General features: G+C 43.4%; 2 protein-coding genes across 4 annotated transcripts in view; both read left to right on the forward strand.

Annotated features, from left to right (window-relative positions):
* The first annotated feature begins 22,823 nt into the window (after positions 1-22,823).
* LOC113024789 (uncharacterized) lies at positions 22,824-57,087 on the forward strand. Its single transcript, XM_026172124.2, has 25 exons — positions 22,824-22,935; positions 31,722-33,411; positions 35,460-35,521; positions 36,476-36,505; positions 37,106-37,296; positions 39,692-39,799; positions 41,023-41,201; positions 46,048-46,263; positions 46,437-46,535; positions 46,789-46,823; positions 47,261-47,307; positions 48,334-48,371; positions 48,486-48,605; positions 49,338-49,469; positions 49,602-49,643; positions 50,427-50,561; positions 50,903-51,067; positions 51,241-51,633; positions 51,718-52,218; positions 52,307-52,447; positions 55,262-55,436; positions 55,517-55,747; positions 55,934-56,059; positions 56,221-56,342; positions 56,645-57,087. Exons 2-25 carry the CDS (start codon positions 32,080-32,082, stop codon positions 56,699-56,701), a joined length of 4,677 nt encoding a protein of 1,558 aa, XP_026027909.2. The 5' UTR covers positions 22,824-22,935; positions 31,722-32,079; the 3' UTR covers positions 56,702-57,087.
* A 3,723-nt stretch (positions 57,088-60,810) lies between these two features.
* The window catches only part of btr01 (bloodthirsty-related gene family, member 1), a 17,155-nt gene continuing 5,876 nt past the window's right edge, over positions 60,811-72,089 (forward strand). For all 3 annotated transcript variants that reach the window (XM_026172128.2, XM_026172129.2, XM_080303282.1), the window contains exons 1-3: positions 60,811-60,948; positions 63,797-64,313; positions 67,422-67,575. In XM_026172128.2, the coding sequence (XP_026027913.1) occupies positions 63,808-64,313; positions 67,422-67,575 (660 nt within the window). In that variant the 5' untranslated portion in view covers positions 60,811-60,948; positions 63,797-63,807. The remainder of the gene's footprint in view (positions 60,949-63,796; positions 64,314-67,421; positions 67,576-72,089) is intronic.

A 72,089-nucleotide genomic window follows, 5' to 3' on the forward strand; every position in this document is an offset into this window, starting at 1 on the left:
GGCCGGGCCGGGCGTAGGTGCAGCTGAGGCAGAGGCCGGGCCGGGCGTGGGTGCAGCTGAGGCCTCTGGCTGGAGACAGGCAGGGCCAGTAGGCGCGGACGCCTCTGGCTGAGGAGCGGCCAGGCCAGCAGGTGCGGAAACCCCTGGCTGAGGAGCAGGAGAGCTCACAGCTGGCTCTGGGTGCTGTGGCTGCAGGTCCGGGAACTGGACGGGATGGTGGACAGGCGACTGGGAAACAGGAGGCAACTGGACTACAGGGCACTGGGCGGCAGACTGGACTACAGAAGAGTGGAGGACAGGTGGAGACTGAGCTACAGGTGACTGGAGGACAGGTGGAGACTGAGCTACAGGTGACTGAACTGACTGGAGGGCAGCAGGAGACTGGACAGCAGGTGAGTGAACTGACTGGACTGGAAGCTGAACAGCAGGTGAGTGAACTGACTGGACTGGAAGCTGAACAGCAGGTGAGTGAACTGACTGGACTAAGGAGACTGATGGATAAACAGAGGCCGGTGAGGCTAATGGCTGAGCTAAAGAGTGAGCTAGTGAAGGGGACAACAGTGCAGCCTGGGCTAATAAAGCTGGGGCCTGAGCAGGGGACACCTCAGCTAGCCTAACCAGTGATAGTGCGAGGGCATGAAAAGCTGGATCAGGAGGTGGATGAAGAGGTGAAGTGGCAGGTGGACCGGTTAGCTCTTCCAAGCCTCCAGGGGGGTCAAGCTGGGTTCTGGTTGCCCTCAACCTGGGCGCTGGGACGGGCACGGAAGGTGGCTGGACACCAGTCACCCCCACCTGAGAAACAGAAGCAGGTGTGGAGGCAGACCGGGTCACAGCTGCCCTCCTCCTGGGGGCTGGCACTGGTGTGGGCGCAGGCTGGGCCCCCATGCTGGTGGGAAATGGCTGAATAATGGGTGTGGAAATAACGACTGGGTGAGTGATACTGACGGGTTTATTGGGGAGTGTTCTGGTCTTCCTGCCACCGCTATTTACAGTCTTTAACTGAGCTGTCTTTGGGGAAACAGAGCAGAAAAAGTCTACCCAGTCCACATTGTCGTCCAAGAGGGACGTTCCCCATGAATCGGAGAGGCGTCTATTATTTATCTTATGTGAAGAGTCAACTGAGGAAGGTGGCAAACAGTCACTGGGACTCACCGCCGGGAGTGGCTGGAAATAGTCCATGTTACGGTGGCGTGTGTGCCGCTTTCTCCGGGTAGAGGAAGCGGGCGGGGTAAACAGATGAGCCTCTGGCACGGGAGCCTCCATTGAGCCGAGGTGGTAGGCGGAGCCGCTGTGCCATGGCGAGGTTGAAGGTCCGGTGAGTAGAACGGCTGGCGGGCGAGCGAGGAGCGGAGCAGCGGGAGAGCGAGCGGCCGAAGCTTGGCCTGTGACGCCCACTCTCCGCGGCGAATGCTCCGCTGCAGGTGAGGCAGCAGGTGGAGGACCGCGGCGTCTCCGAGGCCCGCCCAGAGCCAGACGTGCTCCCTCTCTGAGAAGAGCCGCTGTTTCCACCTGAGCTTCTCCGCCCAAATGGAGAGCGCTGCGTCCTGCCGCTCGAAGAGGTCCGAGTCCGCTGGGTCCACATCGTGTCTTCGTGGCACGGGTCGTGTCATTCTGTCAGGATGAGGTCGTGGACGAAAGAAGGAGGACCCAAACGCTGGACTCACAGGTAGGTGAAGATTGGTGTTTTATTGTCAACGGAGTGAACAAACAGAACAGAAGTAGGAAACGGCTGGCCGGCTGGACGACTGACTGAATGGATGAATGAAAGACTGACTGACAACTGACCGGCTGACCTGACGGAACTGAACAGAGGACAACCTAACAGCGGCGAGAACAACATCACAATAACATCAATGACACGACATTGGACTGGTTGAACTGAGGGACATAAATACACAGGCTGAGTGATGAGAGATTAGAACCTAGTGAGTACACAGCTGAACATAATGACCTAATGATAAACGGGAAGAGGACGGAACATAATGCACATGGACCAAGGCTAACACAATAAAACAGGAGGTGAAGCAGACAGAATATAAACAGTGAACATGAACTAAGAATACTGGGTCAAAGACCCAGAAACCCTGACAGACAGTTCTATTAGAAAAAGACAGAACTAGTATGACTTGTTTGTCAGAAGAAAGCCTCTCCTCTTTAAAAGAGCATGGCAGCAGGTATTAGCTTTGCAAAGTTTCATCTTAACAAACCTCAAGATTTCTGGAACAGGAAAACATTTCTTGTTGATTAAGAACTTAATTTAAAATATTTAAATTAAAATCTGCTAATAATAGACAAGGTTTTACTAGCAGAAGGGTGTTTTCATAATGAGGCATTGCTTTTGATATAATAACACAATTGAATAACAATTAAACCACTGGTAATTGTCAGTTAATGGTAAATATTGATTTCTATAAGAATAACATTGATAAAACTTCCTCTAGTGGTTTGGTTTTCTACACACAAAGATATCTAAGATGAAACATCAGTGTGAGGAACAATCAAACCTCCTTACCAGAACTTTGACAAGCAGAGCTAAACTGTTTCCCATAACACCCATGGTCATCTCCAAGCCCAACACAGTCACCAGAACCCACTTTTCTGGATTTGACCATGGAGAGTCAATGAATGCAGTCCCATTAAGCAACCCAGTCACTGTCACACAAGAAATACACAATACAGCAGAGTTTGTTATAACATTCGTGCTTTTGCAGGAAAAAGTCAAGTTTACCTTTTGTTTTCTTTTGTTTTCTTTTGTGGTTGTTTTGTCTCAAGCAAGCAACTGGTTACCTTTATGGCAATAATGGACCAATTATTATAGTTATATATTGATAATTATAATAATTGAATTAATTATAATTGTTATAGTTACATTTACTATTATTACTTTGAAAAGGAAGGTTTAGATTTAACTTAGAAAGTAAATGTTTTGAAAGTATATTTTTCTAATATACAACGTTTATATTTAAGGGTTTATATCAAAATTCTTTCAAATTTTGACAGCAAATAGGCTGCACTTACTTGTATGATGAGTCCTGTGTCCACAGCCTTCAACACTGGTTACTGGGTAGTTTGTAATAAGTCAGCACTAGCGCTCAGATAAAAGTGTCATCAAAACCATTTTCAATTAAAATCCACATGCTTCATTAAGCTCATAGAGAATGGCTCTGATGCACTTTCTGTGTGTGCTTTAAATGATCTTCTACGAACACTAATATTACTACTAGTTAACACCATCATCACATAAGTGAAAACAACACAGTGGTAAAATGTTATGCCATAAAATAAATGTGGAATTTTTCCAAATGAACAGGGAATAAACATCACTGTAATAGCAAATGCAGACACTATATTCCCAAAAGTATTCACTCACCATCCAAATCATTTATTTCAGGTGTTCCAGTCACTTCCATGTTGTTTAAAATCAAGCATTAGACTGCTTCTGCACAAACATTGTGTAGAAGTGAATTCCAGCATGGCACTGTGATAGGAGGACACTTTTGAAACAAGTCCAGTCATAACATTTTCCCACTACTAAATATTCCACAGTCAAATGTTAGTGGTATTAAAACAACGTAGAAACAAATGGGAAGAGCAACTCAACGATGACGTTTTCAGCCATGTAAAATCAAAGAGTTCGGTCAGCAGGTGCTAAGGTGCATAGTGTGCAGAGGTCTTTCTTTCTGCAGAGTCAAACGGTACAGACCCCAAACTTCATGTGGCCTTCACATTAACTCAAGAATAGTGCGTAGAGACATTCATGGAATGAGTTTCTAAGGCCGAGCAGCTGCATCCAATTCTCACATCACCAAGCACAATGCAAAGCATTGCCAATGGATTTGATAACCGTGGAGACGTGCTCTCTGGAGTGCTGGCTCACATGTGTCTGTCTGGGTATGATGGTTGCCAAGAGAATGGCACTTATTGTGCCAAGTATAACGTCTGGTGAATTATGGTGTGAGGTTGTTTCAAGAGTTGGGCTCTGTCCCTTGGTTCCATGAAAAGAACATTTCATGATTTAACATGCAAAGACATGCTTCCGACTTTGTGGCAAGATTTTGGTCACCACCCTCACAGTGACATGTGACGACTCTGTGCCAGGGTCTTTGTGTAGCCCAATTATCTGCAGATGTTTCATCTGTGGTGAAATGGCTATAGCCAACTAAGCTTGTAGAAGATGAAGATGTTTGTGGGGATGGCCCCTAACTGTGCATATTCCTGATCCTAACCTGGTAGAACAGCTTTGGGATGAACTTCTGTGAGCAGACCTCATCCAATACCAGTATGTGATCTCACAAACGCTGATCTGGAAGAATGGTAAAAAAAAAAATCCCATAAACATACTCCTCAACTCAAACCTTCCCAAAAGAGTTGAAGCTGTTATAGGGAATGTCGACATCATATTAAACCCTATCAATTATTAATGGGATTGCACTAAAGTTCATGTGCTTGTGGAGGCAGATGAGAAAATACTTTATGGAATACGTAACAATGATCCTTGAAAATAAATCTTATATCACTGCAAAGCCTGTTTATTTTCCCTTAAATGGTGCAGCATTTGTAAACTTGGCCTTCAGTCTGGACATGGTAATGCACTATAGCTGGGTCCATGCTCACTGTGCTGCTAATCAGGCACCTGATGTGGGCTGGCATAAGCCTCCTTGGTGCGAGGAGAAAAATTGACTGACTGCCTGCAGTTAGCTGAGCTGAGCTCAGCAGTAACGCAAGGTCGTCGACTCTGTGGAGGAGGAAACGGCTTTCATGGGAGACTCCAGCAATTCAATCCACAGAAGATTTTACACTAGAACAACTTGTGACAACACTGATCAAAATCGTTGGTCACATGGATGCAGTGTTCACATTGCCATACTTTGTGATGATTAAGGGACAATTTGCAACGATTTTATGTGCACGGCGCTCGAAAATCTGTCAAATGTTTCAGTACGACTTTGCTGAGCTACGAAGCCGCACCGCTTGATGGATTGTCGGAGCGTTACGGCTATCGTAGGCGGAGCCTCGCGGAGTGATACGTACTGTGCTTCAACATAATGTTACCGTATTGTGTGTGTATAACCTCTTTTTAAGTTTTGTGGATATTACACATGGTTATGCTGAGGATGTGTCGGCCAGTTTCCACTGGAAATGCCTTTTGGTTAAACTGCCTGCGAGGAGTTTGCACTGTTACATTTTTATACAACTTTAATGCAGATAAACAACAGCTGCTTGTTTAAGTGAAAATACATTGATGGGTTTTTGCACTAACAGTTGTGGAGTTGTAAAGTATTTTGTCTCGTGTCAGTTATATCTTTATCGCAAATTTTCAAATGTACATCGTGATAAATATTTTTGGTCATATCGCCCTGCTCTAGAGACAACTGTTTATAAAATTTATAGTCATACTCAAAAGGTCTCATCAAGTCCATATTCGATGTATGCTGTTATCAGTGTTTGAATGATAGCATGGCTGTGGTGTCATATCAGTGTATGCTCTCGATGTTTGCTGATATCAAACGGTGGTATGAGGACCACTGTAGGTAATCTTTGTAGTGATACTCAGAAGGTTTATCTTATAAAGTCCTTCTTTTGTTTTATTTAGACCTGGTTTAATTCTGGTATAGAACCAGTTGAATATTTGTATATAATCCCTGCAGCTGACTCTATAACAGTCACCAGGCTTTTTAAAACTGAGAGCTAGATCTGTGAACAGTCTGGTTCATCTTTAGTTATATGATAATAACAATTCTATCTTGATATGCTGTCTTATCACAGGTTCATTTTCAAAACAGGCCTGGGTCGTGTAGCAGCCAACAACTCCACAGAGGCTGTCCTGGTGAGGGCGATGGCCCACTTCTCGGCGGAGGGAGCAGCGTCTTGGCAGCCAAAAGAGCAGCCCATTTGAAGTCCCAGCGACTTCCCCACAACGGCTCTGAGCCACCCACAAACCTCTGAAGAGCTTTCCTGCCTTTTTAAAAAAATTCTTAATAAATGGAGCTTGCCTCCAAAATAACCTAACCTCTCTTTATTCTCTTAAATAACTGGCCTTCACTGTGTTCCTAGTATATTTTTTCATTAGTATAATATGAAATCAATTCTACATGTCAAGTTGTGTGCCAGTATTTGCGGTGTAGTAGAACTGAGACATTAGTCATTACAAAAATGTATTTGAAATAATATTAAACTTCTCAAACATTAAACATAAATATATCAAATATAACTATTTACAGAGAGACAGGAATAAGAATGGGGGGAGAATGATTTTAAATTTAAACATTTTAAAGACAAAGCCCAGCTTTAAACCCAGCTGTATTCATTCAAGAAGTCAGATGACACAAACTAGTTAAAATAAATATATGTATTAAAGAGATGAAAAGTTGAATAATTTCCTGCTGCTCTCCTGTGGAACCAGCTGCTGGGGACTTGGACACCACTATTTTGACACTGGTGTTTAATTATGTAATTAATTATTAAATAATTAGACAAATAATAATTCATTAATCACTAATAAGTGTGTAATGATTAATCTTTGGCCCTCTCTATCAGAGTGTGTCCTGTCTCCCTCTGCTCTCTTTCCCCTCACCCCCACCCGGCCACAGCAGCTGGCTGCCCCTCCCTGAGCCTGGCTCTGCAGGAGGTTTCTTCCTGGGTCCATTTCCACCCTGGCAGTCAGCCGACTGACTATATTTATTTATTGCTAATGCTCATATTCTCAGGGTGTTCCCTCCTGCTCACTCCCAGTATACACACTACTTTTGCTTTCTTCTCACGTGTCGCTCTGTTTTCATCGTTCCAGGTCGTCTGTCTTCTCACCGTCCTCCTGCATTTTCCTCCTCTGAATCAGCGCTTCGGTGTAACTGGAGACTCAAGCTTTGACTTGTGACCCAGTACTTCCTGCCATCCTGCAAGAGAGGGATATCCCTGGAAGCTGCCACACTGACTGTCTACAAAGAAATTTTCCAGATAGTTAAATACCAGTTAAATTATGCAGACATGAAAACTGGGAATGCCAGATGTTTTATTTACCGTCATTGGAAAGCTGAGGCATATGTCTCAGTTTTATCCTGTTAGTTCTGTGTCATGATTTTTTTTTAACCCTTTTTACCTTAGTGGGAGAAACGAGGGAGGAATATATTTGGTCCTCTGGGTATGGATGTCTGAGTGAGGTAATAAAAGTTAATGTTGTGTGTGTGTGTGTGTGTGTGTGTGTGTGTGTGTGTGTGTGTGTGTGTGTGTGTGTGTGTGTGTGTGTGCGTGTGTGTGTGTGTGTGTGTGTGTGTGTGTGTGTGTGTGTGTGTAATGCTTAGGTGGGAGGGAGTGAAAAGGAGACAGAGCAGGGTCATAACACTTCAAACTGTGCTGCCTGCGAAGGGAAGAGTGTTCACTATTCACAGTTTAACTCCCTTGCTGTGAAATGTTTCAAGGTTAAATGTTTTGGACTTATTAGCTCTTCTACACTTTAGCTTTGGTCTGTCTTCCCTTACTTTAAACACCTCTAAGACTCTTTACCAGACTGTGACTCAGACAGAGTGCTCAGGAGATGCAGAAGACCGGCGGGAAGAAGCGAGTTCCAAGGACCAGCAGCAACCTCACAAAATCAGCTCCTCAGTGAGTAACAGACAAGAGTAGCATGGATACTCAGGGATATTCTTATTAGTAAAATAAACTTAAACTTAAGAGGGGAATCTGGTTTAACAGCGTTGGGTGATTTATTCTTTATTTACAAAATGTTTCCATCTGGTGAAATACCTAGCGTTGTGTAGACTGTGTAGAAGGTTATTTCCCTTTTTTACCCAATACTACACGCATGTAAGCATGTATGCCTATTATATTTATATTATTGTTATATTTTTGTAAGTGATAATGTGATAATAGGAAACTCATACCTTCCAAGATGGTAGTGTACTAGTGATTCTGCCTGATCATATACACACATATGTCTCATATGCATCTCAGTCGGGTTTAGTTCAGCATCAGAGCACTTCCTCCCTCTGCTTGTTGGTCAGTTTATAGGGCCTGTTCTGTCTTTTTGTCCTGCTATGTTCAAATCAAACAGGATGTTACGTCAGAGAACAATGTTGTGGTTAAAATGTGTCTTCTGAATGAATGCTTGTCTACATGTGTCATGGTGTGAACAAAAAACATTTTGGGGCCTTTTTTGGGGCTTAAAACAAAAAAATTACATTTGGCATCAGACCAAAGTCAGAGCTTCACTGTCCTAATGTCTGTTCCTCGTTTTTCTTACTTTCCATCAGTAGTTGTTTCAGACCTCATTTCAGATTGTGAGGCTCTGACATCATCCTGTGTACATGAGAAAGTGAGATTTCTCTTTATTTAGCTGGGGAGGTTTTGTCATATGGATTACTGCAGTAGTTGACTTACGCTACTTTGTTTTTGTTGTACAGCAATATTACCTTACCACAAGAAAACTGTTGATTTAAACATTAAGTAAGAGGCACTACTAACGCATTAGGATTTTTCTCTGTTTTGCTTTGACCATAGGAAGAACCACGCGTAATTATTGGATCATAAGCTGTTCTGTCCACTAACAACATCTTATAAAGAAAAGAAGACAAAGATGTTGGTATATAAAGACCGAAGTGTCAGAGCAGCGCCTTCATGAGTTTATTTTTGCTGTAAGAATTCACCCCTGTCTCTGGATGTGTTTTGATACCAGCATCAGTTAGACATATGCATCAGTTTTAACTTCATATAAAGATAAAGCTCATTGTTAGCTGGAGATAAATAAACTGGTACGCTCACGTTAAGGTGAGGAAGGAAGTTGACAGCACGCTCTCCTAGTGATGCTGTTTAAAATGTAAATGGATGAATAACATGAGCCAACAAGAAAAGATGTCGAAACTTTGAAATGTTGTTAGAAAACAGAGTCTCTGCTCTTTCTGCCATTGTTGGTGAGATTTCTTAAACTGTGATAAAAATGCTGTATTCAGACAAGACTGGCTCACTTTATGTTTGCTTCGATTAGTGGCCGAGATTTGAACAACATCTGCACATGAAATGGATGATAACTAAAGGAATATGTTTCAGGTGTGAGGGTGTAACTAACTGCTGGCGAACTTGTGGATATGTTGGGTTTGTATTTGGACTTGATCCTCTTGAAGGAACACCAGATTTCAGCACAAGACTTTGCTTCATGTCATGATGCATGTTCAGTCATCCGGGTAAGGAAATCCCAAAAGCTGATCCTGTTCATCTGGACGTTTTCAGTGGGAGAAATGTTTCATCACTCATCCAGGTGACTTCCTTAGTCTCAGCTGACTTCTAAACAGTACATCTGCACAATGACTGAAGCTATCGCAGTGATCGCAGCCACTCGTGGTCTTTTCAGTTCTCCCACTGAAAACGTCCAGATGAACAGAATCCATCTTTTGAATTTGCTTCACATTATTATGAAATATGGAGAAAGGTTTATTATACATACTTACTAATCTTATACTAGATTGTTTCGTGGTTCTGTAATCTTAAATAAGCTGCATTACTCCTGTTTCGTAAAGACATAGGCTTTGTGTTGGTGTCCACTTTTGAATAGCATGCCTAAAAAAACTACGACTGATCGGTATGTATATTTCACAACTACTAAAGCACGATAATCCAAGAGATAAAAGGTACACGTCTCTAATGTTTTTCTGTTAGCTGTCATCCCACGACTTCTGTAATTATATTTCAGACATGTGTGAAACACGATGTGTGATCCAACCCCTTCACTGGCTCGCAGTGATGACACGGTCTAGTGTTACATATCTTTTACTTCATCGCTGCCATCATTTCTATTTTTGGGTCGGGCATGTGCATTTGTACTGGGATACACTGGCTACGATATGGTGAATGCAGCCTTTCTACACTCTTTTTTCCAGAGACACTTTATGTGATAGTTTGTGCATGTAACATGTAACTTCCCTGTCTTTTGCAATGCTGCTGAACACTTTTATTATCAGAGTAATGCCCATATGGTATGGCAAAAATGCACCATGTTGATATGGCAACATGACATTTGGTTGTTTAGGAAGATTTAGGAGTGACGGCGAGAGAGAGAGAGAGTTTTGAGATGTGAGAGATGTTTGGAGTGTGTAGTTAATGTGTTGTCTTGTGTAGTTAGTGTGTAGTGTTGTGGATAGTGTTGTGTTGTGTGTCAGAACAATGAGGCGACTGCTGTCTCCAGGTAGAAACAGGAGTGACACACCTGCTGCTGTCAGACCTGCAGGTATCAGGCTGTGATGTTTCCTTTATAGTGGACAGAAATTATGTTTTTGAAGTGACACAAATAATTTGTGTGGCATCTTATTGAATTTTGTCTGATTTTAGATCAATTGTGTTAACACAGTAGTCAAAATGAAAACATAACTGTAAATTCAGACACGTGAGGTTGTGCTGGAAAGAATGACACCAAACAAGGCAAAGTAACTAGTGAAGGTGAAATGTAGAGGAAACATCAGAAGTAGTTAAAAATGGCCGATTATACCCTGGACCCCAGAGGGTTAAACACTTTTTTAAAGTAACACAATAGTAAACGCGTATGGCTGCATTCATGGGTGTAGATGTCCAAAAAGCCTATGGCCCATAATAATAATAATAATAATGGATTGGATTTATATAGCGCTTTTCAAGGCACCCAAAGCGCTTTACAATACCACTATTCAGTCACTCTCACACACTGGTGGAGGCAGCTACAGTTGTAGCCACAGCTGCCCTGGGGCAGACTGACAGAAGCCAGACTGCCATATCGCGCCATCGGCCCCTCTGGCCAACACCAGTAGGCAAGTAGGGTAAAGTGTCTTGCCCAGGGACACAACGACCAGGACAGAGAGCCCAGGGATCGAACCGGCGACCTTCCGGTTACAGATGCGATTCCCAACCCCCTGAGCCACGGTCGCCCCCGATAACAATAATAAATCTGACTCGTCCTATATATTACACAAACACAGTGGACGTTGTTCAAAGTGCCATCACTTTCACTGTCTGATGAAGCCAATGTTGTTACTTCTCGCAGGTCTTAAGACAGTAATGCTGCTGTCAACACCACCTGAGACATGCATCGTGTGAGATCAGACACGTGTGTGTAGCACTTTTATTTAACTTTAAAAACAAATGTTCTTGGCACTATCAAATAATCAGGCATCGGTAAAGTTTCCTGCTGCTTGTTGCGTCTTATATAAAAGTCAAAGGCTACAGCAGACGCAGTTTGGCGTTTAGAGTCCACAAGAGAGGAGCGGGCACCTTGTGATCCCCCTGCTGCTGCAATCACAGACAGCTTTACGACGAGCAGCCGCTTTGGTCCGTCCTGTCCAGACAGCTCTCGGACGCCGGTCACAAGACAGACAATATGGGAGCCATTTCCCTGGACACACAGACAGGGAGGGAGGGAGCACTTGAGCACATCCTTTCACGGTTTCTTGGACGGTCACGTACATGGAGACAATCACATCCAGTCTCAGCCTTTTTTGAATTACAGTTATTTTAGTGATGGCGTTTGAAGCTTCGCCATCTCTGACTAACTGCTTAATCTAATTTTTACAGACAGACAGACTCACACCACCCATATCAAAAATGATTTGTCCGTGATCATCAACCGTATCTAAACAGTGGACATGCACAGCTTCCAGTTCTGAAATGTGAAGCCAGCGCAAAAGCATCATAAACCTGCTGTCACAGTCTGGCAGAGGCAGACTGAATGGGGTGACAAAGAGGACTCTAAACGCACACACCAAGGAACGTGGAACAAAACTTGAATGTTAACAAAAAGCGAGCCGTTTAATAAGGCTGAAAAAATAAAAAATAAAAACATTGCAAACCAAAAGGCACACGGACACCGGGGGGAAACTAACTCGAACTAAACTTGGAAAACTGAATGCTGATCAAAAAATACAAAGAGCAAAACCATAAACATGGAAAATCCTGGAAACATGGAAACATGACGAAGAAAAGCTGACGACCTGACAATGAATGAACAGACTAAATTCACACAAGGGTGGTTAGGGGAAATGGAAACAAATGGGGAAACAGCTGACACTAATCTGACATAACGAGACAAAGGAAGCAAAGCTGACTACACTGACATAGGACAAAGACCTTCAAAATAAATCAGGAGACATGACAACACAACTTCACGACCTGGACAAGAAGATAAGAAACATGACAGACTAACACAGAAGATCTAAGAGAAACATAACTAATACCAAACTAGAAGCAGCCAAAAGACAATCCACACCTGCATTCTGTCTAAAGACCATCAGAAAGTGACTGCTGTCATTGCTTTGGGCCCATTGTTACATAACTTGTGCCATTTAAGCATGCTTTGAAGTCATGTCTAATCAATTTAACAATCAGTGGAACCATAACAGCTGAATGGGCTTATCAAAATGATCCATTCCTGTGAGTCTCTACAGTGAAACGGCACCTGAGGCCCACACAGGTCTGGATAGATGGTCGAGTTGAATTATCCCTAATCCTCACCGTGACTACATAAGTCATAAAAGTTAAAGACACACAGACAGACACTATTTGACCTTCAGACATCAAGGAAACTGACAACCATTTAAAGTAGAGAGTCATGGTTCTGCTGTCCAGCTCATGTGGTCCACAACTTTGTTCTTGTTTAGACAGACTCTTAAAATAGTTGTACTAGACTCACAGCTGTCACTGTAAAGTCAATACAGAGTGGAACATACCAGCCAAAGTCAAACTTGCAGTAAATTCATGAATTCAGTTCAATTCAATTCAATTTTATCTATATAGCACCAAATCACAACAAAAAAGGGAGGGGCGGGGCCAACTGGTTGGGGATGATGGGAGGAAGACAGAAAGACATGCTGGGGAAGGGAGCTAGAGGTTAATAATAACTATTAATTAAATGCAGATGGGTGTATAAACACATAGAAAAAGGTGATAGAAAAAATAACACCCAGTGCATCATGGGAATCCCCAGCAGCCTACACCTACTGCAGCATAACTAAGGGAGGATTCAGGGTCACCTGGTCCAGCCCTAACTATATGCTTTAGCAAAAAGGAAAGTTTGAAGCCTAATCTTGAAAGTAGAGATAGTGTCTGTCTCCTGAATCCAAACTGGAAGCTGGTTCCACAGAAGAGGGGCCTGAAAACTGAAGGCTCTGCCTCCCATTCTACTTTTAAATACTCTAGGAACAACAAGTAGGCCTGCAGAGCGAGAGCGAAGTGCTCTAATAGGGTGATATGGTACTACAAGGTCATTGAGATAAAACAGGCCCCACTGCAGCGCAGTACCTGTAATACCTACAGCATGTTCTAATCGCTCTAATAGGATATTATGATCAACAGTATCGAACGCTGCACTGAGGTCTAGCAGGACAAGCACAGAGATGAGTCCACTGTCAGAGGCCATAAGAAGATCATTTGTAACCTTCACTAAAGCTGTTTCTGTGCTGTGATGAGCTCTGAAACCTGACTGAAACTCTTCAAATAAACCTCTGCAGATGATCTGTTAGCTGTTTGACAACTACTCTTTCAAGGATGTTTGATATGAAAGGAAGGTTGGAGATTGGCCTATAATTAGCTAAGACTGCTGGGTCTAGAGATGCTTTTTGAGTAAAGGTTTAACTACAGCCAGCTTGTCTTATTAAAGACTCACTCATTTAAAAAATTTAGTGACCACTGTTTGTTGTGGTGTATAGACTTTCTAATTAGGCTCTTTTAAACACACACACTTTTTATAAATACTTTATATGAACAAATGAGAGCAAACACAACACCAATGATTCAGTTAAATTCAGATAAACCCACCGTTAACTGCAGTCCAAAAAGGGAAACCCTAACCCTTCACTATAATGTAAAAAACTATAATATAAAATTACAAAGACTTTGAAGATCACTTTAAAAAAGATTCCAAGAATCTGGAGGAATCTCAAGGCTGAAAATCAACAGTGGGCCTCCGTGATCTTCAGGCTCTGCATTTAGAAACAAGCATGATTCTGTCGTGGGAACCACTGCATGGGCTCAGGAACAGCTCCACAAATCATTGCCTGTGAATACAGTACTGTGCCTTCCTGCAGGTTAAGATAAGATAAGATAAGATAGAACTTTATTAATCCCTCGGGTGGGTTCCTCTGGGAAATTCGACTTCCAAAAAGCACAGCAACGACCGAAGTTACAGTTACAGAACTGTTATATATATATATATATATATATATATATATATATATATATATATATATATATATACACACACACACACACACACATATATAAATACAGAGACAAATATAAATAAAATATACAAAGGGGATAAATAGAATAAATAGGAATAAAAAATAAAAATACAAGTGAATTGCACATTTCAAGTATTGAGTCTATTGCACTGTTGACTATTTACAAAAAGTATTGCACAAGGTATTGTACAGTGAGGTGAAGAGGCACTACAGCTTAGTTGTTCCCCCCTCCTTTGTCCTCCTGTCTCCCCTCCCTCTCCCCTCCAGAGAGGAGTTAAACAGTCTGATGGCGTGTGGGACAAAGGAGTTTTTAAGTCTGTTAGTTCTTGTCTTGGGGAGAAGCAACCTGTCACTGAACAGACTCCTCTGGTTGTTTATGGCCGTGTGCAGAGGATGCCCAGCATTGTCCATAATGTCCATCAGTTTCTTTAATGTCCTTTTCTCTGCCACTGTCACCAGAGTGTCCAGCTTCATGCCGACCACAGAGCTAGCCCTCCTGATCAGTTTCTCCAGCCTGGATGAGTCCCTCTTTGCTGTGCTGCTCCCCCAGCACACCACAGCATAGAAAAGTACTCCAGCAACCACCGACTGGTAAAACATCCTCAGGAGCTTCCTGCAGATGTTAAAAGACCTCAGCCTCCTGAGGAAGTACAGTCGGCTTTGGGCTTTTTTATACAGGTGCTCTGTGTTGCATGACCAGTCCAGTTTATTGTCCACCCACAGCCCGAGGTACTTGTACTTGTTGACCACCTCCACCTCCTCCCCCTCTATCTGAACCGGCAGTGGACCTTCTCTGGACCTCCCGAAGTCCACAACCAGTTCCTTAGTCTTTGAGGTGTTGAGTTGCAGGTGGTTTGTGTGACTCCATGTGACAAAGTTCCTCACCAGACTTCTGTACTCCTCTTCCTGATCATCCCAGATACACCCCATGATGGCTGTGTCGTCTGCAAACTTCTGAATATGGCATAATTCAGAGTTGTAGCAGAAGTCAGAGGTGTACAGGGTGAAGAGAAGAGGGGACAGCACAGTTCCTTGTGGTGCTCCTGTGCTGCTGACCACAGTGTCAGACGTGATGTCCTTCAGCCTGACGTACTGTGGTCTGTTGGTGAGGTAGTCGGAGATCCAAGCGACCAGGCAGGGGTCCACCTCCATCCTGTTCAGTTTTTCTTGAAGCATACAGGGCCGGATGGTATTAAAGGCACTGGAAAAGTCAAGAAACAGGATCCTGACCGTGCCTTTTCCCCCATCCAGGTGTGAGTGGGCTCTGTGTAGGAGGTACAGGATGGCATCCTCCACTCCGACACCCGCCTTGTATGCAAACTGTAGTGGGTCCTGGGCATGTTGTACCTGTGGTCGGAGGAAGTTGAGGAAGAGCCCTCAAAGCTAAAGGTTAAAGCTGCAGTGTGAAAAGAAGAAGCCACATGTGAACATTGCCGTCTGCGTCTCTGCACCAAAGCCCATTTAAAATGGACTGAATGTTCTGTGGACATGGAAGCTGCAGAGTATCGTCAGAACCAACTGACTGCAGCTAGAATCAGTCACTATGTCAGACCACAACTGAGCCATGTTGCTTTCCCAAAGTTAAGCAGCTACTGCTGTGAGATAGTGGATGTGTGTAAATACTGTGACTAGAGGAAAAGCTGGGAATATCCTGAATATTGCAGAGACAGAGTGACAACCCTTCTTGCTCACATTCACTGCTACAATCAGCTTAGATAAACACGCTTACATGCATGTTGTGACTGTGGGGAAAAGACTCTGTGGTACCACCAACTCAGAGAAACTGCACCACGCTTCCAGCCTGTTCTGCTCCATTCAGGTGACCTAAACAGTGGTTGTTATTCCTGACAGCATATTAATCTACTCTCTACGCAAACACTCGATATGGATGCGCTAATTAAGTCATCTGGATGACTCAAGGCAGGAATCGTATCTGGGTGTAGATACAGGTATCGAGTTGAGTGGGAACATGAGGTCTAACTCCACAGCATGTGGCTCATCCTGAACAAGACTCCATGTGTCCAAGTATTCTCAGTGGTAGTGTTATTTAAGTCAGCAACTCAAATTCATCAAACTAATGGGAGTTATGTTGAAAGCTATAGTAAAATAGACAGAGCCCTGACGAGCTCGATTCAACCTCAAAACAAAGTGTGAGAGACATGACAGACAGAAACCTCAGTCACAGCAGACAAGAAGCCATAACGCATCGCTCAAGGCTAAAACACACACACACTCAGTGAACAGTTGCTGATAAAGTTCAACCCCTGACATTCAGTTTAAAATGAGCCAGCAGTGCAAACTCATTGCAGAAACAGATGACCACATTGCAGCCATTAGACTTGAGTCTCTCACATAACACATACGTTGCATAATTGAACTTGAGAGAGTTGTTTTGCTTTATTTTTAATGTCTGACTGCTCGACAAAGACTGCAGTCTATATACTCTATAGTGGTAAGATTCTAAATCAGCAAGAAGGCCTATTAATCACAGTGGCACTAACCAACAAGTCATCTATGAAATGTAGCTAGAGGGGAGTTTGCTACTCTGACATTTGAGTCAAATATTATCCAGAGGTGTGCTGGACACTCTAGTTTACAACTTCAAACTGCGCCTCAGAATTTGAAGTAAGAAAGAAATAGAACTTCTTAACACTAGGTGTCACGGTTCTGGGTCCGTTGGACCCAGTATTTTGAGTTCATTATGTTTTGGTACTTTTGCATCATGGATTTTCCTTTATGTTTCTCTGGTACTTGGTGTTTCAGTTATCTTGGTGTTTTTCTATATTATGATTTATGATCTGATACTGTTGTGATTATGATTATCATTTAGTAGCCTTTGGTCAGTGTCAAGTCTGTCTCTGTCTAGTCTGTGTCTTAGTAAAGTGTGTTTTGTTTCCTGTTTTACTTTGAAGGTTCTTGTTCCTGTCTGATGTTAGTATGTGCAGCTTTGTTCCCCCTGTCTCGTTAGCCCTGATCTCTCCCAGCTGTGTCTCCCTCCTGTTGCCGATTTCCCCGTTACTACCCTGTGTATATAAGCCCTGTGTTTTCCCATTCTCAGTGTCGCGTCGTACCATCAGTTTATGCCTGTGTGTTCTTGGTCTCAGTGTTCCGTCCTCACTTTAGGTTTGTTTTCCTGCCAGCAATAAAGCTGAGGTTTTTTGAGTTACATTCCATTTTCCGAGTCCTGCATTTGGATCCTCATCTCTGCCTGCCCGCACACAGAGCCTTGACACTAGGTCTTTGAGTTTGGACTTTTTCATTCTTTGTAATCTAGATTTTCATTTGCTCTTGATCTGTTATCATGCCTCCTGTTTCAGGTGCTCTCCGACCTGTTGCTTGTTTTCTCCCTCGCTGTTCGATCCCTCTCAAAAGCTCAATTAACCATTATCTACACGGTGGCCCTCCTCAACTGAGTAACGAGTTCCACCACAGGAAATGGGATAGTGTTTTCTTTTCTGAAGAAGTGTGTGTGTCGGTCCGCAGTCATCCAGGTCATGGTAGTCTAAGGAGCTTGGAAAGAAAGCGACTGGACTTTTTTAAGTTGCTTGAAGACGTTTCACCTCTAATCCGAGAGGCTTCTTCAGGTCTAAAACCGAATGCTGGAGATTCCCAGGTATTTAAACCCTAGTGGGAGTTCCATTAGTATCTACTCGGATCGACTAGGTTCATTGACCCGCTATTGATCATCAACCGCACCACATGAGCCAAGGTGTGAAAATCAGCAGAGGTTTCGTGTGACACCTCCTGTGAGAGCTTGCCTAACCCAGTCATGTGACCTAGTGAGGTCACCTGACCCAAGATGTGCGTGGGAGGCTGTGGCACCTGGGAAGTCATCTCAAAACTGCATCATAAGTTGCAGACAGTTGTCGCAAGCCACACCCTATATTCAAAGATGGTCGTTTACGGCGTACATAAAGGACCTCTCTCAAACCGTCATGTCTGTCCAAAATGTGAACTATGGTGTTAGGTTTATGTTGGCACAAACCTATTGCTGGAACAGCCGAGACAATTCTACTACAATGGCAAAAGCAAGACACAAGTCACCAGAGCTCTTCGTGTGATCTCGTGCACGAGGGAGATGACTGAGACTGGGACAACTCCCACTAGGGTTTAAATACCTGGAAATCTCTACCACTTGGTTTTAAAACTAAGGAAACCTCTCGGATTAGAGCTGAAACGTCTTTAAGAAACTTAAAGAATTTAAATCGCTTTATTTCCAAGCTCCTTAGACTTTTTTTGATGAAGCTTTGTTCATTAAAGTTCCACTAAAGCTTGGGGGCGACCATGGCTCAGGGGGTTGGGAAGCACATCTGTAACCAGAAGGTGGCCGGTTCGATCCCGGGCTTGTTGTGTCCTTGGGCAAGACACTTTACCCTACCGCCTACTGGTGTTGGCCAGAGGGGCTGATGGCGCGATATGGCAGCCTCGCCTCTGTCAGTCTGCCCCAGGGCACCTGTGGCTACAACCGTATCTTGCCTCCACCAGTGTATGAATGTGAGAGTGAATGAATAGTGGGATTGTAAAGCACTTTGGGTGCCTTGAAAAGCACTATATAAATCCAATCCATTATTATTATTAAAGTGCACACTTTGCCTCTCAGTAGCTGCAAATTGCATCTAGTCATTAAAGTACACTGTTTTTTTTTCTGCCTGTCCCATTTGGTTCTTTAGCCATCAGAATTGTTGTCTGAAGACCAACAAGGATACCCAATGGATTTACTTGATATTTTGCCAAATGGATCATCGTGGCATTGCCGTATTGGTCCATTTGATCAACCTTTGTTTTTATTATTTATTTTATTTTATTTTCAGTTGTTACAGACGGGACAGATATGAGTGAGGGATAGCAAAGGGAGAGAGAAAGAGGAAGGAAAAGAAAAACAGAAGGGGAGAGGGACAGTGAGAAAGGGGAAAAAAATCTCCTGGATCACCTGTTGAGAGAAAAAGAATAGAAAACAAGCAAAAAAAAACAGAGCAACATACTAAACACAACACCATCGCATTAATCTAGCTAAGTGTAAAGAGCAGTAAATACTAAATATTGAATGTTGTTGTGCAGCACGCAGGACAGACAGCGCACAATGTGCTTTGAAGTAGCAGCCAAGAAAGGTGTAATTTAAGTCTATGAACAGTGAACACGCGTGTGCACACCTGTGTGGGTCAGCGCGCTTGTATTCAAAAGGTTTCCCCGTGTAATGGTCTGCTAGAGGGTCTAGAGAGCCATAGCCCCATCCCCCAGGGCACGAAGCAGGCATGGAGGAGATCCAGGACCCAGACATCCAGAGGCCCCAGAGTGCGAGAGCTCAAGGAGGACCACCGGAGGGGCATCCGTGCCACCCTCATGGGAAGGGCTGAGGATCCCCAGACGAGGGATCACCCAGTAGCCACCGAGCAGAGGCTAGAGGGGGCTGCACCGGCGTGCTGTTAAAAAAAATCTTTGAAAAACGGTCATATTCCAGCAGGGCGCCAAAATACTACCGTAAACTAACAGAAAATAACTTCCTCATGAAAATGCGGTTATTTTCAGTAATGTAAATAGGGTTTGTTGTGCTAATTTTACATGGGATTCTGCCTTTTCCAAGTGCTTTTAGACATTAAATTAGGAACATTTTAACGTGATCAAACAATGAAATTACCTGTAAACAAGGTCACTGAATGTGGCAATATGAATCATAATACGTAAATGTACAGAAATATACAGTTAACGTAAATAATAATGGATTGCATGCCCTGGGACAGACCGACAGAGGCGAGGCCTCTTTATTGTGGTTTATTTATTTACAAAACTGTGAAATGCAGTAAAATACTTTCACATTAGGATTTTCCTACAGCGCAGCCATACCCGCAACCTTGTGGTTGTTAGTTCACATTCATTGGCCGATGCTTAGTGTCATGTTATTATGTGTCCCAACATCCAATGGCATGTCACATTGTTTTCATGGCCACACCCTCACCCCAGGTGCAGAGGCCTCTTTCTGTTCAGGAATGTTGGGAATACTTTGAGATTTATATTAATTGCAATTCCTACCTCTACATTTATTTTTTAAAATATATAATTAGCACAGCGTGGCCGTGCAATGTTTTATGTTTTTATTCCTATTAATTATATTTTCACTTGTTACCTCTGAATTATTGAATCAGACCTGGATGACATGAACTTTTCAGCAAACTTACAATTCAAATGCTCCTTTAATTATTGATTATTCTCATTAATTTTCGATCATTTTATATATTTTTCCATAGTATTACATTTGAATTTAACAGATCATTCTCTCACATAACAGACAAATATTTGTGAGATTATGATACATTTCTGAATGTATCTTTACAATCTAAATATGCACATGTACAAAAAATATATTTAAAAAACAAGTAAATTGTGTTTTACTATATTTACAGTGATGCTATTTTACCTTTGACATGTAAAGTCACAGTCTACTTATGTAAATGTAATGATATTCTAGAAAGACAAAACTGTAAAATATACAGTAAGATGCTGTGACATTACTATTTTTTGGAACAGTGTAGCTACCAACATATTGTAATGAGTAGCCAGATAACAATGTAAATAGATGTAGTTTAATATTTTTCTACCATGTCAAGTTGAAATCCTCCCACAAAATTGTGGCAGCAGTATAAATGTATTAGGATCAGTTGTGAGGTAGAGATTATTATCTATAAGGATTAACTTGGTGAAGCAGATTTACTAAATTAAGGTTAACTTAGTAAATTGGATCGGCGTCTTTCAGTGTGTTTAATGATGTCTGAACATTTTCTAGTAATTTTTAAAAAATACAACTGTTCTGGAGTCCCAAGGAGCAGCCTATGTAAATGAAACCTCAATTATTATTTTCTATTCGTGCTAAATTGAAATGTCACAGAGTATCCAGGGGGACAGGCCCACTCTGTCGGTCGTTTTTAAGAAGGAAAACGTAGATGCAGTTGCTGCATTCATCAAACTGATGCTGAACTTTGATGTGACGACTGAAAGCCTTTTTCCTTCAATGCTCAAACAGTGGTAACAGTGTAAATTCAAACACAGTAAATTATTGTACATTAACTGTGTTTCCCTGATCATGAGAAGCATACATTTACTACATTAGAAAGTTAAAAAAAAATCTTTTCAACATAAACTCCGCTGTGTAAAGTAAGAAATCCCGAGCTATATCACTGCATCTGTCACATTACGGGACGAGCATGACTTGTGTTGCTGTCAACATCTATGATTCAGACATTTAAAACTGTGCTGACCGTCTCGCTCCAACAGTTACCAGGACTGGTTCTTTCATTTACTGTTTTTGACTGTTGTGCTTAAGTTAAATAAAGGATGGTACTAAGTGCACATACTAATATCAGTTTGACAATATAATACTAATGATTATAGTTACAACAGTAAAAACACACATTAGTGAGTCCTGAGGAACAACAACAAATAATAAGAAGGGTGTAGCTACAGAAAGGTCATCTCGAAACCAGACAAGGAGTCTGAACCCAAACACGGAGGGTCTGCCGCCCTACTCTTAGAAACTATAGGAACCAAATGTGCACTGTGAGAGTGAAGTGCTTCACTGGGATATTATACTATGAGGACTTTCATATTTCACGAGCATCATGTGACAAGAACATTTAAAGTTAATAGACATACTACGTAGAAAGTGTACGGCCATATTCCTCACAGTAACCCTTTCTGTCATGAGTTAAAGCTATTAAACAAAAAGGCTGTGCTATTAAGGCAAACTAATCAGACTTTAAAAAGAAGTGTAAATGAAGACACTGCTGAGCAGGTTATCTTCTGCAGTTACTTAACTGTCCCACACGAAAGAGATCATTGGGTTTACAACAGTCAAAACATAAATTGCAAAGCTGATTTGTACAGAGGTTCATGAAGTCATTAGTGCTGAGAATTAAATGAATACGAGGCTCGACACTACGCTGTACAGTGTTTACAGGACTGAAAAGTAACCTGGGATTGTTTTCCTCTATAAATGATGAAAATATAGCTGCTTGTTCAGGGCACGTAGAAGAAAATGATAACAGAATGTATGTCCTATCTGAGCTTAGTGCATTTCCACAGCCTCGTGCATTTTGCATGATAACGTATTTAGATTCACGTTCTCCAGTGGCAACAACCCAGGAACTGTCGTCTCACACTTTTCACATACCTAGACTGTGCTAGTTGTTATTTCCATCCAGCCATTCTGTAGGTTTCTGTTTTCTTGTGTAAGGCCAACAGGCAAGTACCTGTGACAGGTGCTCCGTCTTTGCCTCAATTAATTAAAAAACACGTAATTCAAACTGCAGTATGAAAGAGGCTGTCCGGTTTGTGTTTATGAAGAAGAAAAGTAAATGGAGTCCAGTTTATGACTGACAAATGTTTCTCACACCTCTTTCATCACACCAGCTGAAAGCAAAGAGTGCTTTAACAGATGTGTGTGTGGGGGGACTTTACTGTCCCTACTGGTCTGAATGCGGCATTGCAGTTTATCAGCAACAATATTTTTGAGAAACACACTCGGTTTTGTTGCTTTTGGTGAGATACAGATTTAACACAATGCACCCAAATTACTATTATGAATATTTTTTGAAATATGGTTAGAGGTAAGGGTCAGGTTGCTTTTATTTTGAAAAACTACGGCGGAAGCGTTTCCCGTTGCAGCCGATGGCGGAACACGGGCAAACACCAACTGGCTAAAGAGGATTCACGGTTTTCGACAAAAACAAAGACTAACGTCAACTCACAGTGAAAGGTATTTATTCAGATGCAGGGGCGTGTTCTGGAAATTGTATCGGTGGTTGTTCGTGTGACGGAACTGCTAGCATGCTTTCCAGTAGCAGACGTTAGCAGGTCTGCTAGCTAAAAACCAGTTAAAGCCAAAATGGCTGGTATGTAGCGAGACTCAGTGTTTTCCCGATTTTCGTTAGCACAAATATAGTATTCCGTTTACTCCAGCGCAGCCTGTTGTATTCCATTTAGGGACTCGATTGATTGTACGTCTGCACCGGTGTGTAAGCGGTAACGCTAAGGGTAAATAAGGTAGCTGTTCCCGGTTCAGAACACCAGCACCTCCCTGTGTAGGCCCTGCAGCGCGAGCGGATTTCTGCGCACCGTGCAGAAAATTCACGAAGTCTCTGTGGGGTTGTGAAAACCAGAAACATTAGACTACAAGACAGACATAAGAAAATATGCTCGCCCTGTGCATTCTGCATGTGCGCAGTGCAAAGGCCACATTGTCGCACTTGAAGCTCTGACTGGACGTGTCCGGAGGATTGTGCGCTTTCAGTCCATCTGCACCTGAAATTGCGGATAGTTTCACTTTTAGATGGTCAGAAAAGAGTGCTGCGTGAAATGACGAGGCGTGGCTCCTGTCCGAAATATCAAGCTGAGATGTCGATTTCTCCCAAAATCTACATTTGTGGAATCAGCAGCAGCTGTAAAAATCCTTATAACATATCTGCTGTGGGTCCCACAGGATCTTAGCTCGGTGGTGGTGTCTCCGTACTCGGTACAGGTGTTTCTGTATACTATGACAACCACTTGGTTATGGCTTTCCATGTATGTCCTGCATGCTAGCATCTTGCACCCTGCTGTTATAAAGGATGAACACCCTACAATAATGCAAAGAAAGTATAGAAATCCCAACAATCATCATAATTTATTTATATAGCACTTAAAAAACACACAAGACCAAAGTGCTGAACAATGGAAGTATCAGAGATGCAATAAGAATAATAAATACGATAAAATAATAAACACAGTAAAAACACTAAAATATGTAAAAGCAGTACCCTGCCTCTCGCCCTATGACAGCTGGGATAGGCTCCAGCGCCCCCCGCGACCCTGAAAAGGATAAGCGGAAGCAAATGGATGGATGTAAAAACAGTAGAATATAATAATCATATGACCCCCTGTGAGCAAGCGCTTTAGCAATAGTGGGAAGGAAAAAAATATTTTAACAGGAAGAAGCCTCCAGCAGAACCAGGCTCAGGATGAAATGTGTGGCTCGTTCTCTCCACGGACAGCACCCTGTAGCACAGAGGGTACCTTTTCATTATCTGGATTCATTTACACTGACAATGTTGATCACATGAATGAAGTGCTCCAGGCACATCTAACCAATCTGGGTGTTTCATAGATCACATGACTCTTCTTCCACAGAAGATTGGTCATATCTACTTCAGAGACAATATCAAAGGTTGATGAGAAGTCTGTAAAGACTTCAATTGAGTTTTATTCATATTGTGCCGAATCACAACTTGTAGTTATATGTGTAAAGTAAGACCATACAGTAACTGAGAGAAAACAGAGACAACCCCAACAGTCAGATATCCCCCTATGAGCAAGTGCGTTGGCAATAGTGGGAAGGAAAAACTCTTTATACAGGAACAAGCCTCTGGCAGAACCAGGCTCAGGCAGACTCTGCTGCAGCCGGTTGGCTCCCAGCAAAGTGAAAAGATTTGATGGTAGAGCAGGGCGATATGGCCAAAAATATTTATCACGATATATATTTGAAAATTTGTGATAACGATATAACCGACGATATAATTGATGCGAGACAAAATACAACTCCACAACATTACTAGCGCAAAAAGACAACCTTCCATTTATTTTCACTTAAACAAGAAGCTGGTTTTTGTGTACATTAAAGCTTCATAAAAATGTAACAGTGCAAATGCAAATTCCTTGCTGAAAGTTTAACCAAAAGGCATTTCCAGTAGAAATGGGCTGACATATCCTTAGCATAACCATGTATAATATCCACTGAAGTTAAAAAGAGGTGCTTTGCAACATTAAACTGCAGTGTGCAGTACGCATTTTTCGGACCATAAGGTGCACGGGATTATAAGGCACATTAAGCGAAACAAAGCAGTCAGATAAATCAAACTTTATTAAACTCATTCTTCTTGCTTCCTCCACTTCTGTACCATTGATTCATTAATGTTGAATTCTCTGGCAGCTGCTCTATTCCCATGTTGTTGCAGTATATTAATGACTAACCTCGTATTGTGGATGGATTATCTCAGTTGTTCTCCTGACTGAAGTTTGGTCCGTTTACAGCATCCTGCCATGCGATTGCATTTGTCTCTAACCATGAAGAACCTTCACGTTAACTTTTATAAGTGGAAAAGTGTTAGTGTTCGTCCTCCAGCTTCACTGTTTATGTTATGCTAACATAGCTGTGTCGCTAGCGATCACGTAGCACATCATTATATACCAGCTAGCCCAACTTCAGTAACCCTACAAACGTCACTGCTGTTTAGTTTCCTGTCTTCATTTATGTTGGAAGTGATAGCAGAGCTGTACGTTTGATTTTTTTCAGAAATCTCTCCGTCAGAACATGCTATATCATGCTTAGGTAACTAGCGAAACTAGCGAGCTAACTTCCGCTAGCTTCCTGCTAACTTCTAACTCCGTTAAATGTAATAACTTTTGTTTTCATGGATGCCTGGAAGTTAAACTTCATAGTTACACCTGGTAAAGCAGCAATGCTGATCGTTTTATTAAAGATGAAAGAATTTAGACAGTTTTTAACGCTCAGTGATGCTGCAGTGTCGTTTGACCTGAAGGATACGGAGTTTAGGACCCAGATTACTCCCAGATTTAAGAGCATCTTAGTCCGACAAATACGACAATAACGACGGCCGCTTGCATGTTCTGCAAAAAAATGTGCTTTGTTGTGTATCTGACGGACAAACACCAAACCAGTTCCACATCACTGAAGTTGCACCATTTTTACAAACCAATTCTGGTTCATCTGTTTCACTCAACAATCGGCCATGTGCGTATGAAAACAAAGGCACTGCGCATGCGCGTTTTACTCCCATTCTATCGCGATATTTAATTTTCCTATCGTTGCCTAACATTATACCGGTATTACCGTGAACGGTATAATATGGCCCAGCCCTATTTGATGGATTGAACAGGTGTATTTCATCCTGTGTGAAAAACACTCATCGGCAGACTGGAGTCAAGTAGAACAATACTTTATCAATTGCTACACAAGTTAATGCACAGATATTTCCTGGAGAATGTGATACACAGTTTGTGTTTCACTCATTGGCTTCAGTAAGGTACAACACATCATATCTGTGTTTTTCATGTGAGAAGGGGTCCCCTTCACCAAAGGCGTGAAAACACAAAGGAAAGAGACAGTGCTACCTGTATCTGGATGTCATCCTTTTCCTCCTTAAGTCAGGGCTCTAACACACAAAATGGGCTTAAAAGGCTGATTTATTTACAGTATTGTTGTAGTTACTGTCAGCAGATAATACAGACCCTCCCGTCTCCAGACAGTGGACAACAAGCTGGCTAAACAACAACAGCCGATATTATGTCAGCTAATGTTAGGCTTGAGGGTCCTAAAACCCACATTTTGCTCTGATAAACAGTTTGATTACATTCTCACGTTGAGTTTATTTCCTAAGTGCCCAAGTCCATGATGCCACTAATGCTGGATAACAGCAGCTAATAGTGTGCTTCATGGAGTGTGTAGCACTTTATTGTGTCGGCACTGTTAGACAGACACTGTGTTGGTGTGCTGCTTAACAGTGACTACATGACACAGCAGCTGTATCGGTCACATGATTTCTCTTGCACTGGTGCAGGCTTGATACATATGGTACATATCAACTTTGATTCCATAATTTTATTTTTTAACTTGAGTATCTCAGGGTCGGTTTGATGCTTTTTACATTTTATTTTAAGCAGTCATCAATTCCACGGAAACGCCTTGGATTACTGCACCTCTTCTAGCTTTAGGGCATGTTTCATAAATCTAACGGTAACTTTGTGTGCAAACTAATTTTTTTGTGCAGGGTAAGAATATTTCCATGCAAATATGAGAAAATACAGACCCGTTACAAAAATTAGAGTATCATGGAAACATTCATTTATTTCTGTAATTCCATTCAAAATGTTAAACTTTCATAGATTATAGATTTAGGGCCCACAACTTAAATGATTTTAAGTACTTGGTTGTTTATTGGTACATAATTTGGGCTTCCAGGTCATAAAACCCACGAAAACAGAATTAAAAAAAAATTCCGTTGAGTTTGCTGGCCAGTCAAGCACTGTGATGGCATGGCCATCAAACCAGGTTTTGGTGCTTCTGGTGTTATGGGCAGGGGCCGGGTCCTGCTGGAAGATAAAATCTGCATCTCCATACAGATCCTCAGCAGACGGAATCATGAAGTCATCTAAAACACTCTGGTAGACTGTTGTGGTGACCTTGGATTTAAGAAAGCAGACTTTACCAACACCTGTACCGGACATTACACCCCAAATCAAGACTGACTGTGGATATTTCACACTGGACCTCAAGCAGCTTGGGTTGTAATCCTCACCCGTCTTCCTCCAAACCCTTGGACCTTGATTCCCGAATGAAAAGCACACTTTACCCGAGGAACCCAACAGTTGTAGCCCATCTCCTGCATGCGTCTGAATGTGGTGGTTTTCGAAGCTGTGACTCCAGCCTCGTTCCCCTCTCTCTGGATCTCTGCCAGATTCATGAATCTTCTCTGTTTGAATTAAAACATTCATGCCCTGTAAAATTTGCGTTGATGTCTTCACAGTGTTCTAATTTTTTGAATTCCTGTTTTCGTGGGTTTTATAAGCTGGAAGCCCAAATCATGTACAAATAAACAACAAGTACTTGAAATTGTTTAAGTTGTGGGCCCTGAATCTATAATCTATGAAAGTTTAACATATTGAATGGAATTAGAGAAATAAATCAACTTTTCCATGATACTCTATCTTTTTGGAAAGGGTCTGTATTTGGTCTAATGTCATACTGAAAAATGGAGTCTTGTTCCAGATAGATCTAATGGCACTTTTCTTCTTTCATAATTCCATCAGTTTTGATGAGATCCCCAATACCACTGGCTAAAGGGTTGTAGGCTCCCAATTTTTCTTTTGTTATTTACTTTTTTTGACTATTTCAAAATATGCTGCACATCAGCCGAGATACACCTTGTTGTGTAAAACTTATTTTATGCCTATTAAACTATGTTACATTTAGCATTTTTATAGATTCAATTTGAGAAAATGGAACCAAGTTATGGGTTTTGTGGCAGCGTTCTAGTAAAAAAGTGCAGTAAATTAAAATTAGGTTCTTTGTTGTTTATATGTAGGCACAACACTGGTTTGTTCCACTAGTTAAGAGCCTTTTTTTATATTTGTGTGATTCATGTCAGCATCACGTGGATTAACAAAGAAGATAACATTTCTCTGAAAATAGTCAGGTACAAGAATTGGACTGAAAATAAATGAAAAAGCAGCCAGTGTCCAAAGAAGGACTTTGAAAGACCGACGTCAAGGTAGTCAGTAGGGCTGTTCGATATAACGATATATATCGGATGACGATATAAAAACATCTATCGTTTCATTTTATGCTATCGTTTGCTTCGTGGTGTCGTAAAATAAACTGTTTACAGCAATATTTTTTCATGGTTTTGATGGTCACTGCAGTGGCTACATTAATTTCTTAAAGTTCTCTCTTTCTCTTATATTTAATATAACCACACTACGGACGGACAAGCGCCTGTTTTTATGCGTTGTCGTTAGCAATAGGGCTGCTCGATTATGGCAAAAATGATAATCACGATTATTTTCACTGAAATTGAGATCACGATTATTTGACGATATTTATTTAACCCTTTAAGACCTACTATAGAACCAAGTCCACCAGAGGTTATATTATTTTTATTTATTTTTTTTACATGCTGTAGTGCCATTTGTGGGAGCATTTCAAGTTGCTATACATCAATACAACTGTTATAGCCCATATTTTAATAATATGTATGCATTAAGTGCATAGTAATTACATAAATTGCAAAAAAGTGCAATAAACTACAAAAAAAATTGAAAATCGCGTTTGTTTTGTTTACATATATTTCTACTTGGAGAAGTTTAAGAGGTTTATCCCTCAAAACTTTAAATACAATAAAGTTGCAAAAAATAGTTTCCCACCACAGGAAATTTATTTTGAGTGTCTTCATAGTTTTATTTTGGAGATACAGCAATTTTTATATACTGCAGGAAAAACAAAAAACAATCCTATGATGCAAATTTGCAAAGAAAACAGCATGTGCCTCATTTCACTGTGGGAAGTGTTACGAACAGCTGATAGGAACGGCAAAGCGTGTTTCTGGAATATTATGTTTTTGTTCCTGCAAGCGCTTTTTATGCAGTTTTTGCAAAGCTAAATGTGGAACGAAACCATGACCGAGGACAAGCTGATGGCATCAGATGTAAGTACAACTCCTCCGGTTTCATATGCAAAACAAATTATTGCGCTAGCTTACACGGTTCAGGTTCTACAGGGATTTAAAAATAGTTACGCAAAACGGAGCGTGCTGCTCTGACCGGCTTTAAAGGGTTAACAATGACTTTAAAAAAATAATATAACATAGTGTGCAACACCACTGAAGTTTTTTTTTTTTTACCTCTCTTTTCAACCAACGGCAGTCACTCTCCAAATAACTTCTGCTTAGCTTTCCGAGCTTCCCTCGGGTCCTCTTAATCAGCGGTCTCCAACCTTTTTTGCGCCACGGACCGGTTTATGCCCGACAATATTTTCACGGACCGGCCTTTAAGGTGTCGCGGATAAATGAGGGAGGGGCTAATAATCGGCTCAGTCATTTTTAATGATCGTTGAAAGCCCAGATCGTAATCGTGATTAAAATTCGATTAATTGAGCAGCCCTAGTTAGCAACAACGGCGGTAACACCATCGCGTGTCCGCTTGTTTATGTTCCACATAAACTTTCACAATAAAACTCAAGATCCTGTTGAGACTTTTCAAAATAAGTCTGCATCCATGCTGTGTCATGTTTTGTGTCAGGGTGTCAGTGATGTTGCAAATGTGTCCAATCCAGCAGTAAGCTTTACTGTCACTTGATATCGGTGTATCCATTTTGTTTTGTTTGTTTGTTTTGACAACTCAAGTTTCTGTTAGAGATGGAAAAATGTTGCGTTTGAAGAGCCTAGATTAGGGCTGTTCGATATAACGATATATATCGGATGACGATATAAAAATGTCTATCGTTCCATTTTACGCTGTTGTTTGTTTCGTGGTGTCGCAAAATAAACTGTCTATATTAATTTCTTCAAGTTCTCTCTTTCTCTTATATTTAATATAACCACACTACAGACGGACAAGCACCTGTTTTTATGCGTTGTCGTTAGCAACAACGATGGTAAAACCATCGTGTGTCCGCTTGTTTATGTTCCACATAAACCTTTCACAATAAAGCTCAAGATCCTGTTGAGACTTTTCAAAATAAACTGAATCAAGTGAAAAAGTATGCAGAGTGTTTATGGATGAGAAGCAAAAAAGAGCCGTCAGGTGCTAAAAAATAAACCTTAGACTCAAACGTTAGATCAGGCTTTTCCCCGCAGCACGCCGTGTAATAAATACTCACAAAGAAAACGGCGCCGTTACATTGTACGTCTAAAAATGTATCGTTTCATGCATCGGTTAAAACACTCGACTCCAGCTACACGACGCCCAGCTGGAAACACTTCAGCTACCCAAGATTCACAGGATTTACGGAAAATGTTAAATGTTTGTGATTTATATCGTTATCGGGACGATAGATGTCTTATATCGGGATAAGAGATTTTGGTCATATCGCACAGCCCTAGCCTAGATTACCTTTTAGTTTAAAAACTGCATTGCTTTTAAATAACAAATGCTCTCTCTGTCCCTCTCTCACACACACAATTTGGTTAAAGGTTTTTAAGATTCATTCAAAAACATTGACCTTGAAAATTTGGTCATGCTATTTACTATAAGGATCATTAAAGAACGCAATGCTTACTCATGCTGTTTAAAAATCCATTCAACCCGACTAGTCCATCTTGTTAAAGGAAGCATATTTAGTTTATTAGCTTTAATATATCGTGTTTGGATTTCTATAGTGCTTTTTCTAATCATACAGACTAATCAAAATGCTATACAAGTACGTTGTTGTTTCTGCTTGATCATGTTGACTCTTTCAGCAAATGGTAAGTGTTAATCCTAATTTCTAAATATTAGAATGGTGGGAGGTAAAACTGCATTATGCACTTGTAGGGTGATTTTGTTCTGTACATTTTACCCAGGAGATGACTGTCATTATAGCCACATTGCATTGTGTTTAATATATATATATAGGAGGGTAATGATTGGTGCTTTGGATGAAATGTTCAGGTTTTTACCTGTCAGGTTAGATTAACATGTGTAGTGTTTAATTTGGTTGTTTCGTTAGTATTTGCTGTTTGGGGTCATCATTCTCACTGTTAGTTGTTTGTGCATAATGTTGCTTTGCTTTTCCATGACAAAGGAAAAGCAGGATGGGCGACACGCTCCACTACTAGACTTAAAGCTGACCAAATTTCTTAAAGTTTTCAAGAAGGCACCGCAAACACAGCGAGGACTGGTAAACTTTTTCAAGTGCCTGGAAGATAAAACAGAGACTTTATTTAAAAGCTGCTGTTGAAATGAAAAATGAACTCTCGTTTATTTGTAATAGTATATTTCTGCTTTTCACCTCAGCCTCGCTGTCCGTACAGACAGTAATTCACATCTTACTCCTGTCCTTAATTTGGAGCCCAGTGCAACATTCACCATCGCCGACACTACCAGAGGGACCCATTTCATATTTGGGCCTACGGCTGGTCTTGCTGGAGTGATAGCTCTCCGATTGGCGCAGGTTGAGACCGAGGCACAGATTGCTCTTCGGCAGCTTGCTGCTTTAGCCACCATCACTTTCGGCAGCCAGTGTCACAGCAACTGGTTTACAGCAGCGCTACCTCCTCACCTGGCCCTCCTGACTCTTTTCAATCGACCTCAGGCTGTGGGGTACACAAGCTATAAAACCTACAGAACCACACGGCCTTGTCTGTCTGCTGCCATGTATCACCAACACCCACAGGGCTCACAGCCATTTTCTAATGGGGGCAGACCACCACCTCGTCAGCCACCTCCGAATCAACATCAGACTCGCTCTAATATGCAGGTGATGGGTTTCCAGTTTCCTCGTCCGACCCAACTACCTGATGAGCTTGAGTCTGCACTGGCAATCCGGGGTGCCAGGGACATGGACCACCGCCAGATTGATCACATGACCCAACCAGATCCACACCAGAACCAAGGTTCTGGGACCAGTCAGCATGGAAACTTTGGCTCTAACCCAGTATCCCTCCCCACTGACAGTCAGTCTGAACACCACCAGAGAGTAGATTGGTCAAGCTACCAACCTCCAGCTAAACTGTTTGCTGCTCCTCCACCTTCTTCAAGTCATCAGTCACAACAAGGGGCCCAACAGCCTCAGAACACCCAAGCAGGACCAAGACTCTCAATTTGGACTCCATCTGTATGTGAATCTCTTTCGAACCAAGTTCGGCATGTCCATGGTGCCAGTGGGGAGGGTCCGAGTTTATACACACCAGAGAGCGCAGGAAGTATCTTGGCTAGCTTTGGACTTTCAAATGAGGACTTGGAAGTCCTGAGTCACTACCCTGATGATCAGTTAACCCCAGACACCTTGCCGTTCATACTCCGTGATATCCAAATCAACAAGTCAGGGAAACAGAAGACTTCGGCTTCCACTAGCTCATCCTCATTTTCACACAGCGCCCATGACATGCCATTGCCTCCTTCCCACTCGTCTGCATTGGCATGTTCTCATTCTCCAGAAGTGCCCAGCCTCCTTACTGTTACACAGACAGCTGGTAAAGTCATTGACTATGGGCATGCCAGTCGCACCAAGGACGAAAGCACTAACATGGGGAACTTCAAAAGAGAACTACTGTCTAGTGAACGGACAGTTAAAATGTTCCCAGCCTTGTCCTCTTCATCAGCTACAAAAGTAGATAAAAGTGAAAGACGGCAGGTTCATTTGGAACACACTGAACCAAGCAAGCATGGAGACAGTGACTATCGCAGGACGAGCAGCCTCCAGCGCGAGAGCAGTCATTCACCAGGGAAAGAACTTTCTCTATCTCCTAGATCCCGTGATCTAGACAGAGACTACAGGCGTGATGGAACCAAACAAAGACTGCCATCCGAAACGAGGAGTGACGTTTCTTCGAAAAGGTCCCTGTCCTCTTCGTGTGGGTCAAAACCACACAGCAGCGGCAAGAAGTTACCTACACCCACCATGATAAGTGATTTCTCAGCTGTGTCTCCAAAGGTGTATCCCCATACCTGCTCCCTATGCCACATAGTGTGTGACCAGGAAAAGGTGAGTGCCCTCGTGAATGCCCATTTAACAATGTCCAACAGTTTTCCTAAAAGAGTACCTCTGAGTAATAAATTGTAGTCCGCAATCTTCACCAGACAATTGTCGAGATGTTGTCTTTTATATATTTTTGCATGGATGATGTTTCCTATACACAAAAAAGGCAGAAATCATCAATAATTAAGCCAGATATTTGTACTTCTGACAGCTACACGTGGCCGTCACCGTCTTGGATATAAGCTGTTGTCACAGCTGAAGTTCCCTTAAGTGTTGCTAACATACCCTACCACAGGGATAAAAAGAGAACTGTGGAGGTACAAGCATCAGTAGGTAGGACTTAACAAGCTTTAAATAAAATTCATTGGGACTTCATGTGTTTCCCCACTTTAAAGAAAGCAATCCCACACTTTCAAATTACTCCGTTATATTTAATTACTCTTAAATATCAATGGAGTGCAGTAAATGGTTATTTGAAAACATAATTTCCTTCCTTAGGGATGATTAAAGTATTCTAAATGTTGTCACATCCTGTGAACTTTGACTAAGATGCCTCTCACTGACCAACTTTTAGTCAACTATTTGGGGACAGGTAAAAAAAAAAACATTGGTGATGGCAAAGCCTCATGGAGAATCCATGATGCTAAATCACAATAGTAATTAAATCGAGGTTTGTTTGTTTTTTTTGTTTTTTGCTTGTTTGGTTCTTTGACTGTTTGGGAAATCAACTTGCTAAGATGGCAACAACTTAAAGACCTATTTTTCTTTACTTCCTTTTGTCTCGTAATGATTTCATTGATACTTTAGAACAACCATTAGAGGTGGGGGTTGATGTGTAGTCATCCGACAGCATCTGCGTATCCTCGCCCAAATTAGGAGGTGCTTCCACAAACAGAAGAGTCAGACGTTTGGTTTTTCCTCTTCAGAAACCTCAGGGTCTTGTCACTACCAGGTTTTCTTCAAGAGAAGAGGCAACTGTCTGGTGAAGTTAAATGATTTGAAAGCGTTGCCACTATGGCAGGAGAAATCGGCTGTTTCTTAACTGTGAAACATGTTACTCCGCAAACTTATCAAAAGGTTAAACCTGGAACTGCTTTTTCAAAAAGTACTCTCCCGATTAGCTGTTTTATATAAAACTCCATCGAGTTATTGCTTAAACAGGATACTACTTCTTGGTTTTTTAATAGCTGTAGTAATAAGCATGTGTACTGAATAAATCCTTTTAAAAAGTTGTTAAAACTCAGGAAAATCAAGGATAATGAAATAATTCTTAAAATTACTACTGTTAAATAAACTCTTTTACTCAGTGCTTTAGTTTTTGGTTTTGTGGTGGGTATCCCTGTAGATTGTGTTTTCATTGAGACATCAAAGTTTGAAAATTGTTTGTACTCTGTCTTTCAAGCACCTCGAGGCAACTGTTGACATGATTTGGCGCTATATAAATAAAGTTGAATTGTCTGTAATCACCTATGTTTAGGCTTATAATTAATATAACTTTAAGAACCTGTATAGTTGCGAGACACAAAAACATTTCCCATATTTGACAGTTGGTTTAGCTTTTCTTAAAAAAAACACACAAAAAGACAGAATAAGTAAGGTGGAGACCATCTAATCACTTGGCATAATGACCTTTTTAAATGGTTGAATATATTCATTTTCATACATCCCAGGATCTAACAGGGATTCCACAGCATAGGAAAGTGATTGGTACATAAATAATGCTGTTCAGACCAATCCAGTGTCCGAAAAAGACATTGGATTGGTCTGAACAGCATTTGCCTTTTTCTCTGGCAGCGAGGAAACTTCTGTTAGTTTGAAGATGAGTAACTACACTTCAGATGATGGAAATAGAAGAGTGCAACCAGATAAACAAATGATGTCACTTCTGCCAGCATCTGTAACATGATGTGAGCAGAAAGACCAAATCACAGACACGGGCCTTTGCACACCATGCTGCCAGCTGACACAAAGATCCATTACGCAGAATTTACATTAAATTTCTTTGACTTTCTGTCTTTGATGAAGATTTGATGATTTTTTTTTTTCTTTTCCAGGACTGGGTTAAACATGTTAACACTGTCAACCACACAGCTGCCTGCAGAGATCTGCGCAACAAGTGAGGAATCTTTAATGTGTTCCTGAAACCTTCTACCTGCAGTGTAGCAGGATAAACAGTGATGACTGGCTCTCTGTTGTGCTTTTTTAGGTGTCAGAAAGTAAGAAATGCATGCAAAGTTACACACATATTGTTTGTGAATTACTTTGTGACAGATGAATACCGGGCCAATAAGTTAAATGCTCTGTCATGTAAGTGGACTCCAGCTCTATTGGTGCTGGTGGTCAGGACAAAAAGAGCTGATACTATTAGAAAGGAAAGGCCAACAATCAGACGCTCCCCTATGACAGAGCATGTGGCAACAGCAGGAAGGAAAACTCCCTTTTAACAGGAAGTAACCTCTGACGGAACTAGGCTCCGGGAGGGGCGGGGCCATGTGCAGCGATCAGTTGGGGTGAGCACCAGTAGTGACCTTTCAGGGGAGAATACAGTTAGAGAGGGGAAGGGATGAGGCCAACAATGATTCAGCTGTCAAAATAATAATAATGATAATAATGGATTGGATTTATATAGCACTTTTCAAGGCACCCAAAGCGCTTCACAATGCCACTATTCAGTCATTCTCACATTCACACACTGGTGGAGGCAGCTACAGTTGTAGCCACAGCTGCCCTGGGGCAGACTGACAGAAGCGAGGCTGCCATATCACACCATCGGCCCCTCTGGCCAACACCAGTAGGCAAGTAGGGTAAATTGTCTTGCCCAAGGACACAATGACCAGGACAGAGAGGCCAGGGATCGAACCGGCGACCTTCCGGTTACAGATGCGATTCCCAACCCCCTGAGCCACGATCAGGACAATGACCTTTTAAACAAATACCTTCCAGGCTATTGAAGGTATTTTTCCTCAGGATATGATCGTCTCATCATATACCAAGGAAAAAGACCTAGAGTCTTGTATTTGATAGGTTCCTGACTCTCTTGATAATCTCATCTTCTTGTTTTTCTCTAAAGGTACCCTGGCTGGAAACCAAATCTGCCAAGGTCAGTCAGACCTGTCCTCTAATGGTTCTGTTTTTAGCTGCACAACCGGTGGAAGTCACTTTAATCAGATGGCTTGAAAAGGTTTCACATAACTTGCTAGTGTTTAAAAAAGGAGAAATTACTTAGAAATCGTGTTGCTTATACATTTGAAGGTGGTTCTGAATTGTCTTGTTCCATAAATGAGTCCATATGTGATGGATGAGTAAAAGTAATCTTCACTACAGTTTGCTTCCTTGCATAGAATGTGCTTTATTGGTATTAACAGCTTTATCAAATTGTTATTGTTCAGTATGGGCACTTGAACACTCTGTAGGGTTAACTATACACAACAGTGGAACCAGTTATAAAAAATCACATGTCTGTGCAGTATTGGCTGCTGTTAAGAAATTGAGGACAAATAGAAAGAAACAGCAAACAGAATTTCATGAAGCTCCTCCTGCATCGCTCTCCTGATCCAGATATGTGTCCCATCATAGAGCCAAAGCCCCCTGCAGTCAGAAACAGGAGCCTGACCTTTGATTGGGTCTCTCCATAGTGTGAGACCTGGCTAAAACGAAGGGTCATTACAACTTAATGTCTTTTTTTTCTTTCTGTTTCTAGTCGGAGTGGACGATATGGCAGCCGTGCTCTGTGGGATCCCAAGGATGGCTCTCCATCCCGTTCCATGTCTCACTCCCTGTCTCGTTCTCCAAGTCCTCCTTCAAAAAAACGTCGGGTGGACAGCCACCCATTCAGGCCACAGAGGAGGCGTAATTCCCCTCAGCGTTACCCACAGCAGACGCATGACACAGGTACATCTCATACCAGAAGGGAACATGATGTACACAGTTCACAATGTGTAACCACGCTGCACTCCTCTGAAATATAATTTTGTGCCATTTCAATTCAGTTTTTGTTATATACAGTGTTGGGACTAACGCGTTATTAAGTAACGCGTTACAGTAACTACATTATTATTGTGGTAACGAGCACGGTAACTAGTTATTATGCCAAAATCAGGAACGCGTTACTCGTTACTGGGATTTAGATAGGGTCGTTACTCGTTACTTCGAGTGGTGGCTATCGCGGAGCTTCCACAGATTCAGTAACATTAGCAAGTGGTGGAGGCCAGCAGGTGGATGAAGGAAAGGGGACCCGAGGCGGCCGCCGATCCAAGTGTGAACTGAACCTCAGGTAAGAAGTTATGACCTGCAGTCTCTCTGGGTCAGATATGAACCAAGTTTAGGTGGAGTTTATTTTCGTTATTCTGACTTTTTCCGTACTGCGTGCTAGCTAGCATGACGGAGTTTCTATACAGCTGGGTGGTGCTATGAAGTTAATGATGTTGAACTTTATTTTGTTCATAAGTTATTAGAGTTGCCAACCGTCCCGTCTGGTATTCAGAGAAGTATTAGCGTTTCTTATTGAGGTGAAAAGGAACAGTTTGTCCCGTAATTCAGCTACAATGAAAAAGACACAAAGCTGGAGTTATTCTGTGTTTACGCTGCACAGCTGCCTCTTCTTTCATTCTCCCCCCTCCCTCTCCCGTTTCTACTTCTACAATCATGAAACTGATCAATGATCAGCTGATCGTCTCTCTTGTTTGTTTATTGCTCACTTTGCTCCGAAAGAGGAAACCAGCGGATGTCGCGCTAAACAACAGCAGCACGTTTAAGCTTGATCAGCTGTTGTTAGAATTTATTTAATATTAATTTCTAGTATCAGCTGATGTTTGCTGGAGCCACAGCTGTAAAGCTGCTGGTCATGATGTCGGTTTGGTTATGTGGTGAGAGGGAAACATGAAGATGAAACCAGGAGATGTCCTTACTGAATCATCAGAGCTGAACAGGTGATGGAGAAACAGGTTTACCTTTTAGGTGACATGAATGAGTTGAAGGGAAGTTATGAACTGTTTCTGAGAGACAAATAACACCAGCATCCTTTTCTAAGCAGCTGACAGCTGGTAACTGTGCAGGTGCGGATCTAGCAAAGTGTTGCCAGGGGGGCATGTAGGGCATTAACAGGGAAAGGGGGGCACAAAGAAATACTTTTCTTTCTTATTCTCATTTAAAATGTCTCGCTTTTAAAAAATAATTATCTGAATCTTACAACAAACGATTGATAGATTGATGCATATATACCATCAAAACAGTGTACATCACTGTCACAACAGTGTTTATTTTCATTCAAAGGCTTTATGATTTTTCCTATAATGGTGGGCCGGTCTCTAGTCAAAATGTCCGGGCCAATTTTTTGTCCCAGTCCAGCCCTGTATGCAGCTCATCTGCAGTCTGGTGTTACCTACATCTTCCTATTCAGAAGGCAGAATTTCTGAGTTCTGAGTACAATCGAAAGCACCACGACTGCAGTTTTTGTGTTGGATGTAAAAGGCGCACATGACTCTGTGACGTAGGCTAGAATCATGGCAGCAGTCAATGACGGTCCAGGCGTGGGATTTCTCTCGTGGAAATGTGCACATTATCTTTTTCTTTCTATTGGTCGGTGGCACAGTGCACTGTGGCAAGTAAGCAAGCTAGAAGACTGGCAACGTTATGGAAGCAACACATTAACAAGAGAATTCTGAGTAAAACCAAAGTTACTTTCCCTAGTAACTAGTTACTTTGAAAGTAACGAGTAACTTGAAGTAACTGAGTTACTTTTGAGAGAAGTAACTAGTAATGTAACTAAGTTACTATTTTAAAGTAACTTACCCAACACTGGTTATATAGCCCAAAATCACAACAGCAGTCACCTTTTAACAGCTCCCAAACTGAGTTCAGCTGTTCACTAATCAGTTTTTAGGTTTGGTTTTAAAGATGACTTTTGTTGCATTGAGCCGTAGTTTAAATGCATAGGCTCTAATTATATTGTATGGAGGCTTGGGGTGTTTATTTCCCACTAACAGGCAGCTTTTTATTTATCATGAGACCACTGAAGCATGGCCAAATGAAGAGAGGTGTAGTCTGTCTTAATTAGTGGATATATTTGGACTTGTTAGCCGCATAGTTAAACAAGTCAAATCTTTAATCACTTTTTAACTTTCTGGTAACAGTTAACAGGACCAGTAGCCTAATGAAATCCATTTACATAGATCAGATATGATGCAACCTGTGGCTTTTAAATAAGGTGTGCACTATGCTTTTGTTATGTATGAGGTGCTGTGCTGGAAAACCACTGACTTCACTCATCTTCATTTTTTGCATTTAGAACACAGGGATCGGTTGAAGTACCGCCACACTGGCTCACGCAGTCCTTCTAATATGAACCGAACATTCAGACAGTACTGGAGCGCCAGGAGGGACAGGGTTTCAACAGGTTAGTACCCCTGTGTGGTGGGTTTTTGTTTGTTTTGGTCAGAAAACACCCAACATATGATATATAGGGATGGGTATCATTTAGGTTTTATCCAATACCAGTACCAAACTGGTACTCTTGAAATGGTGCTGGTGCTCGAACCGGTGCTTGAACCGGTGCTTAAAGAATGGAGAACATAAAATTGGTCCAAAAACCTCTCATGTTCAGCTGTTTTTTTTTTAAAAAGATAACAATGTTAGCCTTTTCTGCAGCTATGGGGCATATATGGCATCACTCTTGGCTGGAAGCAGTGCTTAATCAATGGAAAAAACACAAACTTTGTCCAAAAACCTCTCATGTTTAGCTGTTTTCCACTTTTTCTTTGGTCATTTTAGCCTTTTTGGCCAGGGTGAAGGGAGTATCTGCCATCAAACAAGAAGACAGCCGCATGTAGCTATGATGATGTTTGCTAGTTCACCTTACATGCATTAATGTAATAACGTGGTTAGCCTACTCAACGTAAATTATACACAAACAACATTAAGCTACTCACGCAGAGAAGAACGGCTGCTGCTGCATCATCATCCTCATCATTTCTGCTACACTGGCAGGGCTAGGGGCCAGGACTCTCCTCTTCGGGTTTTTGGGGGATGTTGCTAACTCCAGGTCCGATAACAGGCACCACACCCGCAGTAGATGCGCTCGGTGTGAGGTCTCGCAGCAAGCTGTCAAATACGGCGCATTTCTCGGCTTTTAAAAAAACGCTATGCATCACCAGGTGTTTCATCAGATTCGAGGTGTTGCCTCCTTTGACAGTATCACAGTATCAGCTTAAAGCACTTGTTGCTGCTGAGTTTGCATCTTTTGCTGTGAAGTACAGCCAGACTTTGACCGCTTCGCCTTGGGCATTTTTAATCTGTAGCTCTGCTCTAAAAGAACGTACGTACCTGGACCCGCCTACTACGCTTGCAAAGGTAAAATGATTGGCTGGAATCCAAAGTGTGTGACATCTCAGGAAAATAAAGCACCGAAATGTGCATCTCTAATATATACACTGGTGTAACTGTGTGTGTTTGCACATGAGAAACATCCTGGTTTGGTTCTGGTGTCCGTCCCACGTTTTCTACATTTACAGATCCTGACAGAACAGTTTGATATTATTATACATGCACTAGCTTGTAGTAATGAAACAAATACACGGTACAACATGCTGTCCTTTTGTTTTCCCGGCATATCCGTTTCAGCGAGTTTCTCTCGCGTTGCTGTGAAGCGTCCACGCGGTGACTCAACCAAGCACTACACTGACACTAGCCGAGATCGAGCCTCACGCTTGGGGGGTCACGGCTCCAAGCATGGGTCATCACAGCCCTCCACCAAAGGCCTTAAGGCTCTGAGCAAGCATGGACCTAAGACGGCTAAGATAGTAAGTGACAAAACTAACATCACCTTTAATATAGTTTATTTTAGTCTTGACAAAAGCCACAGTTCAGACACACCTCAGTCCACATTTTCAGTTTTAACTTGGTAACACTTGCTGGGTAAATGTTTAACTGATAAAAAGCAGAACAGATGGAGATGTTCTAGAAAACATTTAGGTCATGTAATCCTTACGCTTACACTGCATCTCTGTAGCGTAATGTAGTGTCAGGCATGCGGTGCTGCCTACCCGGTTGTTCAGTCTGACGTCACTAGCCGTGTCTGGGCCTAAACTCCGCTGCAGGTCCATATATCAAACGATCACTGTGGCATTACTGAGAGTTGAAAAACTGTCTAAAGTCTTTCATCTTTAATAAAATTTGATTTTTGATTTAAGATGGCGCCGGTGAGGTCGGCTGCCGTCACGACGGCTCCGACCACTTTTTCTTTGTCTTTGTTTTTTAAGTTAGTTTTCAGCGTTTCTAAATCGGCAAAATCATCACCATTGGGTACATTAGGTATGACAGTGACACTCTTGTTTCTATTGGTATACAATGTACTCACAATTCGAAGTTTTTAACTCCGGATCCGAGCTGGCCGAGTGAGATCTCGAGGGAGAACAAAGGGAAGTGGCGGCGGCCTAGAGGGAAGCGAGCCGGCGTCAGGAACAGGCTGAGAGCTCGTGCACACCGCACACCTCTGCCTAGCATCCTGCTCGCCAACGTCCAGTCACTGGAGAACAAGCTTGACGACCTCAGGGCCAGGATAAAGTTCCAGAGAGACATTCGGGACTGCAATCTCCTCTGCTGCACCGAGACATGGCTGAACCCAGCGGTGCCGGACCACGCCATCCAGCCGGCCGAGTTCTTCTCGGTTCACCGCATGGACAGGACACGGGACTCGGGGAAGTCAAGGGGAGGCGGCGTGTGTTTAATGGTGAACAACAACTGGTGCAACAGTGCGAACGTTGTTCCTCTCACACGCTCCTGCACACCAAATCTGGAACTACTGTCCATCATGTGTCGTCCTTTTTATCTACCTCGGGAATTTACATCGGTCATTGTAAGTGCCGTTTATATTCCACCACAAGCAGACACGGTCACCGCCTTATGCGAGCTGCATGAGGCACTCACACAGCACCAGACACAACACCGGGACGCTGCGCTTATTGTGACGGGGGACTTTAATAGCGCCAACCTCAAACCAACTTTTATCAACACATCACCTGCCCCACCAGGGGTGAAAGGACACTGGACCACTGCTACACTACGGTCAAGGACGGCTACAAGGCACAATCCCGCCCCCCGTTTGGCAAATCTGATCACGCCGCCATCTTCCTCATGCCAAAATACAAACAAAGGCTGAAACAGGAAGTTCCGGTTCAGAGGAAGGTCGCGCGCTGGACGGATCAATCGGTGGCCGCGTTACAGGACGCACTCGATGACGCAGACTGGGGCATGTTCAGAAACAGCTCCGACGATGACGTCAACGTGTTTACGGAAGCGGTTGTGGGATTCATCGGGAAACTAGCGGATGATACCGTGGAGACAAAGACTATCACAACGTTTCCCAACCAGAAGCCGTGGGTGGATAAAACCATCCGCGATGCTCTGAGATCCCGCACCACTGCCTACAACACGGGACTCACGACGGGGGACATGGACCCGTACAAAGCCGCGTCATATAACGTGCGGAGGGCGGTGAAAGAGGCGAAGCAGCGCTACGGGAGGAAACTAGAGTCACAACTCCAACAGAGTGACTCTAGGAGCCTGTGGCGGGGACTAAGGACAATAACGGACTATAAAACACCAACAACCGGTATGACGAACGCGGCCGTGACTTTGGCAGACGAGCTGAACACTTTCTATGCTCGCTTCAAGGCTGCAGCTAAGGTCTCCAACAATGCTAGTGTTAGCGGCGCTAACGGCTGCAGACAGGAAGATACTGCCAGCACCGGAAACGTGCTCGTCATCTCCGAGCATGAAGTAAGGAGAGCCTTCAAGAGAGTGAACACCAGGAAAGCAGCAGGACCAGACGGCATCCCAGGTCGTATCCTAAGAGACTGCGCATACCAGCTAGCTCCTGTGTTCACTGAGATATTCAACATCTCTTTATCTCAGTCGGTGATCCCCACATGCTTCAAAGAGTCCATCATTGTTCCTGTCCCGAAGAAACCCCACCCTGCTTCTCTCAATGACTATCGCCCTGTAGCCCTCACCTCAGTAGTGATGAAGTGCTTTGAACGCCTGGTCAGAGACTTCATCATTTCTTCACTACCAGACACACTGGACCCACTACAGTTCGCTTACCGTCCAAATCGTTCCACAGACGATGCCATCTCTCATCTCCTCCACACATCACTCACTCACTTGGACACTAGAAGGGGGAATTATGTTAAAATGCTCTTCATAGACTACAGCTCTGCATTTAACACCATAATTCCCTCCACACTCACCACCAAGCTGGAGCATCTGGGACTCAACTCATCTATGTGTCAGTGGATCTCCAACTTCCTAACTGGCAGACCGCAGGCAGTAAGGATGGGCGGACATGTCTCAGCCTCCACCACTCTCAGCACTGGAGCCCCCCAGGGGTGTGTTCTGAGCCCCCTGCTGTACTCTTTGTACACATATGACTGCGTGGCCACTACCAGCTCCACCACCATCATCAAGTTTGCTGACGACACCGTCGTGGTGGGCCTGATCTCTGATAACAACGAGACGGCCTACCTGAAGGAGATTAGGAATCTGGAGAACTGGTGCCAGAGGAACAACCTCCTTCTAAACGTCAGTAAGACAAAGGAGCTGATAGTGGACTTCAGCACTAAGCAGGAGAGGAACTACCAGACCCCCGTCATCAACGAGTGCCCAGTGGAGAGAGTGGACAGCTTCAAATACCTCGGAGTTCACATCACGCAGGACCTGTCATGGTCCTGTCACATCAACACCGTGGTGAAAAAGGCCCGACAGCGTCTCTACCACCTCAGACGCTTGAGAGACTTCCAACTGCCCTCCAAGGTGCCCAGGAACTTTTACTCCTGCACCATAGAGAGCATCCTGGCGGGAAACATCTTAACCTGGTTCGGGAACAGCACCATGCAGGACAGACGAGCTCTACAGAGGGTTGTGCGGTCAGCTGAGCGCACCATCCGCTCCGAGCTCCCTGACCTGCACTCAATCTACAGCAGGCGGTGCTGGACCAAGGCCAGGAAGATCGTGAAGGACCTCAGCCATCCCAACAACAGACTGTTCTCTCTGCTGAGGTCAGGAAAGCGATTCCGCTCCCTGAAGACCAACACAGAGAGACTGAGGAGGAGCTTCTTCCCGCAGGCGATACGGTCTCTCAATCACACCACCACACAGTACTGACCCACACATATGGTTCTTACACACACACTGGACTTTCTGGACTTTGGTTTTGCACAACACTGGTCACTATATTCTTCATTTCCAGTTAATACTTGTACAGCTGCTGTTATTGTGTATATATTTATTTATATTTAGATTTCTTCATACATTCTTATATAGTTCTATATTGTGTATTTTGTTGTACAGTTATTTTATTTTCAACTTTAATTTATATATTTTATCTTATTCTTCCCAGTTAAATTTACCCTTCATTCTAATTTGTGTTGTACAGTTATTTCATTTTTAACCTTAATTTATATTTTATTCCTTCCTAGTTAAATTTACCCTTTTTAATTTTTCATATTTATTTCCTATCTTATTCATAGCCTTTTCCTTTTTTGTTCTCTTTAGGTCACGAGCAGTTGTCCAAGCATTTCACTACATATCGTACTGTGTATGACTGTGTACGTGACAAATAAAATTTGAATTTGATTTGAATTTGATTTGATTTACAATGATCAGCGTTCTGCTCTACCAGGTATAACAATTGAGTTTAACATCCAGGCATCCATGAAAACGGAATTTATGACATTTAACGGAGTTAGAAGTTAGCAGGGAGTTAGCTCGCTAGCTTCTATCTAAATACAATATAGCATGTCCTGACTGCGGGGTTTTGGAAACAAATTCAAACGTACAGCTCTGTTATCACTTCCAGCATAAATGAAGACAGAAAACTAAACAGCAGTGACGTTTGTAGGGTTACTGAAGTTGGGCTAGCTGGTATATAATGATGTGCTACGTGACCGCTAGCGACACAGCTATGTTAGCATAATATAAACAAGCTAACTTTTTTTCCACTCGATAAAAGTTAACGTGAGTGTTGTCGGTGGTCAGGAACAAATGTAATCGCATGGCAGGATGCTGTAAAAGGACCAAACTTCAGCCAGGAGAACAACTGAGATAATCCATCCACAATACGAGGTTAGTCATTCATATACTGCTGCATGGGCTGGGCTGTAGTTACATCCTAAGGTTTTAAAAACTGAGCTTAAATAAATGATTAGCGGTAATAAAAGCCGAGGGAGGTCAACAGTGATCACTGACTGTTTTAGGAGCTTTTTGAGATCAAATAGAAGAAAATACATAACATTAAACATGTTAACAACACAAAAGCCATATTGAACGCAGACTACTTTAGACCCGGAAGTAGGATTCGTCGCGTCATCACTGAACAACCGGACAGTGGCAGCCGCTGGAAGAGCAAGGACTAGATTATTTAATTTGAGACAACACAATAAAAAAAGTTACCTTGGCAAAAAAGGTAACTAAGGCAGTAAAGGTGTGCTACAGGTTTCTCTCCTCACCTGTGTAATTTCATCCAGATCTTGTTCAACTGGCAACTATATTTCCAACTTAAACCTGTGTTCTTTAACCCATATTGACTGTCATGCTCATGTTTATCACAAACTGAGGTTAAACATGTGCTGTTGCTTTCTCTTTGGCAAGTCTGCCAAGCCTCCACCGGCCAAGAAGAAGAAGAAAACTGTGACTCCAGCCTCACAGGACTCTCAGTCTGTTGCCAATCGTCTGGTGTATCTGACGGGCATCCCAGAGGACGCCTCTGAACAGGAGGTCACCGATTTGGTCGGGGCCTTTGGAAAGATCAATAATGTCATCCTCATGCCGTGTTCAGAGGAGAGCGAGAAGGGCCAAGGACAGAAGGTGCGGTTGAAGTGTCAGATGTGGGTCAGTGGGCGGGGTGTTTCTGATAAGTAAAAATAAAAAGTGCGGTTGGTTTTTGTGTCATCTATCCTTTCTGTAAATGTGGTAATCTGTTAGTTTGCTGCATGTGTTCCTTCTTTCTGGCTCGTCTAATCTCTTTGCTGGTGTTTCAGGCCTCTGTATGTATGGTGAAGGCTGAAGACGCCCAGGCTCTGGCCACCTCCACAAACCTCTCCATCAGAGAGCAGCACATCACAGCTTCAGTAGCTAAGGTGTGAGAAATGTTTTTCCTGTTTTGAATCATGTCCGTGTAATAATCCAGACAATGCCGGCTTTCTGGCCTTGAGATGGTTCCAGAGCAAGATGATAATCTAGAACTTTCCTCAGTGAGGCTTAAAGCTGGAAAACAAGTGTTGTGACAGCTACAGAAGGTGTTCTGTGCCTCCCTCCTGTAGCCTGCTGATGCAAAGATGAAGAAGTGTTAATACACACCTGTTTTTCACTGCTCCGCCCTCTTTCTTACAGAAACCTGAAGGAGAACAGTCTGCTGATGCTAACAGGTTTGTCACAGTTATTGGCTCAACACTAGAACTACCAAACTTCATGTAATGTGTTTCTGTTTGCAGTCAGCTGTAGGCCCGGTGTTAGAATGTAGCCAGTCAGCTGTTCAGTCTGTCTCATCTTTATAACGAATGCCACACGTTGTCCAAAACTTCAGTGTTCTTCCTCTGTAATAATGACATTATTTAAATCTCTTATTTATTGAACCCTTTATTAGTTTCTTCTAATCTCTATTTTACCTTTATGAGAGGTAAAAAAAAAACCCTCCAAACATGTACCTAAATACTTGTTTTGTCTTAATTAAAATGTAAAGAAGAATATGATTAAAAAATGAAAAACGTGACTGGACAGGGTCAGAATGACCCCTCCTGATGGTTCTTTTGAAATCCTGTTTTTCTTTAATCTTCATATCATTGGTCGCTGCTTTCATTCACAGCAAACCGTCCGTAGAACAGAACAAAGATGCAGCTGGAACGGACACAGGTAGGAAACATCTGCAGTACCGCCAGAGACATGAGTCATGGTTTACTTAACTACCAGCTATTGCCATAAATGTTAGTTTGTGTTTTTAAAAATTCAATTCAGTTTATTTACATTTTTATTTATACAGACCCAAATCACAGCAGGCACTTTATATTGTAAGGTAGGCCCTACAAATCATGTGACCCCCTATGAACAAGCACTTTGGCGACAGTGGGAAGGAAAAACTCCCTTTTAACAGGAAGAAACCTCCAGCTGAACCAGGCTCAGGGAGGGGCGGGGCCATCTGCTGTGATTGGTTGGGGTGAGAGAAGGAAGACAGGATAAAAGACATGCTGTGGAAGAGAGACAGAGGTTAATAACAGATATGATTCAATGCAGAGAGGTCTGTTAACACATAGTGAGTGAGAAAGGTGACTGGAAAGGAAAAACTCAATGCATCATGGGAATCCCCCGGCAGCCTACGTCTATTGCAGCATAACTAAGGGAGGATTCAGGGTCACCTGGTCCAGCCCTAACTATATGCTTTAGCAAAAAGGAAAGTTTTAAGCCTAATCTTGAAAGTAGAGATAGTGTCTGTCTCCTGAATCCAAACTGGAGGAGAGAGACCTAATATTTAATAATCCACATTTCACTGTTTTACTCTTTGGTTCAGATGTGGATACTGTGTTGTTCTTTCTTAGGAGAGAAGCTGCAGAGAGGCGTGTAAGACTGCAACTCTGCTTCCTGGTCCCAACTCTGGTCATATTTTGGGGGGTTTAATAAATTCGTCCATATTTCTAGAAATGAGAGCTGCTCCATCCACATTGTTTTGGCAAACTTTTAATGTAGTCATAGTAACAGAAGATAAGACTCAGTCATCACTACATGATCCAAATACCCCACTTCAACAAAATCCAAACATCATGACTTCCACTGTCTGTCTTAGATGAATTAAACACCCAGCTGATGTGCAGATGTGTATTTCATGGCTGCTGCCTTTGTATCTGGAAGCTCTGTTTAACTCATGTTGTCGCCCTCTCACCTCAGCTGCAGAAGGCAACACTGACCAGAAGACATCTAGTGAGGTACATAATCTGTATACTGAAGCTTAGTTAGTGTAACATATTCCACTATGTCTGTCTGGGAAAAGTAGTAACGAGAAAGACATCGGTTAATACAAACAAGCCTGTCTCATACAGAAAGGCAGGCTGCTGATCACAGGACTTCCTGAGAGCGGCTGGTCAGAATGTGACATCATTAACTTGATCCAGCCCTTTGGGACTCCCTCTGACATCATCCTGGCAACACAAATGGGAAAGGTTAGTAATTAAACTTTGTTGTTTCTAATAGATGAGGAAGTGCTTTGACACAGCTGCACAGCAACGTGAGACAGACATCCTCACCTGAAAAGTCTCAGGTTAAGAGAAGTGTCGTCTCTCCCATCAGTTTGCTTTAGATATTACATCTGTGCATATGACTGATGACGTCGAGGATGTCACGTTTCATCACCAAGCAGCAACTCACAAGTTTGTTTTATGCAGCTAGCAGCAGTGAGTCATGTGACCTGCTCTTATTAGTGACCATGCATGCACAGATTTCAACCAACTGAAAGCAGAGCTGACAGTTTCAGGTTCTTTTTTTACCTTTGTTGACTAAACCAACTCTTCCAGGCTAATGTTACACATACATGGGTTTGGCTTCTGTAGGTTAACTCTTAGACTAGCCTCAACTGTCTCTGTGGTTAGTTTCTCAATAAATGTCATAAATACAAAATGATATTTCTGCCTGGCTGCGGATCAGCTCGCACTAGGATGGTTAAAGCCAGTACCTGGAACTGGATCAGTGGGATTTCCCCCTTCGTCTTTTTGCATTAGTAAACACATTTCGTAAGAGTGTGTTTTCACTTTTAATAGTGTCCATAAGCAATATGTCTGCAGACTGTTTCCTGTATAGATTCCTTTTATATTGTTCAGTGTCCTTGTTCAGAAATGTTGAAAGTGGAAAATGATGATGCTGTTTGTGTAACAAATGACTTTCCTTTGGTGTGTTAGGCACTTGTGTCAGTGCCAGACATGGACGTTGTTCAGGAGATGGTAAAGGTCCACACGTTTGTGCCTGCCAAGGTGAAAGACTGTGAGGTTAAATTGACCCCCCTGAAACAACACATCAGCTTCAACACACCGGTACGACTGTGCTGTGGATTGTCTTTACTCCTCTGTTACTTCTAGTTTTCTGTGTCATGCATCTTAAGTTTGAAAGAAGTGATCTGGTTTCCTTAAACAACGATTGATTTAAACACAACACTCTTCACGCAGGTGGCGCTCTACAATCTTCTGATGGGACCAGTGGATCCATTAGTGAGTACATCTTCATGTCCTTCATTCCAACATTATGAGGTCTTTTGAGTTTTCCCCCTGAGTCATGAAAGGCTGGTGGTGGTTTGTAAATCAGATAGCTCGAGAGCGAAGTGACTTAGGAGTTTAAATTAATACCAGAAGTGTGTCTACAAAAATCACAGTGACCTCCAGAGCAAAGGTCAGGCTTCCCGAAAGTCACCTGTTAACACCAGAGCTCTGTGTACTGTAAAAAGGACCATTTTGAATCTCAGTGACCTTGACTTCAAGGTCAGAGCAGGGGCGCATCTAGAGACCAAATCAGAGCCATTTATTTTACACTCATATGCAGGTGTTAGCTCTGTAATGTGCATTCAGTGTGGTTCAAATGCAGTAAGTACACACGTTCATATACATATAGTCTATAGCTTCATTTTCTGTAGCCCATATCTTTGGTGCCTATGTGGTATATTTAAGGTTTGTTGTAGCCATGCTAAAAGTGTTACTGTCAGCTTGCTTTAATAAACTGCACTGTCTGCACTGGAGTAGCTGTAGGGGGGGCACCCCTGTAGATCCCCGCTGAGTGACAGGTCATGTTTCTGAACATTGTGTGAATGCAGGAAGTTGAGAAAAAGGCGAAGGTGGATTTTGAAATTTTGAACACATTTTTTTCCATGTTCCATATATTTATTCATTATTTACTCGACCTAAATAAAATCTAATGACAAAAATACAGTTGAAGGAAATGAAGCAACAACCATATCCGGTGCTAGTTTGCAAGTCATTAAATGTTGCTGTGTGTTACAGAGTCGAGCTCCAGTCGCCTGGAACAGCCTGCTGGTTATTGGGAATGTTCCCGACACACCAAGCGGGTCCTCTGAAGTCGAGAAATTGGTGCGACGCTTTGGAACAGTCATCAAGACCCTCGTGCTCAGCAGCATGGTGAGAGCTATGCGTCTGTGCAGCTGTGCACCACTTTGTTCTCCAGGACTCGCACTCAGCTGCTCGGCTTTAAAAACCTGCGAGTCCATTCACCTCGAGGAATGTTGTAAAGACTGACATAGGACTCAACTTTATAGCATTAAACAGGTGTTTGCCCGTGTGTTGCAGACATACACTTTATGGATGCAGTTTGCTAACAAGCTTGTTTGTCTTTGTGGTTGAGAGTAAGCATTTAAAATGCAGTGGGTGACGTCCACATGAACCCCTCACAGTCCCGACAAATATTTTGCAAAACAAAGAAATCTCATGTGCTTAACGTCACGTTTTCTTTTCCTGCTCAGGTGATTTGTGAGATGGCCACTGCAGCCATGGCCCTGTCCGTGTACAAGCGCTTTCAGGCGTTTCCGTGTATAATCCAGAACAACCCGCTGTTCTTCTCCCGCAAGCCTGACCCCAAAGCCAGCACGCAGACCAAAGCCATCACTGCCCCTCACGATTCACCTGAGGTCACTACCACTGATATTTGGTTATAGTTAAGAGGGTCCATGTACATTTACTCATTTCTGGAGATTCAGCTTTTCTTAAATGCTTGTGTGTGTGTGTGTGTGTGTGTGTGTGCGTGCGTGCGTGCGTGCGTGCGTGCGTGTGTGTGTGTGTGTGTGTGCGTGCGCATCTGCAGGATACACCTGCGAATGGCCAAGCAAAGCAGACGTCTGCAGACAGAGAGGAAGCAGCACACCAAGACAGTTCAGAGTCTCCCGAGGAGAGGATTGAAAAACACTGTGATGGAGATGCTAATAAGATGACGGGCAGGGAGGAAACAGTTGAAGAGGTTTTAGAAGCGTGCAAAGACGGTAACGTGGAAAAAGACGAGCTCACGGTTTGTGACTCTGCACCGGAGAATCAATTAGAAGCAGACACAATGGGAACGTCAGGCATTGACATCAAGACGACAGAGGAGAGTAAAGTCAGTGCATCTGAAGCAGAACGTGAACAAACTGCTGCAGAAGAGTCACAGCCACCTCGCCTGGAAGGCAAAGCAGATTCTGAGGAAGCAGCCGAGCTGCCCAAGGTGTGTACGCACAAAACTTGTGATTACATGCATACAAAATGATCTTTGACAATTAAAACAGTGTTTCTGCTGTAACGTCACCAGGTAACTCAAGCCATGGTTAATGCGCTGCTTGTGGAGTGCAGAACAGGACCCACCGGCCACTCCAGCAGCAGAGCAGCACCCCCCAGTGGAGAAAAGGGGGAAAACCAGACAGAGACTAAGCTGGGCCAAAAAACAACAGAGACTAAAGAGATGACCAAAAAACAGATGGGTGTGGAAGGTGAGGTGAAAAGGCAGGAGAAGGAGAAAAAGGACGCAAGAAAGGAGAAGGAGGTGAGGGAGAGAATGAAGAGGCAGCGGGAGAGGGACAGAAGGGGCTGGGAGAAGGAGGAGAGAGCTAAGAGGGAGTGGACTGAAAAATCCAGGAGGGAGAGGAGGGAGGAGGAACGAAGGGAGTGGGAGAGGAAGGAAAGGGAAAGAAGGGAGAGGAAGAGGGCCCACGGCAACGGTTTATCGGGGTCGAGGTTGTCCTCCAGGTCGGAGGGATCCAGGCAAAGCTACGGGAGGGATGAGCGCCACAGTATGGAGGCTGAAACCAAAGCGGTGAGGAGACGCAAAGGCTGAAGTTTAAAGCGTGTGGAGGGCATCGTTTTATTCGCAATTCTGTTTCTTTGTCCTTCCCTGAACGTAGGAGGAGGAGCTGGATGAGTTCCCGTTCGACATGAGTGACTTTGTCACAGTGGACGAAGTCGGAGATGTGGCCGAGCTTCCACTCGAAAGATCAGAAGAAGGGGAGACCCCGCCCACATGTGTCCCACAGGGCACTCCACAGGTAGCTTCACCGTGGCTGTGTGCACATAGAGCTTGAAATCGACAGGTAGGGACTTTTTATTCTCCTGCGGTTATCACTTGTGATTAAGGACGTTTCAGCCGATGCTCTGTTCTCCTATTAGCCACTGGTGTTTTTATACTCGGTGAATTCTGAAGTCCAACCTGTCACTAGGTGTGGCAGTTCATTTAACCTTGAAATGACATGGAGGCTCTCGGGGATTATAAAGAAGAAATACCCAGAATATGTTTTTACCCCTCAGCTGTAAAGGCTGATGGGGTGCTTCCATCACCCTGCCAGGCGGGTGGCACGGACACCTGTGTGAATTAGGGCTGCCACGATTTGTCGACTAGTCACGATTACGTCGACTATCAAAATCATCGACGACTGATTTAATAGTCGACGCGTCGTTTGAAGCTTTGTAAGATCACAAAAGACGCAGGAATAATAGCAGGATTTAAGAGTGTAATAACGGACTGAAACAGAAGATGGCAGCACTGCATGTACGAGGATGCCAGCTGCCGTTAAACCCCGAAGAAGAAGAAGAAGCTGTGTCCCAGAATTCATAGCGCAGCCCAGCTCTGTTGTCAACAATGGCGGCAGCTAGTTAGTTTTTATATTACTCTTATTATTCTTTCCGGGTCACAAAATAAACGTTTAACATATTTTCAGGCGAGAATGTAGCTGTGTAAACCTCAAATATCTGCTCAGTTTATCAGGACACCACATATTTTCAAAAGCGCTCCGACGTTTTCGGAGACATCTGTTACCCACTAGCTCGATAGCTAGCCGGAGGCTAGGCTAACTAGAGCCGTGAGAACACCGGACTCCCCGCAAATCGTTTTCAAACCCACCGCAGTCACTTAGCTTAAAATGTTATTGTTTGGCTTTTTTTTAGTATTTTATTTGTTCCGGAGTAAATCGGTTTGTCTGAGATTAAAGTTATAGTTTTCACACAGCTGAATAAACGTCAAGCAGACAGCTGATTATCAGAAGTGTGAGATGCTCCAGAATTTACTCCGGTGTCCTGTTATATTTTAGATAGCAAGGAGTTTATTAAACTTCACCGAAACAATCTGCAAACTTCATCAAAATTTAATAAACTATCATCTTGTCTTTATTTTTAATTAGCACTTAACTTAAACACTTCAAGCTGTAAGCTAATGATAGTTATATAAGAGCAGATGCTGCTGGTGCAATAAGCTGTAGTTTTACGTCCAATGGATGATGATCTGATTAGTCGACTAATCGCAAAAATAATCGGTGACTAGTCGACTATCAAAATAATCGTTTGTGGCAGCCCTAGTGTGAATGCAGTAACCAGAGAACGAGCTTTAGGAGCTTCCAATAGATACCACGGGTGTTTCTACTAGGAGGGTGACCGGTAACACCGCCATTATTTATTTATGGGTCTGTTTGGTTTCTTGTCACCACAGACCCTCCTGGTTTTAGCTGTCCACAGGCCTGTCTCCATCACTCTATCCATGTTTACACTTTAAGTCTCCTAATCTTCATGACTCCACTGCTTCATCTGCACCCACAGACATCCAATAATAATAATGGATTGGATTTATATAGCGCTTTTCAAGGCACCCAAAGCGCTTTACAATCCCACTATTCATTCACTCTCACATTCACACACTGGTGGAGGCAGCTACAGTTGTAGCCACAGCTGCCCTGGGGCAGACTGACAGAAGCGAGGCTGCCATATCGCACCATCGGCCCCTCTGGCCAACACCAGTAGGCAAGTAGGGTAAAGTGTCTTGTCCAAGGACACAACGACCAGGACAGAGAGCCCAGGGATCGAACCGGCGACCTTCCGGTTACAGATGTGCGTCCCCTGAGCCACGGTCGCCCCAGAATGGATGCTGCAGGCTTGTGGTAAAAACAAAGATCCTGTGTTTCAGTTCTTTAGTCAAACTGAAACTAAATCTACACCAGAGCTCAAAGAAGACTTTAAAAGCCTGATATGAAGCTGGAGTAAGGGCTGCTACAAATCTGGGAATTATTAAGCAGGCCATTCTTTCGGTCAGTAATTGCGATCTTAATGACTTTTTAATTATTCATACATATTTGATAAGAAGAAATCAAAAAGATCTGTTGGGGAGTCTTAGAACAACAGCTGCTAGTCTCTGGACTGCAGCCTGTTGTGTAGCAGCACAAGTGTTGTGTTATAGAGAGTCACAGAGAGCCAGCATGTCTAATCCACTCAGAGGCTCTCAACACTGAAGGAGTTTTATTTTTACAGAACTAAATTACAGAGACAGTCGCCTCACTGCATTTTTGTATTATAGGCTGGGACAATAATACAGAGAAACCCCACAGTGGGAAGCAAAAACTCCTTTATAACAGGAAAAGCCTCTGAAACTGGCTCCGCCTCCCAGTCTACTAACAGCAGGTAAACAGCAGTGTGAGAGCTCTGTGGGGCTGATGCAGCACCGTCTAGAAGATGAAATGGAGCCTGAAGATTCACTTGTATGTGAGGAGAAGGATTTTAAATTCAGTTCTGGATTTACTGCCACTGTGGGAGAAATAGTTCCTGCTGCAGTATTTTGGATCAGCTGAAGAGAGTTTTTAGGACGTCCTGATAATAATGAATTACAGTCGTCCAGCCTGGAAGTTATAAATGCAGGAACTAGTTTTTCAGCGTCACTCTGAGACAGGATATTTCTAACTTTAGAGATACTGAGAAAGTGATTTTAATGTGGGTTTGGTGTGTGCATTATTGATCCTTGTGTCATTGGTACATGAGGTGGACCTGAGTGTGAGTGAGAAACTTTACAGCAGCATGTGCCGCCTCTTGTTTTCTACTTCTAGGACGCAGCCATTGATGTCACAGCAGCTCCAGCGAAGTGTGAGCTCACACCTGAGGGGGATGTAACAGCTGATCTGCTTCCCAGTGCTGCTGTGTCCCCACCGCCAGCTTCACAAGCCAAGCCTGCACACAGCCCAGTGCATAAACCATCCGAGGCTGACATCACACCTCAGCCAGGTACTCTGAATAAACCATGTTTTTTTTCAGCCCTTTTGTATGTGGCATACTTGAACCTGAAGTCTGTCATTGCCCTTCAGATACCTCATTAACTGCTGAGTTCACCCCAGAGGACCAAAGTGTTCCCATCCCTGTCCCTGCAGCAGCTTCCTCCTTAGCAGCAGAAAGAAGCCAAGATGGCGATGAGGAGAATCCTCTGAAACCTCGTGAGTCTGTTGAAGAAGAGAAGATGGGATTGGTCAAGCAGGAGGAACACTTGAAGGTGCAGGATCAGGAGAACAAGGACAGGAGAGAGACAGCTGCAGAAACTGGTGAGGTGGATTCATTTAGCCTCTTACATTTAGCACCTTAAGAAGAAGAAGTGGTTGGCTGATGGCGCCATACACAGATTTGCCCCCCGAAGAAATCACTGGACTCTGTTTGAACAAACAGCACTGGTCACCTGGGATAAGATCGAGGGGTTGAGTTAAGCCCTGTTTTTGTCCGGTCTGTTGCAGGGAAACAGGAGCAATCTGAAAGAAACCCCAATGCTGAAGAGGAGAGCGAGAAGCCCAAATTAGAAATGGAAATTCCCAGAAAAACAGAACATTCCCTCCCTCCTTTTGACCCCAGCAACCCAGTTGGTAAGAAACTGTATTGTCTGTATTTGTTTAGCATGGCTCATTCACAGCTGTTTGGATGTCCTGACATCTGAATTTAAACTCTGAGTCAGCAGGATTTATGCATTACTGCTAAAATGCACCCCACAGTTAGACCAAGAGTCATTCTGTGTGTCCATCCACAGGTATGGAGTTCCTGGTCCCAAAGACGGGTTTTTTCTGTAAGGTGTGCGCTCGGTTCTTCAGCGGCTCCAAGGAGGCTGAAATCAGCCACTGCAAAACCCGCAAACACTACGAGACCCTGCAGGTAGCAACACGCAGTTATTAGTCTGGATGTATGACGATGGAGCTCAGTCTGGTTTTTGTTTCCTACTTATTACCAGTCTGAGTGCACCTTTAAATAAGTAGGACTTAAGTAGGCAAGAAGTTTGCTAACGTGACCAAAATAAAAGCCTTACAGGTAAAACACACCTGGCGTAGGTTAGATTCATCTTATACTTTAGGCTCTGATTGTAACAGACCATTTTACATGTCCACACATTTGTTTGATCACAAAGAACTTGTTCTGCTCTAATCGGTTTCTTATGGATTCTGTCCACGTTCTCCTAGAAATACTTGAAGACGTCCAAAACAACGAGCGAGACTGCCAAGCCCGACTCCAGCTGAATGTGCTCCTGATACTTTGTGTCCAGATTCTCATGTCGATGTAGATTTAGTTTGTGTCACATTTTAAACTTGAACTGTTAAGTTTTTTTTGTAATGTTTGAGGTTTCATTGATCACTTTAACTACTCGAGCTAATTCTAAAGACAGTGGCTGTTTGCTTCACGGCGGTCGCCACATCCAAATCTGATGTTTATTTTGGTTCTTGATGGGTGGGGGATGCTGAATTTTGATTGCATCTGATAGATAACATTAATGATGGAAACTGTGCGGCTGAAGATGAACTCCATCAGGAATCGTACACAATCGAAATGTTTTTAGTGAACTGTTGTTTTCCCCCTGAGTCTCATTTCAGTTGTGAAATAAAGATATCAATATTCTGAGCACCCACATCTGTAATATTTGATTGGCCAGATGTGTCCATCACAAGCTGTTATCCAATAAGCATGCAGCGTTTAGGTTTCACAGTCAGGGTAAAAAGTGTAAAAATGTTCTGCACACTGACTGGCGAGCGTTTGGAGCATCTACGTACATCTGAAGAGAGAAGGAGAACTCGCATTATAGAATAAGGGGAAATGCACAGTACAGCTGCTGATCAGTGCTGAGTAACAGAGTCATGGAATACTAGAAGCTCAGTTACCAAAACAAACTTGTTGGTCAGGCTGTACAGCTGTTACTGATCAGAGATTTCCATAACACAGCCTAGCATCACACACAGTCTGTGTTTGCAGGGTAGTGATGTTTTGTTTGCAGTAAGAAAACGATTACTGTTATCGTGCACTTGGCTCTCGACATGTTTCCATCCAACGAGTCTCCAGCTTGATGGCATCGGTGGAGCCATTACAGCAGGGCAACAGAGGCTGAACGGGCCTCCCAGCAATTATTACCCAATGGGAGGCGAATGCCCACCAGGTTGCCAAACACTTTTTTTTTTCCAGACTGTACCAGTGTTCCTGTTTGAACATCTTCCAGCTGAAATGAAACAGCCTCAAGCGTCAGGGGTGTGGGCTCCCTGATAGACTTTATTGATCCCACAAGAGAAATTGATTTACAGCAGCAAGTAGGGCTGGGTATCGAAAACCGGTTCTTGTTGAGAACCGGTTCCCACTGTTTCAACTCCTTGGAATTGTTTGCCATGTTTGCAAACGATTCCCTTATCGATTCCAGTCGATTATCGATTCCAGAACGACGTCACCACGTTGCGGAGCGTCATTTACCTGGCAGGAAACACGGCAGCTCAAACACTCAAAAGTTTGGTTATACTTCACGAGAACGGATGACAACAGGGCAACTTGCAATATTTGAAAAGTAGATATTTCATTTAAGGGAGGAAACACTACGAATATGCAAAAGCATTTGCTCACAAAACACGCGATGACCTTAAATGAATGTCGTGTTTTTAATTCAGTAACGTTTGCACGTCCTCTCCCGTTAATGCGGCAGGTAAATAATCAACAACAGTGCATATTATGTTAGCGCGATCTGCTTTATTACAAACCTGCCATTACTGTGCATTTAGTGACCGTGATGAGACAGAGTCTGGCTCAGATGCTGGCAGTTCTCGCTGCAGGCTGCCGGTAGCGTCTCCTTTCAGGCCAGGATAGACGAATGTCACCGAGCAGTGACTGTTTGTGGTCAAAGGCTTGCACCCATTTGCCACAGCAGGTGATTTTCAGTAAGTGAATGTGTTTAATTGTAGGCAGGGACATTACTGGATATTCTTGTGTAATTGCTACAGAAGAATATTTATTTTATTATTTTACATTTACAATGTTTTTCCTGGGGACCCTGTGACACCCCATTGAAGAGCCGTAGGCTGGATCTCTTAAGATCTCGCTGTTGGGTTTGTAAGGCCATGTTACTCCTAAATGTCTATCTTGTTCAAAGAGAAGATATAAAACAAAGTTCTAAGCTAATCGACCTTAGTGTTCTCCTTTTTTAAAAAGAATCGATAAAGAATCGAATCGTTAAACAGAATCGAAAATGGAATCGGAATCGTGAAAATCTTATCAATACCCATCCCTAGCAGCAAGAGTGAAACCAGTACAGTCTACAATAAACACAGTTAAATAAAAGTGCCTTATACTCTGAGATAATACAGAAATGTAAATATATAAAAAAGTGATAAAAGTTCAAATGAAGTTGGTTAAAAACAGTAAAATTAAGACTGATGTGTAGGAGAGAAGTGCAAATTGCTTTAAAGTCTTTTGCCTGACAGGCGTGTAAACCTGTCCCAGAATGAAGTTATTGTACAGCTTTATAGAGAGAGGTTTTCTAAAGTGTTCTTTATGGCAGCGAGGCTGAATCACTCTGCTGCCTCAGAGGTGTGGAGTGGGTGTGATGGGCTGTCTGTGATGGAGAGGGTAGGTTCAGTGACCTCCTGGCCCAAATTCTGACCAATGATGCTTCCGGCCTCGCAGAGTAGTTTGTTCATCCTGCTGGCATTTCTGGCACTGACGCTGCCCCCCAGCAGACAGCAGCAAACTAGATGGTACTCACTACCACAGAAGAAGATCTCCATCATCAAAGGATATGAGCTTCATTAGAAAGTACAGTGTGCTCATCCCCTTCTTGCTTGTATGAATGGGTGAGTAAGGCAATTGTATCAAGTACTTTGAGTGCTCAGGAAGAGTAGGAAAGCGTTGTAGATGAACATTTGCCATCAGCCACCTGGGAAATGATTTACTAACGGCTTTTTTGGCACCAATAACTGGTTGTGCTCTTCCTGTGAGTGAGTGTCGATAAAGTCCATCCCTAATCATTTTTAAAAATGGGAAGCGCTACATCAGGGCGCAGCAAGACATTGACAGGTTGGTGAAAGTTAGGAGGTTTAAGAAACAGTGGAAGAAGGCATCAGAAATGGAAAGGAGAAAACTTGAAGCACTTCAGTGTGAGGTGGAGAACATAGTGAACCGTGCAGGCCTAAATGGGCATTCCTTATAGTCTCTGCAAGCTAAAAAAAGGTGGCTTGGAGAAAGAAATCATACCAGGACTTGTGGAACGGCAGTAGAGATCCTAATTCATCACACAGTTCAGTTAATCAGTCTTAGCTACACCCAGGTGCATGTAATGAAGCATCTCAAACAGACTTTATCTCTTTATTGCTTCAACTCCCAGAACAAACACGCATCATGACAGTGTGCAAAACTCTGATGTGGGCATCAAGTGTCCTGTATGATTTAACAGACAATGTGGAGATACAGAAATTCTTATATTGCTGCCATATAATCTGCATCATTATAACTGCATTAATAATGTTCTTTACAGCATTATTCCATCTAATAATATTTCTCACAGTATTGATACTGCATTACAGCTGTTTATTGAAGATGTCCATTTGAGGATCCTTCCATTATGTTAACTTTTATTACAGGTACGGTTAGAAGTATTTTATACACATTGCATATCTGTGCCTATTTTGAGTTGATGTTCGGTTCATTAGAGGTTTTAAGCTTCACTGGCGTGACTGTCCAGGTGATCCATGCTGAGGGAAACTAGAACATAGAAGGATAACTGCAATGCATGCTTACAATACATATAATCTAGGAATGTGTCAGACCTGAGGCCTTAACTCATTTGGTGTCTCACTATATTTTATTCTACTTGGTAACAGATGATCAGAGTCAATAATTAGCCTCAGAGACCCTGAGGGCTTGAAGTTTATTACCTTGTATGGAAGGTGTTATAGAAAAGAGAAGTTCTATGTCTGCTTATAGCTATTAAAGATGTACGATTGACTGTGACTAATGTCTGGAACCTATTTTAATCTGTCATTGACGCCATGGGGGGCGTGTACCCCACTGCTTTATAAGTATCCACAACATGTATGTTGGTCAGAAGACATATGTTGATGTTTTCTCCGGGCTGTTACAAACTCATCGTTTGATTGCACTTTTCTGGGGCCTCCGTGGTTTGTGACACTGCTCTACATTGATTGATTTCGCGACAGTTTCTTGAAATAAAAAGCATGTGCATTATCTAATTAGAGCTGTGTTTGCTAAAGAGCTGTGAGACAGAGTTGATCTAAAACAGCATACCTCTGCAGCTGCACCTGTCGAGCAGGTCTGTTTGGATAAATGTCGTGGGTGGGGTGGGGGGGTTAAGAGGAGGGATCAACAAAACAATGAAGGAAAAATGACACGAATGAGAAAAGTGAAATCCAGACTGACAGGAGCAAGAGAAGGAGAGGAACGAGCTACAGGGAACATCTCGTACAAACACTCAAATACAACCTCTCTGCTGAAACTGCAGGTAAGACATGTTCACTAACATGTGAACTGTGGACTCTGTTCCTGTTGTTAGTTGGTGTCTGAATAGGATCAGTTCACCCAGCAGCCTGTAGAGCGTCATCTGTCTGCGCACTATGTCAAAGGAAGCTCTGTATATGCCTATATGTAACACAAGTACTGATATTTAATGTTATCATGCAGTGTGTGAAAGTGTGTAAAAACATGCAACAACACACGCTACCTGTTTATACTGCAGCTTTACAGCTTTAATATCAAAGCTAAATGATGTAACTTCAGGAAATGGTTGTGCAGGCAGGTGTTATCGAGCTGTGTGCCTGTACGGTCTGATACTCCAAATCTGTTTCATGACGACGTGAAAGAAATCAGCAGAGAAAGGCAGCCGTGGGTGTGGGTCGCTACGCCACATGAAACTTTATATAAGCCTTTGACACCAGTGTGCTCAACAGTTATACAGTCTGTTGTTGACATGTGTGCGCCGTCACGATACTTTTACCAAAGCTGGATTTATAAACCAAAAACATTAACAGAATCACAACGACAGTGATGGGTCATTGTCGGTCACACTGACTGTTGATCAGGTTCAAATTCAGCCTTTTGGTTTTATACCAGTGTTTCCCCCAAAGTCTCGTCAAAATGGTCAAATTTCACATGGTCTTTGTGTTCTTATTGGTCAACAGTGATTCTCTGTCATGATGGCCATTTTGGCACTTTTTCACATAGGACTGGGTAGGCGTGGCTAAATCACTATTTAAAAACCACGTTTTGTATTCAGTTCATCTTTGTCTGATAAAAAAGTGATCATTAATCTCACACGTTTAATTGTGACCTATACTTTTTCTTAGCACTGAGGTTGTGAGAACAACACAAAACCTCACCTCCATCATAGGTTCACCAGTGTTAATATAAAGCACTGGTATAAAGTGTTACACACAGATTTTACACATTACTTTTCATAAATGTTATCATCTTCTCTGAGGAAGCTTTTGGATACACGACAGCTCTGTGATGTCTTGCATATTTCAGTAATGACCACTGTCTTCGGATTGTTTACCACATGACTGAGTAATGGCTCAACAATGCTGGTGGTGCTTCCTGTACGGTGGCTGCTCGCACGTTTTCATGAGCCAGTAAATCTGTCTGTTATTTATTTTATTTTGCTTCTTTACTTTCCTAAAGCACTCATATATTGTGTTCCATCATTTTTTCCAGTGCTGTACAAAAAGCAGCTGATGTTTGGATTAGTGAAGCTTCCACTCTGCTAATTTCACACGACAGCACATTTCTGCCTGGTATGAAGAAACTAACAGAAAGATCGCTCTCATGAGGTCACTGTGACAGAAGCAGGCTTCCTTTCACTTCTCTTATTCATGAAATAACAGTTTATTGTTGAATGCTGGAGCGAGGTGCTTATACGACATAAATACATATTATCCTGCCAGTCAGAGTCAGCTGATCTCAGTACAGCACACACTAAAGAAACACGAATGACTTGCAGTATTTTTTCCTCATTGCCTCGTTTAACTCGGTAATGATGACGTCCTGGCCGAGAATATTCCAGCCGAGCCTGAATTTCTTGATCTTGCGCAACTACTCCTTTGTATATTTTCACTGTGTGTTTTAGCTTTAGTGTGTTTAAGTTAAGGAAGTGCACACTCACACTGAGAGTCTCATGCTGCCAGCAGCTCCAGAGAGCTTCTGAATCAGTTGATGGATTAGGCGAACAATGAATGTTTTAGAGTACACTTAGGTTACATGTTACCCAGCAAAAAGGGGCATGAATCCTCTCGGTACCTGTTTGTCCTTCACTTTTGGTTCTTGATGGATATTGCTGAAGTCGAGCTTTAGACCGGTGATAATGAGATCATTTTCATGATAGTAATATATGAGCTAAGACTGGGGCTGTTAGGCTGTATCAGAGTGCAGATATCCAGGCTGGACGAGTGAAACCAGCCTATCAGTCCAGCTCGTCCAGGTTTCAGGATGAAGCGAGTGTTTGCAGCACTACTGTCACTGTTCTGTATATTATTGTGTAACAGTGACTGTTCCTCGTCTGCGGTCATGAATTTTGAGTACGTTAGCTGGGCCAGGACTTGCTGAATGGAATATGGCTCCCATCTTTCATAGCAGTGACCAACAGGTGCTTCGACAGGAAATGAAGGAAGCTGGTCAGAGGGCGTGGCTTGGGTGTGTCAGACACTTGAAGAACAGGTGGATGGATAGATAAAAACATCTAATAATTCAAAGTTTATCACTTCAGCTTGTATTGGAGAGGTGGATGTTGCCCAAGATAATACCTCCATCCACTCCATCACTCACTGGCCAATCACAGGAGCAGAATGAGATTACCCATAATGCACCACTAAATGACAGGATATCATTCCTGTCTCTGGATATCTCTGTACAACTCCTCCATTTCATTCACAGCACACAGTGCAGTAGTTCCAGCATTACTACTGCATCCTCTACAGAGAAAATAACAAAGTACGGGATCTTAACCATACATATCCATGTATATATATTTAATATTCTCTGCTATTAGTATCTCTTAGAGCTATTTTGTTTCTATTTTGTAACTTTGTAACATATTGTATTAATTAGTCGGTTACTGTTCTCACTGCCTCGAGTAACTGGGAACACATATTTTCAGGGATAATTAAAGAGTTCTGGTTCTGATTCAGCGTAGTTTGGAGTTCCCATGAACAAGCTCCAGACCAGTTCTGTATAAACTCAGTCTTTTCCTGTGGCAACGAGAATTAGATGAGATCTGAACAGTAAAGCTTTTGAAAGTCATGTCTGCTGATGCACACGGTTTAATATTTTTCTAATCTTCTGTCTGTCTCTATATGCAGCTTAAAACTAAATGGCTATGTCACTACCTGCTGCCTTCCTGTCTGAAGAACAGTTCACCTGCCCTATATGTCTGGAAGTATTTACCAAACCGGTCACAACACCATGTGGACACAGTTTCTGCCAAACCTGCATTTCCTCCTACTGGGACGGAAACAGTACAAAAATGTACCAGTGCCCTCTCTGCAAAGAGTCCTTCCTCAAGAGACCAGCTCTCCATATCAACCTGACCCTGAAGGAAATAACTGAACAATTCAAGCAGATGGCCGGCTCTCCTGTGGTTGACAGACTTGGAGGAACGGAGCCTTCCAGGTCCCCTTCCCATCATAATCAACCACTGCCACCCAGATTCCAGAGGCAGGGGGAGATGCCCGAGAACATCTTTGCAGAAATGATGTCACGTTTTCAGCGCCCGCCAGACCCCGGGCTGCCTCACGCTGCACTCCCCCAAAGCCAGAGTCGAGATGGTGCTCCCTTTGTCAGGACGGAGCATCACGACCCCCCACCACCTTACCCCAGGTACCGAAATATACTGAAATATTGCATTACAATATATTTGACTGAACCACATTAATAGTAAATGGACTGGATCTTATGTTTTCCAAGTGCTTTATACATGCCTCATTCACCCGTTCATGCAGCCACCTTTTTCTACACTTCAGTGCTTCCCATGTAGCAGTCACACATTCACACTCTGATGGATGCGTCAGCAGCTTGGAGTTACTGTCTTCACTGAGGACATTTGGCACGCAGACTGGTGCAGCCAGGGATTAAACCACTAACACTGTAGCTAGTAGATGACCTGCTCTACTGTTCAGTTTTATTCATATATCTCCAAATCACAGCAGCAGTCACCTGAGGGCCACAAAAAGTCTGTAAAGTTGGACTCAGTAAATGACTTCACATTTGTAAAGAGACGTTCACAAAGTTACCAAATAGTACCAAACAATCATCCAGATTTCTCTGGATGATTGTTTGTCATTAGTGTGTCAGCGGGATGTTTGTGAGAGTAGTGCCACAACAAAGCATAAATTATTAAATTTTTTTTTTCAGGTCTATGCCTGTAGTGGTGAGGTATGTGGGGGGACATTTTCATATCCTCTACACAGAGTCATGTGAATGTTTGGGCACCCCTGATAATCCTCATATTTTTCCTTCATAAATCATTATTTGTTTGGATCAGCAATTTCATTTCAATGTGTCATATAGGAGACACACACAATGATATTTGAGAAGTGAAATGAAGTTTATAGGATTTACAGAAAGTGTGCAATAGTTACTTCAACTAAATTAGGCAGGTGCATAAATTCGGGCACCCTTGTTGTTTTATTGACTTGAATACCTTTAGCACTAATTATTGAAACATAAAATGTGTTTGGTAAGCTCATTGACCCTTGACCTACATACACAGGTGAATCCAATCATGAGAACGGGTATTTAAGGTGGCCAATTGCAAGTTTTTCTCCTCTTTGCATCTTCTCTCGAGAGTGGCTACAAGGGAGCCTCAAAACAGCTCTCAAATGACCTGAAAACAAAGATTGTTCACATCATGGTTTAAGGGAAGGATACAAAAAGCTGTCGCAGAGATTTCAGCTGTCAGTTTCCACTGTGAGGAAAATAGTGAGGAAATGGAAAACCACAGACACAGTCCTGGTTAAGGCCGGAAGTGACAGGTCGAGGAAAATCTTAGATAAGCAGAGACGAAGGATGGTGAGAACAGTTAGAGTCGACCCACACACCAGCACCACCGGCGCCAGTGTCTGGCAGCCTCGCCTCTGTCAGTGCGCCCCAGGGTGGCTGTGGCTACACAGTAGCTTACCGTCACCAGTGTGTGAATGGGTGGATGACTGGATGTGTAAAGCGCTTTGGGGTCCTTAGGGACTAGTAAAGCGCTATACAAATACAGGCCATTTACCATTGTTCAACTATTCTGCACACTTTACACAAAGAGATGCTGTATGAGAGAGTGATGCAGAGGAAGCCTTTCTGTGCACCTGCCACAAACAGAGTCGCTTGAGGTTTGCTAAAGCACATTTGGACAAGCCGGCTTCATTCTGGAATAAGGTGCTGTGGACTGATGAAGCTAAAACTGAGTTATTTAGACATAACAAGAGGTGGTATGGAAACAGAACACAGCACTCCAAGAGGAACACTTGCTGCCCACAGTAAAATGTGGTGGCACTTCCGTCATGCTGTGGGGCTGTGTGGCCAGTGCAGGTACTGGGAAATGAAACTGCTGATCCAAACAACCAGTGATTTATGAAGGAAAATCATGAAAATGATCAAGGGTGCCCAAACTTTTGCATACCACTGTAAATGCTACAAGGCTCCCACAGAGAGGACCAGATTTACTAAGTGGACACATTAGCTTGATGCCACAACAGCAGAAACGCTTTGATGGGAGGATTCAGCAGCAGCAGTGGACAAGCAGACCCGATGAGGGAGCGAGAAATCGGAAAATGAAAAAAACAATCAAATACATGCTCAGAGATTTTACGTGAATAAACATCCATCTCACACAAATCAATTAGTTAAACGACAGACACGTCTTAAAAACATATAGGCCTAGACAACCTGCTAATACTTTTCATTCCTCGTGGGTTTGTAAACTAATAACAGTGTTATATGACGTTTGGCTGCTCTGTGCTCTGCTGTATGGAGAGATCAGCACCTCGTGGCTGTTTGGTAGTTTAAATGCTTCAGATAGTCTCCGACCCCTGCTCTCAGGGAGTCCTTACCACGCCGACTGTTGAACTTTACAACAAAACTACTTTCCAGTATTAAGCACATTTTATGTTTATGCCTGTTTGATAAACAGTCCAAAGCCACAGAGATTCCCTTTGTTACGATGAATAGCACGAGCCGTCATTTGCGTTGGAATGACCTGAGCCCCTCCACTCCTCTTCTTTGGAAAAAAAGAAAAAGGTTCAAATGTTTCATCACTTATTGAAATATACATGTTATTAAACCAACTCAGCAGTTTCAAACGATTGAAGAGAAGGCGAGTGGGCTTCTTTAGGTTTGTGAAGACATCCGGCCTGGCATCCACGAGGCTTCTTCACTTTTAAAACAACAGACTCTAGTAATGGTTGTCCTCTTGGAAGGAGTACTGAGACTTCTTAACCATTACTAATGGTATTAGTCCTCAAGTGAGACAAGGTTTTAGCACTGATGTTTACAACAGAAACATTTGTATGGTGCCACTGGAGTATTTTTGCATTACTCACAGCTCAAAAGCATCTTTTGTTTTATACTGGGTGTTGCTCAGGTCACCCACTGCCTAAAACAAGTGTTTCTTGACTGGTTGGCCATTGCAAACAGGAGGTTTGAACAGGAGGTGAGTGGTTGTGCTGTGTTCACAAAGATATCTCGTCAGTATGACATCATGAACGGACGGGAAAAAAACTGTGTGAAACAGATTGTTTAGAGGAGTGTTTGCATGTAGTATCAGTGTACATATGACAGGAAATAAGAAAAGCAGAGTAAGGAAACCTTTTGTGTTAACAGCTAAATGTAACCATACACGTGTCAAACTGTAAACAACTGAATAATATGTCCTGGAAACCAGACGACAGGTTAATCAGTCACTTACATGTTACGGCTTTATTCAAATGTTGACATGTCCAGTGACTCGGATTTGCCGCCGTGCCCCATCCACCTGAGAGGTCTGGAATTCTTCTGTCGCACTGATAACGTGTGCGTGTGCAGCACGTGTGTGGGGACGTCAGATCACCTAGGACACAACATCACCCCCGCCAAACGAGAGTGGCACTTGAAGAAGGTTTGTGCATGTGGTGGTTGGCTCACAGCTAACTGGGCCTCACTGACTGGTTTAGTAAAAGTTCTCTTTGAGAAGATTAAACCATCATGCTGCGGGGATTTGTTGCAACTTTGTTGTAGGGTTGGGAATTCTTACAGTTATTGTGATGTTGATATGTATTTCTTTAATTTTCAGAATGTTGAAGGTTTTTTTCCTCACAGGCTCCTGATATGCTGTCATGGCATGATTCTAATTTTCACAACAGAATAACTGGAACGATGGATTCCAGTTTGGGCTGGCATGTCCAAAGGTCAGAGTATCAGGTGGAGCTGTGAACATCCTCACTGCTAAACTCTGGGCTGGACCACACAGCTGTGCTATCATGCACAGTCTGTTAGAACTATGTCTCTAGGTTTGTGTCTGTGCAGAACCACAGTGGATTGAGATGAATCCAGATGTGACTGCAGGCTTTCAGCTTTGATTCAGCAGCTTTAGCAAAACTCCTGCACTCACTGTTCAGGAATTAGAAGCTTTTCTACACAGTCTCCCTTTTTCAGAGGCTCAAGGTGAACGAGAGTATTTTCAACATTTTAATTTTTAAAAGTTGAATTATGTATTAATACACACACATTTAAATATAACACTTGTATTTAATATTTTAATGAAAAACGGCTCCCTGATGTTTCGAACCCTAAACTGTAACCATCTCCAGCTGCTGCTTGTTCGTGCGTCTCTGTGCCTTCAGTTTTGTATTCAATAAGCTGCTCTATAGAGTTCAGTTAGGGTGACTGACTTTGTTATAATATCCCATTTCTTTATCTTGATAAACTCTTCGGCAGAGATGGGCAGTAACGCGTTACTTGTAACGCGTTACTGTAATCTGATTACTTTTTTCAAGTAACGAGTAAAGTAAGGGATTACTATTGCAAAAACGGTAATTAGATTACGTTACTTTCCCGTAGGAACGCTGCGTTACTGCGTTACTAAAACCGTGATTTTTTTGGGAGAATGTCTCACGACAGTGACGTAAGCGAGCGTGTCGTTCGTGACAACAGCTGTGTGCAGATCAACAGTGGATCACATATCGATTGTGGGAGAGAGTATGAGCGTGCAGCGTTTAAAGCGTGGAAGTACTGACCTTACTTTGAGTTTGATTCCATAAAAAGTGACAAAAACATTAGTGTCCGCTGTGCGTGGGAAGAAAACTTCTCTTTACAGCGAAAAAACCCCTAAACTTCTGAGCAAGCACCGAGTAGCTACGACGTAATGGGAAACTCACAGAGAAACTCGCGGATTCTTCCACTGACTGCTGCGGCTCACCTGCACCAGGGTAAACCTCCGCCTGCCCCACTCCTGCTTTACAGGTGTCAGCCGGGGATCAGCTGATCACGGGGTCGGGTTTAAAAGAGAGACACCACCCACCTGTTCGCCGCTCAGACATCATTCTCTTCATGTCAGGAGCTCCGAAACTCTGCCGACGTCAGTCTCCGCCTGATTCAGCAACCGTGAGTGTTTTTCCCTTCGATCCTCTTTTTCATCCCGGCTCCGCTAGCTCTCTGTCTGTAACGCCAGTTCCGAAGCCACGCTTCGTACACTGATCGTTACTAGAATAACTGCGTGTCTGTTCCAACCCACCGCTAGCCTTCGCCGCGTTTGGGTCTAGCCAGCACACCACACGGGCACGCCGTCCTACTGTGTGTAGCTCGCCCCGCTGTGACAGGATGTCTGAGCCTCCTATAGACCCAGCGGAATTTGAACGGCTGAAAGCCGAAGTGCTATATCTTCGCGGTGTGGTAGATCGGATGTGCACAAAAATGGAGTCCCTCACCGAAACCGTCCTCCAACTTTCCACTTCCGTCACTTCGCTGCAACGTCAGCCAGTGCCGGTGAGCGCGGAGCCCCGGATCGGACTGCCAGACAAGTGGAACGGAGTTGATGGCCGGCCTGATGGTTTGCTCACCACTTTAGACATGCTGTTCGAGTGTCAGCCCACTAAATACACCACCGCCCGTGCAAAGGTCGCACTACTAACCTCTCTCTTGTCTGGCCAGGCTCAGGAATGGGGCGTGGCTCTCTACAACAATAAATCGGCAGCTTGCAATGACTATGCCCTGTTTGTGGAGGAATTAAAAAAGACGTTTGTTCCCCCTAGCAGCGAAGTGGAAGTGGAGTCACAGCTGCTTCATCTACGCCAGGGCAGTCGACCCGTCTGCCACTTTGCTTCTCAATTCCGCACCCTGGCCGCTAAGCTACAGTGGGGGGATGCTTCTCTGTGCTCTATTTTTCTGGAGGGACTGGCTGATTACATCCGGGAGAAGATGACCGGCCGTGAGGCTCCTAAAACCCTGGACGAGGCCGTGGACCTCGCCCTGAAGATCGACCAACGAGTGATGTCGCGGCCTCACCACACCCCTCGGGCCTTCAAACCCTTCCAGGCTCAGAGGACCACGTCTTTGCGGTCACCTCCCCCCTCTGATGGAGCCACTGCTAGCCCAAGCAGCACATCCAGCGAGGAGCGCATGCAGCTGGGTGGACTCCCCAAAGAGGAGAGAGAGAGACGCTGGTGTGAGGGTCTCTGCGCCTACTGTGGATCAGCTCGACACCGTCGTCCCCAGTGCCCGCTACGTCCGGGAAACGACGACGCCAGGTAGACTGCGGGGGAGTCCCACCTGGCCCTTCCCACTCCTCTGACCCCTCTCGTTTCCTGTTACCAGTAATATTTCTCCTGACACACCAACAGTTCTCATCTGAAGCCCTCCTGGACACCGGAGCCGCTGAGAACTTCATCGATCAAAAACTAGCCACTCGACTTCGCATTCCGTTAACTTCTGTCGATCGATTTCTCCCGGTGACCTCAGTGGATGGGTGACCACTCCAACCCTACCCGATCCAGTTCCAGACCCAGCCGGTTCGCATGTCTATTGGGGATCATCAGGAGGAGATCCGGTTTCTAGTAGTCTCGGCCCCTTCCTCTCCTCTCATCCTCGGATACCCCTGGTTCCGTCAACATGACCCCCACGTCTCCTGGTCTTCCTGCCAGATCCTGGACTGGGGTCCCCGGTGTCCACGCCGCTGCCTTCTCTTCCGGACTGAAAAGGACTCTAAGTCAGAAGAGGCGTCACCCCCGGAGCCCATTGATCTGGATAAGATCCCTCCGGCTTACCATGACCTAGCTGAGGTCTTCAGTAAGAGGCGAGTCTCTACTCTCCCTCCACATCGTTCCTACGACATGGCCATCGAGCTCCTCACGGGAGCGGTCCCTCCTCGTGGTCGCCTGTTCTCGCTGTCACCCGCAAAGAACAAAGCCATGGAGGAGTACGTTGCTGAGGCTCTCCAACAGGGCTTCATTCGCCCTTCTACCTCCCCTGCAGCTGCGGGATTCTTCTTTGTCAAAAAGAAAGACGGCGGGCTCCGCCCCTGTATAGACTACCGGGGCTTGAATAAAGTCACCGTCAAGAACCGCCATCCTCTCCCTCTGCTATCCACCGCACTCGATTCCCTCTCCCAGGCCTGCATCTTCACCAAACTAGACCTACGCAGCGCCTACAATTTGGTGCGGATTAGGGAAGGGGACGAATGGAAGACAGCCTTCATCATCCCCAACGGGCACTGGGAGTACCTGGTGATGCCCTTCGGCCTCTGCAACAGCCCTGCTGTCTTCCAACATCTGATCAACGATGTCTTGCGGGATATGCTAGGCCGGTGGGTGTTTGCTTATCTGGATGACATCTTGATCTACTCCCGCACCGAAGTGGACCATATTCGCCACGTGCGGACCGTGCTGAGCAGGCTGCTCGAGTACCAGCTGTTCTGCAAACTGGAGAAGTGTGCTTTCCATCAGCGGTCCACCACCTTCCTGGGCTTCACCATCTCCTCCAATGGCCTGACCATGGACCCGCAAAAGGTCCAAGCCGTGACCCAGTGGCCTCAGCCCTCCAGCCTTAAGCAGCTACAGAGCTTCCTGGGCTTTGCCAATTTCTATCGGCGCTTTATCCGCAATTTCAGCACCATTGTCGCCCCACTGACATCCCTCACCAAACCAGCTAACCTGCCCAAGCCCTTCTGCCTCTCCCCAGGTGCGAAACAGGCATTCAGAGACCTTATCCGCCAGTTCACTACGGCTCCCGTCCTGCTCCACCCTGATCCTGCCAGAGATTTTGTGGTGGAGGTGGATGCCTCCAATGTTGGCGCGGGCGCCGTCCTTTCTCAACACGGCCCGGATGGAAAACTTCACCCGTGCTGCTATTTCTCGAGGAAATTCTCTGACACGCAGCGACGGTACGGTGTCGGAGACCGAGAACTCCTGGCCATCATGTGGGCCTTAGAAGAGTGGCGGCAGTGGCTCCTGGGAGCGAAAGAACCGTTTCTGATCTGGACTGATCATCAGAATCTGATCCATATTTGTTCTGCCAAGCAGCTTAACCTACCGCCCTGGTTCCAAGAACACCAAGGCAGACGCTCTCTCCAGGCAGTTCGCCCAGGGCGGCCTCACGTCGGACCCTGCACCTATCCTACCAGCTCATTGTTTCGCTGCC

The sequence above is a fragment of the Astatotilapia calliptera genome, chromosome 6 (genome assembly GCF_964374335.1).
Source record: "Astatotilapia calliptera chromosome 6, fAstCal68.1, whole genome shotgun sequence".
NCBI lineage: Eukaryota > Metazoa > Chordata > Actinopteri > Cichliformes > Cichlidae > Astatotilapia > Astatotilapia calliptera.

Excerpts from the sequence above, each read along its gene's own strand:
- LOC113024789 (XM_026172124.2), top strand. The coding sequence starts at position 32,080 with ATGTATCACCAACACCCACAGGGCTCACAGCCATTTTCTAATGGGGGC. Across the intron at positions 47,308-48,333 it reads TGCAGCTGGAACGGACACAG|CTGCAGAAGGCAACACTGAC; the intron begins GTAGGAAACATC and ends CTCTCACCTCAG. Across the intron at positions 56,343-56,644 it reads AACACTACGAGACCCTGCAG|AAATACTTGAAGACGTCCAA; the intron begins GTAGCAACACGC and ends ACGTTCTCCTAG.